Source organism: Thalia democratica, chromosome 1 (assembly GCF_965202585.1).
Source record: "Thalia democratica chromosome 1, ktThaDemo2.hap1.1, whole genome shotgun sequence".
Classification (NCBI taxonomy): Eukaryota; Metazoa; Chordata; class Thaliacea; order Salpida; family Salpidae; genus Thalia; species Thalia democratica.
This window is the reverse complement of record NC_139165.1, coordinates 75,363,793-75,435,881: the sequence shown is the minus strand read 5'-3', so window position 1 is coordinate 75,435,881 and position 72,089 is coordinate 75,363,793. Positions and strand designations below refer to the sequence as shown.

The 72,089-nt window shown below is 26.0% G+C and overlaps 3 protein-coding genes across 6 annotated transcripts; 2 read left to right on the top strand and 1 right to left on the bottom strand.

Moving 5' to 3' along the window:
* Positions 1-29,332: 29,332 nt before the first annotated feature.
* Positions 29,333-30,955, bottom strand: LOC145839317 (beta-1,3-N-acetylglucosaminyltransferase lunatic fringe-like). The gene is made up of 3 exons (XM_082946911.1): positions 30,689-30,955; positions 30,229-30,402; positions 29,333-29,811 (listed from the first exon to the last, which is right to left on the bottom strand). Exons 1-3 carry the CDS (start codon positions 30,953-30,955, stop codon positions 29,356-29,358), a joined length of 897 nt encoding a protein of 298 aa, XP_082803037.1. The 3' UTR covers positions 29,333-29,355.
* A 5,563-nt stretch (positions 30,956-36,518) lies between these two features.
* LOC145839306 (kelch-like protein 6) lies at positions 36,519-48,408 on the top strand. Its single transcript, XM_082946903.1, has 3 exons — positions 36,519-36,580; positions 46,424-47,555; positions 48,364-48,408. The coding sequence occupies exons 1-3, from the start codon at positions 36,519-36,521 to the stop codon at positions 48,406-48,408; spliced, it is 1,239 nt and encodes a 412-aa protein (XP_082803029.1).
* Positions 48,409-54,718: 6,310 nt separating this feature from the next.
* LOC145848033 (DENN domain-containing protein 1B-like) lies at positions 54,719-70,355 on the top strand. Of its 4 annotated transcripts, none has more exons than XM_082953835.1 (20): positions 54,719-54,854; positions 55,325-55,389; positions 55,625-55,677; positions 55,794-55,846; positions 56,351-56,612; positions 56,704-56,757; positions 57,062-57,172; positions 58,097-58,246; positions 58,438-58,542; positions 58,922-59,094; positions 59,958-60,132; positions 61,686-61,721; positions 62,231-62,332; positions 62,618-62,679; positions 63,072-63,152; positions 64,699-64,888; positions 65,755-65,833; positions 66,983-67,031; positions 68,052-68,247; positions 69,202-70,355. In XM_082953835.1, exons 1-20 carry the CDS (start codon positions 54,802-54,804, stop codon positions 69,667-69,669), a joined length of 2,517 nt encoding a protein of 838 aa, XP_082809961.1. In that variant the 5' UTR covers positions 54,719-54,801; the 3' UTR covers positions 69,670-70,355. The 4 variants fall into 4 exon arrangements, with proteins under 4 accessions (XP_082809961.1, XP_082809942.1, XP_082810004.1 ...); XM_082953816.1 differs by having other exon boundaries at positions 62,204-62,332; XM_082953878.1 differs by lacking the exon at positions 62,231-62,332.
* The last annotated feature ends 1,734 nt before the right edge of the window (positions 70,356-72,089 follow it).

Sequence of the window (72,089 nt, the reverse complement as noted above, 5' to 3'; positions counted from 1 at the left end):
CTATCAAAATCCACTTAAATATAGCGAGATTTATAAATAGGTTAAAACAAAATTCAGTTACTAAAACTGAACAACTTTTAGCAAAAGTAATATAAAATCTACAAGTTTAATCCTAGTTTTTTCTGGTAAAACATATAAAAAATTTGGTAAAATTAACAATAAAAAACACTTTTCATTAACTGATTAATATAGTTTTTATATTATATTTTTCCGAAATTGACTTTTTATTGTAATAACTTAGATTTTTTATAGATTTTTAGTTGCAACTACTTAAAATAAAAGTTTGATTCTATATTTTTAAATTTATTCACTCAAATTTAATATTTAGCTTAGGTGATCAAACACTTGTTAACTAGATAATATGCAATATTGAAAAAAAACGTGATTTTTTATACTTGACAAATTTTTTATTTTCTATTGAAGAAAATGATATAAATTATGTACACAACTAAATTAAGAAAAGTAAGTTGAATATTAGTGAAAATACGTTTAGGCAACATTTTTTTATCTAACAAATAAAACTAACTTTCTTCCACCAATCAAACAAGCAGGCTACACATACATGTCATACATTAATTTTCAAATACAAAACTTAGTTATGTTTAAATGTGCGTTAAAATTAGTGATCCACGAGACTGAGAAACTAGGATCTGGTCGGGTCCCTTATCCCTCTAGATCTCAAACTTAATTTTTTAAGTCAATTGATGCTAAGCTACACTCCTAATACATTTCAATTAATTGGCTATTAAAAAAATCTATTAATAAAGTTAGCTAAACAGTTTCAAATTTAATTTCTAAAAGTACTACTGTCCAATTTTCAAACCCCGTAAAATTTTGTTATTAATTGATTGTAATTAATATTAACATGAAGAAACACCGTTGATTTTTATTTAAATGAATTCATTTGTATTTATTAGTTTAAAGCTTATTTATTTTTTGTTTAATAGACTTTTTTATAAAATATCGAAAATAGTGCTCAAAGGTTGTCTACTTAAAATCAATAATAATATCAAGTTTTAGGAAAATAAGTACTGTTTTTTCATAAAAAGAAAATTAGAATGACTTTAAACTATTAAATATGCTTTGGTTCATCTTTACAACTAAAATAAATGCTGATAAAATACAAACCGTAAAATAACCATTAAATTTTTATAACTCATACAATGAAGAATTTGTTTTTTAATGTTTATAAACATTTTTAAGTCAGTTCTGGACAAGACGTTAAAAGGTATACGTAGTGTGCGACTCGATAACCGAAAGGTTTTTTGTGCTTTGATTTCAGATATAGCAAATTTGTTTATTGTTTTGACTATTGAGCGTAAAAAAATGTTTTTTTCAAAGTTTTGCCGGTTTTTTTATGTAGACGTTTAAGTATTTTAGGATTTTTTTTAATAACACAACTAGCTATTAACGTTTCAAAATAAGTAAGTTACTTAAACTATAAGTACTTATATTAGTACTGTTTATTTATAGTTATTATTTGTAATTTAATACTCTAATGATATCATAGATTAGTCCTAGACAAGAAGATAAAATGTATCAAAGTGGTGTACAACTCAATAACCGAATTTTTTTTTTATGCATCAGATCCTAAGACGAAATATTTTTAGCGCTTTTTTTGTCGTTTAACAAACTAGTAGAAGGTAACTTTTTTTTAGAATGTACTGATAATATTTTTGTCTAAACAAATGTTAAATATATTTTTATAGTAGAAAATTTTTTGTTTTATCTTTTCTTAAATTTTTGAATAGTCTATTTGTTATGTCGCTGTTAACCAGAGTGTATGTTAATAAGAAAAATCTGTACAATGATAAAATAAAAACTTTTTTGGAACACTATGTGTCTAAAGTTATTACAAAAACAATACTTAATGGCTTATAGACATAATTAAAAAAGGATTTTTTTAAGATATAAGTAGTTTGTGTGTCTTATCATTGTATAGAACGTATGGAGAATAAAGATTATCTAAGAAAAGTTAAGTATTAAAGATTTATTAGTGTTGTGCTTTTTGTTTATTTTACAATATAAATAATGAACTAAATTATTAAAATTAAATACAAAATAGTTATAACTGTTCAATTTGTTAGTTTTACTTAGACTTACGGAACTTTAGGTTTTCATCAGCAACATTTTTATAAATACCTATGACACTTTTTTACCTAGTGTAAGTTTATATCTGTCAATATTCTTTTGTAACAAAATTACAAAAAAAAAATTAAAACAAAGATTCAAAAGCTAGTATGGTTTAAATTAAGTTAAAAAAAACTTACAAGTTGTAAAAAAACAGCTTAATGTTACATTAGACGACTATATTTATGATACTACAAAAGTTTGATTCAAGTAGTAACTATGAGAAAAGAGTTAATCTAAAAGTATGCTTAATTTCATAAGCTGAAAACTTGATACCAGTTTTTGAAACTTAATAGCAATCGTAGAAATTACATTATAAGTTAACTTTTACTAGCCGTTTCAGACTTCAACAATCTTAATAATACAAGTAACATAAACAAAATAGACATGTACAAAATATTAACAGTAACATGAAAAATTTAAGCTTATTTTAGAGTTTAAAGGAAATTCTTGGCTAATTTGCATTAAACATATATATATATATATAGGTGTTTAAGTTTGAACATTAACCTTATTATATATATATATATATATATATATATATATATATATATAGGTTTATTTAAAGATGTAAAACTCAAAGGACTCAAAGGACTCGTGCCTATGCACTCATCAGCTTCAAAACAAGTTTAAAATAAAGCACAAAACAAAATCACGAATGAAGGTTAGAAACTTTTTGCATAACTAGATTATGACGTAATTTTAAAACTATCAAAAATCATGCAAAACGGCTTGTGCAAAAATTAATTTACCAATCGACAATAAACTTGCAAAAATTCATAAAACTTCAGTGAGTAACTATATATTAGGACAGATAATTGAAAGAGATAAAGATAAAATTAAGATACAAATTGAAATTTAGGTTATTTTAAGATGAAATTAAAACTTGTTAAACTTTAAAAGCGACTTTTTTATATGTCTACAAGACGATACAAACTCGCTTCTTTTATTTAGGCATCCCTTGTCTTTCAGTGCATATACAACGGCTGATGCTTTTTTGAGACACAGCCTACATATTGGGCTATTGCGTCTATGGCTGTGCTCTTTTTATAACTTCCCAGGATATTTCAAAGTCAATGCCGTTGCGCTTTAAGCCACAAACATACTTTGAAAGTTCAGTGTCATTTTCATATATGCCGCCTTTAAAAGATTTTTTATGATTGGCATACCTGAATCTAAACTGAGTCGAGCACAAGCCGAATATATATATATATATATATATATATAGTAATATAAGATGTAACGTTAAAAGGCGTTAAATCCTGGAGATCCTGATAAGCTAAGCTTATTGGAATAGATACCACAGATGTTCTTGTGCTAAAACTTTACTTCAATTAACGGCGTTTCACTGCTTTCAAATAAATTTAAGAACAGATCTACGGAGTCTATAAAATATTAACACACATTAGAAAAAAAGCAGAAAAAGCATAATTATACATAATTATATTTTAACTACTACTAATTAAGATAGGTTTAACTATAATTTACGTATTGTTTACTTTAAAATCACGGTCTATCAAAATTATTAAAACCAAAAATTAAAAAAAATGGAAGCAAGTTTAATAAATGGTTACATGACATTTTAAATTCGGACAATTCGAATTGATAATTCAAATTCTTAAAAAAAAAAATAAGGGTTTCTATCTTAAAAAGTAGTTTACATTTGAAAAAATAAAAATGCTCTTGTAGATCTAACTAATAAAGTTATAATAGTAAAAGAATAAAAAAATTGTTAATTTAAAGTTACTAAAAGTTACTATGTTTTAAATTTTATTCAGTAATATCTCAAATTAAACAAAAAACGCATGTAGATCTACTAAACAAGATTAAAATAGTAAAATATTTTTGTTGTTTAGCATTAATTAAAAAAGTATGAACAATAAAACAGAATTATTAAAACTTAAATTTTCTGAGTTTAAATAGTCGTGCACCCCTGAAATCAAGTAGGCAACATACAATTTGTTTAAAACGATTAGTTGTTTATTATTATCTAACTATTGAAGTTTTTATTTTTAATAAACTTGTATTTAGTAAAGTCGTGAAACATTTAAAGTAAAATATAACTCTTGAAACAACTTAAATCATAAAAATTCGTTAGCTTATTAAAACTAACAACACTGTTTATTTTATTAAACTGATTAATAATGTTTTATTTCAAAACAACAACTCTTACTGTACTGTTGTTTTATGTACAACAACGAATTGCAAGTACTTAGTAAAAGTTGTAATTAGTGTAATAAGTCTATTTTAATAAGTCGTATTTATCATGTTTTATTAATAATTTAAGCATAAAATCAGTATTTATGAACTAATTTTTTTCCAAACACTTTTTAGTTCAAGGAGCTTTTATTTAACTATAAAATAAAAATCTTCTGGTTTAAACTTATCCATTACTCATTTTAAATACTGTTTCTGAAATCCCTTAAACACAACTAAAGAAAGATTTTCATTTTATATCAAACTTATGAAAATGTAGTAGAAAGAGTTATATTTGGTTTTTAAAAAGGAGCTAAATAATATCTAACGAGAAACATTCAACGCCGATGTTTATTTTTTATTTAGTATGTAATTTTGTTTGAACTATGGACTTTTAGTAAGTTATATTTACAGTTATCCAAAAATAAATTGAGTGAGGTTTTAAGATACTGTTATATAACTGTTAATAAGTACATATGTATATGTTCTTAAATTACTTGTTAAGCGACAAAATTTAATTTGCTGTAAAAAAAATTGTTGTAAAATCACAAACACATAAATTTTTCATTTATATAGATACTTATACACTTTCAACATTTTACTTTTTGTTGATTTAAGTTTATCAAACCTAGTATTATTACAAATAAAGGTAAAATGCAATCACATGTGTAAACAAAAGCTTGGAAAAAGTTATTGAATTTAATAAAAGCGTCTTCGGCAGAAACTAAAAATTTAAAAACGAGCCTAATTTTATTTTACACAATCGTCTAACCACTAGGCCGCAGCAACCTTACTGCAAGTATTTTGTAGTTATAACTTATTTAATAGATATATATTAATATTAATTTACGAATAAACCTTTTCTAAACTGAAACTAAAGAAACTGTAAGTTATCTTAATATTTTGAATTTTTATTATTAACCCTAGAAGTATTAATTAGTTCTTTTACTAGCTTATTAGCCTATGAAAAAGTAATAACATTTATATAAGTATGAGAAAATAGACTTTAGATAACATACTATAGTTAGTATTTTTCGAAATACTGTTACCAAGTTTTATAGTTAAGAAAAACTTAATTAGCATTAAAATAGGGAAAAATGAAATATAAACTACAATAACTGATAAGTAACTGTTTTGAAATTTAGCCCAAATAATTAAAACTTTAAGATCAGAAAAACGTTATCCAAATAGTATATTTCTACATCTTAAAAAATATTTAACTTTATTAATTTAAAGCTGAAATTTAACTAAAAAAAAACGCACAAAAATATAATTTATTTAGACGGTAAAGCAATAACAAAAGTAGTTTTGTAAATCGGTATAAAAGTATTAAAAGTATGAAAATTTCAAAAAATGTCCTTATTTAGATGATCAACCAAGAAAATGAATCCCTTCGATATCACGTTTTCCAAGAACATCACTTTTTCCGAGAATATCACGTTTTCCAAGTTGACTTTCATCGATATCACGTTTTCCAAGAACATCACGTTTTCCTAGGACATCACGTTTGCCGAGAATATCACGTTTTCCAAGAACATCACGTTTTCCGAGAATATCACGTTTTCCAAGTTGACTTTCTTCGATATCGCGTTTCCCGAGAACGTCACGTTTTCCGAGAACATCACGTTTTCCAAGAACATCACGTTTTCCGAGAATATCACGTTTTCCAAGTTGACTTTCATCGATATCACGTTTTCCAAGAACATCACGTTTTCCTAGGACATCACGTTTGCCGAGAACATCGCGTTTTCCTAGAACATCACGTTTTCCAAGAACATCACGTTTTCCAACAACATCGCGTTTTCCTAGAACATCACGTTTTCCAAGAACATCACGTTTTCCAAGAACATCGCGTTTTCCAAGTTGACTTTCTTCGATATCACGTTTTCCGAGAACATCACGTTTTCCGAGAACATCACGTTTTCCGAGAACATCGCGTTTTACAAGTTGACTTTCATCGATATCACGTTTTCCGAGAACATCACGTTTTCCGACAATATCACGTTTTCCAAGAACATCACGTTTTCCGAGAATATCACGTTTTCCAAGAACATCACGTTTTCCTAGGACATCACGTTTGCCGAGATCATTGCGTTTTCCAAGTTGACTTTCTTCGATATCGCGTTTCCCGAGAACGTCACGTTTTCCGAGAACATCACGTTTTCCAAGAACATCACGTTTTCCGAGAACATCACGTTTTCCAAGTTGACTTTCATCGATATCACGTTTTCCAAGAACATCACGTTTTCCTAGGACATCACGTTTGCCGAGAACATCGCGTTTTCCTAGAACATCACGTTTTCCAAGAACATCACGTTTTCCAACAACATCAAGTTTTCCTAGAACATCACGTTTTCCAAGAACATCACGTTTTCCAAGAACATCGCGTTTTCCAAGTTGACTTTCTTCGATATCACGTTTTCCGAGAACATCACGTTTTCTAAGAACATCACGTTTTCCGAGAACATTGCGTTTTCCAAGTTGACTTTCTTCGATATCACGTTTTCCGAGAACATCACGTTTTCCGACAATATCACGTTTTCCAAGAACATCACGTTTTCCGAGAATATCACGTTTTCCAAGAACATCACGTTTTCCTAGGACATCACGTTTGCCGAGAACATTGCGTTTTCCAAGTTGACTTTCTTCGATATCACGTTTTCCGAGAACGTCGCGTTTTCCGAAAACATCACGTTTTCCAAGAACATCACGTTTTCCGAGAATATCACGTTTTCCAAGTTGACTTTCATCGATATCACGTTTTCCAAGAACATCACGTTTTCCTAGGACATCACGTTTGCCGAGAACATCGCGTTTTCCAAGTACATCACGTTTTCCGAGAACATCACGTTTTCCTAGAACATCACGTTTTCCAACAACATCGCGTTTTCCTAGAACATCACGTTTTCCAAGAACATCACGTTTTCCAAGAACATCGCGTTTTACAAGTTGACTTTCATCGATATCGCGTTTCCCGAGAACGTCACGTTTTCCGACAATATCACGTTTTCCAAGAACATCACGTTTTCCGAGAATATCACGTTTTCCAAGAACATCACGTTTTCCTAGGACATCACGTTTGCCGAGAACATTGCGTTTTCCAAGTTGACTTTCTTCGATATCACGTTTTCCGAGAACATCACGTTTTCCGACAATATCACGTTTTCCATTAACATCACGTTTTCCGAGAATATCACGTTTTCCAAGAACATCACGTTTTCCTAGGACATCACGTTTGCCGAGAACATTGCGTTTTCCAAGTTGACTTTCTTCGATATCACGTTTTCCGAGAACGTCGCGTTTTCCGAAAACATCACGTTTTCCAAGAACATCACGTTTTCCGAGAATATCACGTTTTCCAAGTTGACTTTCATCGATATCACGTTTTCCAAGAACATCACGTTTTCCTAGGACATCACGTTTGCCGAGAACATCGCGTTTTCCAAGTACATCACGTTTTCCGAGAACATCACGTTTTCCTAGAACATCACGTTTTCCAACAACATCGCGTTTTCCTAGAACATCACGTTTTCCAAGAACATCACGTTTTCCAAGAACATCGCGTTTTACAAGTTGACTTTCATCGATATCGCGTTTCCCGAGAACGTCACGTTTTCCGACAATATCACGTTTTCCAAGAACATCACGTTTTCCGAGAATATCACGTTTTCCAAGAACATCACGTTTTCCTAGGACATCACGTTTGCCGAGAACATTGCGTTTTCCAAGTTGACTTTCTTCGATATCACGTTTTCCGAGAACATCACGTTTTCCGACAATATCACGTTTTCCATTAACATCACGTTTTCCGAGAATATCACGTTTTCCAAGAACATCACGTTTTTCTAGGACATCACGTTTGCCGAGAACATTGCGTTTTCCAAGTTGACTTTCTTCGATATCACGTTTTCCGAGAACGTCGCGTTTTCCGAAAACATCACGTTTTCCAAGAACATCACGTTTTCCGAGAATATCACGTTTTCCAAGTTGACTTTCATCGATATCACGTTTTCCAAGAACATCACGTTTTCCTAGGACATCACGTTTGCCGAGAACATCGCGTTTTCCAAGTACATCACGTTTTCCGAGAACATCACGTTTTCCTAGAACATCACGTTTTCCAACAACATCGCGTTTTCCTAGAACATCACGTTTTCCAAGAACATCACGTTTTCCAAGAACATCGCGTTTTACAAGTTGACTTTCATCGATATCGCGTTTCCCGAGAACGTCACGTTTTCCGAGAACATCACGTTTTCCAAGAACATCACGTTTTCCTAGGACATCACGTTTGCCAAGAACATCGCGTTTTCCAAGTACATCACGTTTTCCTAGAACATCCCGTTTTCCAAGAATATCACGTTTTCCGAGAACATCGCGTTTTCCGAGAACGTCACGTTTTCCAAGAACGTCGCGTTTTCCAAGAACATCGCGTTTTCCAAGAACATCGTGTTTTCCAAGTTGACTTTCTTCGATATCACGTTTTCCAAGAACATCACGTTTTCCTAGGACATCACGTTTGCCGAGAACATCGCGTTTTCCAAGTATATCACGTTTTCCGAGAACATCACGTTTTCCTAGAACATCACGTTTGCCAAGAACATCGCGTTTTCCAAGTTGACTTTCTTCGATATCACGTTTTCCAAGAACATCACGTTTTCCGAGAACATCACGTTTGCCGAGAACATCGCGTTTTCCAAGTTGACTTTCTTCGATATCACGTTTTCCGAGAACATCACGTTTTCCGAGAACATCACGTTTTCCAAGAACATCACGTTTTCCGAGAACATCACGTTTTCCAAGTTGACTTATTTTTGCTGCATCGCTTATTGTCAAAATAAGCAGTAAAAATACGCCGGAGATCTAGATATTACAATGATAAGTTATATTTTTTACTTTGCAAAACTGATTTTTAGAGTATGTATGGTAAATAAAAACTATTTAGAACGTTATAATTGATTGTAGCTATAAGACTATAGTATTTTTAGTTTTTAATTTGTAATGCTAAGCAAGCCTTGTCTATGTTACTTTTTTAGAAAAAAATTTTTATTTGGGTCTGTAAAACATTTTACGTAGATATACAACAACTTTAAGTTAATTTATTTCAGAAATATGTTATTTATTTACAAAATATAGTTGTTTAGATCAATGTTCTTCAACTTTTTTAAAAGCTGTACATACCAAACTACTTAGAAAAATGTTTTATGCGCGCTAGACTATTATAAAAAATATGTAATTATAATAAATTAACACAATTTTTTATGTTTTAGGTGCCTTAGTGTATAAAGAACAGTTAAAAAATTATTATTTATGTTATCATAAGCTTTTTCCATAGAAATAGACATAACAAAAGTCATCAAAATAACATTTTTTCACCTTACTAAGTTTTTTGTGCATAGTAAAAAAGATTCGTTGCACACTTCGAAGACCACTGGTTTAGAGTTAAAACGTCTACAACTTAAGTTAAGACAATTCATACTCCGACATTTCGATTTCATTTAAAAATTTTTAAGGTGCCTTATCTTTATATTTTGAAAAAAAAAATTTAAAAGCTTGTTTAGGTCAAATTATTAAGAGTATGATGGTAAAACAATAATTCAAAAATATAAAACACTAGATATAATAACTAACACTTAAATATTCACAACTACAATAAAGTCAAAAAGGACACATTACAAAGTGCTGATTTCTAATAAGATTTAAAACCTTTTTTAGTCATATCAAAAGGACTTTAAATTAAAAAAAAAAACTCATTCAGGTTCAATTAGTAAGATTATGATAAAAAATATATTTTTTAAAAATATATATTATTAGAGAAATAAAACACGATTTCAATTAGTAAAGTTTGAGTTTTATGAACTCGAATTGTCAGTATTTGAACTGTAGTGTAATCAGTTTAAACTAGGGTTTTCCAATTTTTTTTGAAAATATTTCACTTTGAAGAAATTAAAAAAGCAATTGCCCCGTCTAATAACATTTCTTAAAAATCTACGGAGTGCAAGTTATATTCCCCAAATGTCTAGTATAAGTTTCAAAACTACCCTTAAGGACTTTATTTTCATCGTGAACTCCAGAATAGCTAGTAAAAGTTTCAAATTATGACCTTATGGTACCTATGCAACTTTGTATGCCCTATAACTTTCTGAATAGCCTTCAAAGGGGCCATATGACCTCCTTTAAGAAACCGTGGTTTAAACAGTTATTTGAAAACTATACATAAAAATAAAGCTTAAGCCTTATTATAAATTAAATTTTAAATTGGTAACTTTTAAAACAAAACTTTATAAGCTCAGTTTAAACTTGCTAATCGTTTAAATTAAGTATTAGGTATTTAATTTGTTGTCTAAAGAACAAAATTTGTTTTAAGTAGTTTATGTTAGAATTATTTTACTATTCTGATGTTAATTATAAACCAATCGTAAAACCCTATTCTGATTTTTAAATGTTTTTAGTACACTAAATTATTTTTACAGATAAGTATTATATATAAACAGTAACAATACAAAAAAAACATTTACATTGAAAAGCCTAATATAAGTTACTTACTAATGTAAAAAATATATCTTAATAAATTTGACTTCAATAGCTTAAAAAGTGTACATTAAACAATCGTAAAACAGTTCATACACTTCTTTATATTTTGAATCAAAAAATTTAAATGTGTTAAATGTAATACAATAACAAATATTCAGAAAAACTGCACTAACCAACAATGTTTTCATACTTTCAGTTAAAACTAATCCAAAGAAAAGTTCTATAAAATGTTATGAAAAATCGTTTTGATTCTAGTTTTTATATAAAAACATTATGTAACATTTGCGGAAGTGGCGCTTAATTATATTAACTAGAGTTCCTCATTAACTGTTAATTAAACAACTTAGTTTGTTAATTATATACTTTACGCTTGAAATTTTATTAGTTATAAAACACAACGTTTTTAGTCGTATCGTAGAAATATAACGGAAATATGTTACATAACTTAAGTTTATAATTCTTTTGACTGGCTTTGAATTTTCTTCAGTTTATTTTTTTTTGTTAAAATAACAAAATGTTGAACTATAGCATCAAGTGTTTTAACTATAATATAACATATAAACTCTATTGTTTTAAATATTAGCTATTTAAATCGTTTATAATTTTATAAAATTAGTTTTATTTTCTTATCAAAATACAATACAAAAAATTGCAAAATCAAAAAAAATCATTTAGAGTAAAATAAAATATTAAAAAAAAAAGTACAGTTTAAGACTAATAAAAACAGTTTTAAATTTTTTCAGCCTTTTTTTTAAACTATTAGTACATGTTAGTTTAAAAAAAAACAAATAAATTTTGAAATTGTCTTAATGCCCCGTATGGTGTGTAACTGCAGTTTGAATAATATTTTAAATAAAATATTCTTTGTTACAAAATATGTGCAAATATTAGCGTAAATACTTTTATACAATTTTAATATAATAGTTTTATGTCCTACAAGCTCAACCTGCCGTACAAATTAGAAGATTTTTGTGTTTACCGATTCGTGGTCTAGTACGTTTCAGTATTTTTTACAAGTAAGTGAGAATAACCTTTGAACTTATTTACATATAATACATATTATAGCTGCTGTATTCTATATTTTCTAATTTTAGATTAACATACGCCTAGTGTTGATTAATTGAGTAAAAAATAATAAGGGGTTTTGAGGTGTGTGCAATGGTCTAAGGAAGAGGTCGTCAAAGTGTACACTTTTTTCAAAGGGTACACGAAATTTTTAGGGTACACGAAACTCATTTAGGGGTGCACGAAATTTTGAGATTACAAAAAAAGTATATAGAGTTATATTAAGTATGTAGTTAATATTTAATAAACTATTTAAAGAATACTGAACTGGGTATTTTGTAGTAATTGCGGAGAAGTGTTCAATTTATAAGTATGTAAGACAAAACCTTATAACTAAAATATCATTGTGAAAATAAGGTAAAACAAATAAAAAGGTTAATTTAAAAGAGGATCAATCACATAGTTTCAGCTTCAGTTGTTAAATGGTTTCATGTAAATACAAACTGAGTTATGACTTTTAACAGAAGTGCACTAATAAAAGTGTCTACGTAGTCCCACCACTAGCGGCGCTTATTAAAATTAGATTTTGGGGTGCACCGATTTTATTTTTTGCAGCTTGGTGTACACAGAATTTGATTAGCTTAACGACCACTGGTCTAAGGTAGTGTTTCTCGAAGAATTTACAGTAATATTGATATCAAGTTTAAGTGTTTGTTGAAAAAATTGTCTTGCTTAATTAAAAAGGGCTGCTTTTGTTAGTTCTTAAACGTTCTAATATATATTTAGTTGTAAGAAACACAAAAAAAAACGTTTTAGAGCTTTAGTTTTTAGTATAAACAACTTCTTAATTAACTACCTATTGTACGTGAAATTTATTTTTTACTGAATTAAAGTACTACTTTAGTTTTAGTACTACTTTAATGTTGATGAGTTTATTACTACAGGTTGATATGGACCGGTTTCCGACCATATAAAGGGTCAACGACTCGTTGCTAGGGGACAAAAGGTTTAAAATGGCCAACCCCAACAACCAATCTGACTGCCCTGACAATAACTAAACAAGAAGAATGAAGACTATATAAGTTGTGATAGAATTTACAAGTAGAGTTCATCTTTTAAAGTATGTATGTATACTTTTTTCATTGATTTTATCAGTTCCGTGTCTTTGTATGATCTGTACATGCTCAAAATTTATTGTTACTTTGTATTTAAAGCGGCTATAAAGTTGCTGTTACTTAGCATAATTTATTTTAAGCTGTTATTATGTTAGAGACTTGTTTTTGATGTTACATTTTATGTTTTTAAAGTAAAAGTACAATTAAGTTTGAAATTTTGAACTAACTTTAACGGGTTAAAACTATCAATGGTTTTTAAAGCATCGATAATAAAAATAAAGTTTTTTTTTAGTCACAGTTCTAGTTTTCAGTTATTGAAAAAATTTTAGATATACTATACTTGAATTTTATAAGTAAGCTTATTGTGACTTTTATAGTAAGTTGTAAATTTTAAAACCTAGTATTATACTTTTTAATGATATGTAAGTTTAAGCCTAACATTTTAAACGTTTACTCTTGACATTAACAATGTTCTATAGCTAAATTTACCGGTAATGTACGTAATTGTTTATAAGCTATTTTAACTAAAAATATGTTGATCTATTTAATTAAGAAAACTTATAGAGTTTAAGTTATCCGTAAAATATACATATAAAAGTTAAAGTTAATATTTTATTTTAAACACTGTCATTATTAATTTTCTGTGATAAACTATGCGTTTAGTAGTAGTTTTCGTCACTATAAGCAATAACGCATTAAACAATACTTGACCTTGTGTAGTAAATTAAAAATACTTTTGTAAATGAAAAAAAAAGAAGTTATAGAGAAAAAATAACTTTTTGTACAGTTACAGTTAAAATTTAGACTACTACTACTAGCCAACGAAATATACTTTTATCTGAAAATACAAATAGTATTACTATATATAGTGTCAAAAAACGTGATCTATAAATTTTGTTCACGTAACATCAAAAAAGAAAAATATATTTTCAATTTCAAAAAGTTTGTTGCTATCAAACTTAGTTTAGTTTTAAAATTTCCAATGAAAAAATAAAATAAGCTTTTTTAGGCTTTTAATACATTTTGATGGTACTAAAAAATGAGTTTAAAACTTTTTGTTATATTTACTTTAGTAATATGTATAATGCTTAAAAGGTACTTATATAAATAATAATACAGAGTTAAAGTTCTCTTTTTAATTGAATTACAAATTTATACAGAATGTAACTAATTTCTGAATAAGTTTTAACTTTTTTGAGCTGTATACATTAGTCTGTTTAATGCATCTTTTATATTATTACCTAGTTGAATCTTATAAACTTAGCAAAGTGAAATTATTTGTTTACTAAAAACTACCTCATAAATTACAACATTTGGTTTACAATATAACGTTATTTAAAAGCCTTATTAGGTTTAGCATTAGTTACAGCTGTAAATGTAAATAACTGATGCTAATTAATAAAACCGTAAAAATTAATTTCTAAAGTATTGTTTGGTAAGGTTTAAACGTTGATAAAAATTCATTTAATTCAGTTTAACAAACTATCAAAAACTACTTTATTATAGCTAGATGTATAAATAAGTTTATAATTCAGATTTAACATTTCATAAGCTTAAGAAAAAGTGTAGATAATTTACAAGTTTAATCAAAGTTGTATCGGCAAAACATATAAAAAGATTTGATAAAACTAACTGTTAAAAATACGTTTAGATAGTTAACAACACTATTTTAAAAATATTTTTTTTATGTTTTTTGATTTTGAAACTTATTTTTTATTTAACTAAATAAGTTTTCTTATAAATATTTTGTATCAACTGCTTAAACAAAAATCGTGCATTTTGAAATTTAATCACAAAAACTTATTATTTAGCTCATGTGTTCAACTACTGATAAGTAAATATTATACTGTGTTGAAAAAAATGATATTTTTTTTATAAAGCAGGCTTTTTTTAATGTCGGCATATAAAAACATTTATATAAAAGAGGTTACAAAAATAAATCAAAAGTATATGGCAGTGGTCTTCACGGTGTGCACGGAAATTGTTTTACTGTGCACAGAAAATATAAAACGATTAAGAAAATATATTTTAAATGACAATTATTTTTTCTTTTCAGAAAAAGCTCACTATAACATAAATAAACAGCTTTTAGACCATTATTTACTTACTTAGCAATTAACAACGGCAGTATTTATTAATCATAATTTAAATTCTTACAGTCAAGGATGCGCATAATTTATTTTCCAGTAATTTAGTGTGCACAGCTTTTATAAAGATTGAAAACAAATTATCTAGAAATATATGCATTTAAGCCAATTCTTATGATTTCTAACGAACAAAATTAAATTTATTTTATTAATTTTGAGGCTATAAAAAATATTTTACTCAAGTTTTTAATACTGAACTTATTTATGTAACTATATGATATTGGAGTTATAAATCAAAATAAATGTGTCTTAAAATTTGTGATTTACGGGACTCAGAAATTAGGATCTGGTTGGGTCCCTTAACCTACTGTAAGTGGTAAATTAAGACTTAAATAATAAATTAATACTAGCTTTTATCCTAATATAGTTGAACTGTTTTTTCCTATCTATTATTTGGTCAGCCTAAGAATAAAACTATATAAATTGTTTGTATCACTAAAATTACTTTGTCCAATTTATATAATTTCCGTAGGACTGTGTTATTAATCTATGATGGATAAATTGTTAGTTTTTAATAAATTGAGTTCTACGTTTTTAACCTTTAGTTTATTACACTTTCAATATATTAGACATTTTTAAAGAAGATCGAACAAAGTATAGAAATACTGTAAGATGAAAAATAAAAATATTTCCTCTGAAAATTACTACATTTCAGTAACTAAAAGAAAGATAATATTATTGAGGTACATGACTGTTCAAATTAGATCAATTTAAGTTAATGATTAAATGTTTTAAGAGCCAAAACTAAAAAATTAATATAAGTAAAAAAAAACTATCGTATGTCTAACTAATAAGATTAATAAAACAAAATAAACTATTATAAGATAAAATTTTAGATAACAAAAAAATTTTATCTCAAAACTAGTTTTAGCCATCTCAAAAATTAATAAATAAGTGGTAATTATAAGCAAATAATTAAAAAGTATTCATAATTTTATAAGGTTAAAATCTAATACCAGTTTTTAAGAAACTAATTGTGTTACGCGATAAACTTATTGTAGGTTATGAATAACTTACAAACAAGTTTACAGAATAAAAAGTCAGAACATTTTTCACGCAAGAACATTGTATGGTTTAAAATTAATATTTGTTATTAAATTGTATACTCAGTTTGAATAAATTCTTAAATTAAAGTTTAAAGATGATTTTTTAATAATAAAAATTACAAAATAAATGCATAGATTGGACTAAACAATTTTTATTTTGAAGCAGTAAAAATATTACGGAAAAACCTACAGCAAGAATTTAAAAACAAAAAAGACGTTAAAATATATTCTAGATTTTGATTGAACTCTTGTCTTCTGTTTCTAATTTTTCTCTAAATTTAAATAATTTTAACTTCTATTAGTTCTGATGTTTCACCTATTATAATTTTAATCAATTTCAAAAGAAGTTCTAGAACATATTTATGAAAAAATAGTTATAGTACTAACTATGATAAGTAAAATTTTTATAATTAAAGCAAAAACGATTTGCCAAATAGTTTATAGTTAATACTTTTAGTATATAACAGATGTATTTTTTTGGAATTTTTAATATTTTAAAATGTTTTATAAACATAATGTCAACTATTTATTAATTAAGAACAACTCAACCATACCAACTTCTAATTGAGCTTTATTTAACTTATCAGTAAACCTCATTTAATTGGTAAAAGTATAATAATTAAAACAAGCTCACTTTGCTTAACTAGATTCTGACGAGGCAGGTCTTTTATGTTCTCCTCGTGTTCCTTTGAAAATACTAAGTTTGTATAAATTGTATTTGAGGTTTGGTTTAACATTTTTTCGTTAGATTTATTTAGCTATTTGCGTTCATAAAATAAATTCCTGCAAGCTATGATTACTACTAGAATTAACAAGTTAGATATACGGCTTTAGTTGTGAAGTAAACAACTTACCGCTTATTAATAATGTACAACTGCACACTTCCAAATAAACCTTTTAATTAGACTTAAAATAAGTACACCTATTTTTTTTTTTAAATTTCGTACTTATAATAAAAATGATAGTCAATGAACTAACACATTTTGTTAGATTTTGTCGTTCTTTGTAGAATGCAACGAATAATTGCATTATTCTTATATAGGTTACTATTCTGCATTAGAACTAGAGCCTGTTTAAACGTTGTTATTATAAAAACGTTCATTAAAAAAAAATTGATAAGTTATTTAGTTTTTTAAAAGATGTGATTATTTTGTAAAGTACTTAAATAAAATTTAAATATAGATGTATTTTTTGTAAAATAATTTTTAACTTTCTTGCAATTTTTACTAAACTGTAACTTGTAAAAACTACGAGCTTTTGTATCTAAAAAATAAAAGTTAAGTTAAAACTGTAATCCTATTGAAAAGTAAATCCAAACTTTTAATTGTTGAAATTTTAGTTTTAAGCTGAGTAATACATCAAACTAAGGTTCCCCTTCAAATATAAACCTTTAAAACGGTTGACTGATGATTAAGTTGTTTTGCGCAACTTTAAAATATTTTAATCGCTTAACTTATCAGCAGTACTACATTTGACCTACATCGCGGTTGACCAGAAACAAGAAATTTGTTTAAATTCGATATTTATAAACCTTTTCAGAAATGAAATGTTTATATTGCACACGATTATATCTATTATTTTTCAAACTACAAAAAAAGTCAAACTTAAAGTAGTATTTTTGTAAACTGTCATAAGCTTTTAGATACATAAAATAAAAAATAATTGTGTTTTGAATTTTTAAAACATATAAGTACAACCCTATTTGTTGTGTTTTAGTTTTTAGTTCCTTTTTTTTATTCGGAGATCTAATTTCATTAGAATTTTAGCTTTCTGAACACTATTTTTCAATATATTTTCTAAACTGTTTTTTTACCTTTTCAAGTTGTTGGTATATTCTGGACGCCCCATACATTTTCGTCTTTTAAGCAAAAAATTTTCAACTAACAAGATATGAAAACTAAGCATAAAAAGTTAAAGTAATGAAGTGAGCTTAGTAGGTTTATTAAGTGTAAACTTACAGTTAGTAGTACGGCAAGCTTTCCTACAAACTTTGACTTAATTTGAAGAATGATCAAAACATTAACAAGTTGAGACATGATAACGATAGTAAGAATTATAAATGCAATAACAAATGACTTATCCAACAAACCCATCTGTAGAAATATTTTGTTAAATTATGAAAAAAAATTGTAAGAGTATTGTTTATTTAACGGTAAAAAAGCGCTCAAAAAGTTTGGTCTAAGGACCTGGTGTACCAAAAAACCTTTCGGTTGTTGTAATATCGCTTTTACATGATTAGATGTAAGATAACATGATTTCAATATTTAACTGTATTTGTAAAAAACTAATGTTTAAGTTTTCAGTTGTTTTGTTTTTTAAGTATTTTTTTAAAGTATATAAAATTTTAATAAACAAGTAAACATTTTTATCATCAATTTTTTTTCAAGCTATTATCATGGCTAAACAAATAGCGTTTAGTTAATAACGCAAATGAAAACTTTCTTAAGTTAAGTATTACAAACAAAAAGTTAAACTTTTGTCAGTTGTTTGGTCATTTTATTTCCAAGAACTATTTGAATAATTCCAGCTAAAAGAGGCTGTTGGTATAAATATTTTAGTTATAGAATTTTGTGCATTTATTTAAGATATTTTACGATACGAAATGACTTAAAAATAAACTTAAAAGCAATAAACTTAAAATTCAAGTTTTGGCAGCTTAAATTTAATTTTATTAAAAGTATATCGCTTGTTTTAAATTAAAAAAATCGTAAACAGTAATTGAAAAAGTTTAAATAAAAACTAACTGAAACAGTTAGTCGAACCAGTTTTGCGTTGAATCTATTGAAAAAGTCTTCATAAATTTGCGACACAAACATCATCGTCAAAACCATTGTAAGAATCTACAATAAAGTTTATTTTGTAAAAAAAAAAAAAAATAATAATCAAATGTTTTTAGTTTTCACAATACATGCATTACTAATATAAAAACAATAATTTTTGCTCTAAACGTTTTGTTATACATTTTATTATACAAACGTATCGAGATTAGTAGAAAATTAGTCAAAGTTTAAACTCACTCCATGAGACTTGATAATTTTCGATGCATTCTCACAAAACTTTTGTGAAATCATATTTTTTTTTTCGAAGGTTTTGTTGATTGTAGTAAAAAATTTTATGGAAAAAATCTGTTGACTAGATTTTAAAAGCATAGAAATAAAATATTTATAAAATATAACAAAACACATTCCATTGAATTTATTTGAGTATGTTCTTTCGAAGTAAGTCTTGTAACAAATTGTATGGCATTAAATTAAACTAAATTGAAATTGAAATAAGACTATACTGTTGTTTAAAGTTTAAAAACATAAAACGACGTAATAATCAAGTATAAAAATTAACTAAATGCTAATATATACTAAAGAACTTTCCTGTACTAATAAAACTTGTAAGATTAAGATCAAACTAAAATAAACCAGCGATGAAAAATTAAAATAAAACTACACATTTTAAAAACTTGAGAAACCAATTTCTTTAACACTATTTAATATAAGGATTATAATATAATATTATTATTATTAAGTTAGTTTTAAGCTTGATCATTGCGTCATTTTACATTTCTAAACTTTGAAACAACAGTAAAGTTATATTTCGATTTCAATTAATTTTTATTAAGTAAGATACAACTTTTGATTAAACTTACTTCGAACGTACTCAAATAAATTTCAGAAAAAATGAAATGTGATTTGTTATATTTAAAATAAGTCATGCACCGGAAAAAATTACTCAGATCAAAAAAAATATGTTAAAATAAAATAAAAATTCAAAATATTACTTTAAGTGTCATAAAATTGATTATTCTATACAGACATATTTTTTATTAAATAAATGTTTTAAAGTTTTTTTGAGATAGTTTATACTTGACTACTATGTAAAAACTTACAAAATTACTAAAGTTATTTTAAGAGATTGTAATAACTTGATAACTAAAAGTTTTCAAATATTTCAAAACGTAATAAATTATATTTTAAACTTATTTTTAAATACAATAACTTGTTGTTTCATTAAGTGCAAAAATTTAATAATGCAGTTTTATCACAGTTATTACTAAGTTTTACAGAACTTAAGTTTACTTGAAGTCAAGTTTTAAAGATGAGCTGTTTCAATCAGCTCCTTTTTTAGAACCTAATTATTAATGTAAGTATAATATTTGCAATAGTTAATTTTATGTAGAGTTCTTTAAGTTTTGGTCTTCCGTACTTAATTAAAACTTTTGATGAGCATAGAGTTAATTTTGTGTAACTTATTTTTAAAAACGGCTGAATTGCTAAATCAATTTTGCAATTTAAATCAATGCAGTTTTATAAAAATCTAAAACTTATAAACTCTTAAACTAAACTAAGTCAACATAGATTTTTTATTAAAAATCTGTTTTACTAACAAAATTAAAAAAATACTCTAATGAATATACATGAAACAAAAACATTTAAAAAATTGTTGAAAAAATGACTTTTTTCTTCAATCGAAAGTCAAAAAATCAATCTATCGAAAATTTACAACGTGAACAAAACGTTTTAAAGCAACAAAACAAAATTATAGAAGTCATTGAACGTTAGTTTTTAAATCAAACTATAAAAATACTACTTCTGACTTCAAAAATATGTTTAGCTACCAAAAAAGATAAAAAAGTAGTTTAACGTTATTCGACCATCAGAGACTTCGGTAGACTGAATATCGAGTTTCGTTTATACTGAAACACGTCAGCCATACGGCATATTAGTTTCAATAAGAATGAAACTCGAGTCTCAGTCTACCGAAGGATTTGTGCTCTGGTAATCGAAAAGGTGTTAAATTGAGCTTGTCTCGCGGACTAAGAAAGTCCAGGTGTAGGCTCTATAGACTTTTGCTGATGTTTTCTTTGAAAAATATTTAAAGAATTTTTTTTATCTTACGCATTCACATAGACTTTGAGATAATTCTCTTTTGTTTATAATTGTCTTTAGATAATAATTTCAATTAAAGTTTAAAATCTATATTGTACATCAACGAAGCTCAAAAAGTCAGTGTAATTAAGAAACTAGCATACAGTTTATAAAAGTATTTATATACTTTTAAAAAATAAATAATAGAAATTCTAAAAATTAAAACACACTAAGTAAAAACAAATAAGTCTTAAACTTGTTTTAGTAAATAGACAAACTATTTAAAGCAGCATAGATTTTGAAGTAAAAAAAAAAATTTTAGTATTAATAAAAGTTGTGTTCTAAATTATGTTTATAGATATTACATTTCTATTTCAAAAAATCTTTATCAACTAAATAAAGAAACTAACTTAATTCTATTTAAATTACAAAAACCATTAGATTATAAACTATTAAAAAAAAGCTTAAGAACACTAAACTTTTTAAACTTTAGTTGCAATACTTATATACTTAAAGAGAGTAATTTATTTTTATCCTTTTAGGGAACCTTTATTTAGATCTAAAACTAAACTGTTTTAAATAATAGATGTTCCTTTTTTTACTTAAATAAACAGGTACCTACTATTTTCTCAAAAAAAGTTGAAACTTACATTTTTATATTTTACATGTATCTCAAAATAGTATACATCTATTTCAATTGTTACCATAAAAGCCTTCTTTGTAATGTCATAAAAAATAAAAGAACTATGAAACACAACTTGAAAGTTTAAACTTTTTTTTGTAAATTTAAAGTTGTTTTAAAAATAATAACTACAAATAAATATATTTAATCTAACTTATTTTGTAACTTATAGCTTGTTTGAGTATAATCTTACATTAGTTTACAAAAAAAAATTCTATCAAGCATTAGTCTAATTAAAACAGTTAGGTTGTTTAGTACCTATTTTTTAGATTCAAAGTGTTTAGTTTGTCATGAAGTAAAAAGAAAAAGCTTTCTTAACAAGAAGTTATTAGTTTTGAGTAAGTGACTTTTTTCATTCCTGTAAAAGTGTAAAGTGTATAACAATACAATTTGTTATCGAATTTTAACTCTCTACTTTACTAAACTACTCATGCGTTTGAAAAACTCGATTGTTTTTAATCTAAATTCTTTTGCTTATGTTAATCAAGTTTATCACCAAATGATTAACAAAAATTAGACTGTTGTTTAGATTGATGAATGTTTATAAGCCATAAAATACTAGTTAAAAAACTATTAACAAAAGTTTTTTACAAGAAGCTGTGATATACATAGCTTTTTTTCGTATTTAATGTTTAACACTTTAAAAAATATTTTTTTTTATCAAAAATATATTTACGTGTTTTAAACGTTTAAGTACAAAAATTTAGGGTAAGTTTTATAAAGTAAATATTTAATAAATACTCAACATATTATTATTTGATACTATTCCTAAACAACTTTTTATGCCTGGGTTTGGGATACCAGACTAAACAATAAGAATTTATTTTTAACTAATTAGACCGAATTGAAAAAAGTTAAAGTTCACAAAACTTTATTTTTTAATAAAAATGATACGTAATACACTAAAAATAACAAAAAGTGTTTGTTTTCCCCTTTTTGTGAGTTAAAATCTCATTTCTTTATGTTCAAAAGTTAAACTAACAAACTATAAATAATAAACGAAACTAAACTTGTTTTTTTTCTAATTTTCTAAAATTAGTTAAACCGTATTTTTTATGGGTTTTTCGAAAAATTAGAAACCAACTCTCTACTAAACTGTTTATGCGCAATTCAGTTTAAATAAATGTTTATAGAATGACGCTTTTATCAAAAAGTATTCTTTTTGTTATCAATTAAATTTGTTACTAGAAAACTGAATTTAAACTTCTATTATATCGTTAAATGTGTTAATTTTATGTATAAATTGGTAGTAGTGTAAAAAACTAGAAAAAATAATCAAAAAACATGTTAAAAAGGTTCGATATTTTGCTTAGAATAAACTTTGTAGTAGTTGTTTTCAGTTTTACTTAAAAAGTTTAAAACTTTGACATAAAGATAGGTACTTCTAAGTTTTTAATTTTACAGGTAACCACTTCATTTTCTTAATGTAAAAACTTAGTGTTTTTGGAACTGAAAATAACTACTTTAAAAAAAAAGTGTTGATCTACAAACAAGAAAAAAATAAACTTTATTAGTAAAAAGTGATTTTTACTTTTATAAAAAAAAATTATCAAAATGTATTGAACTTTTCTTTAAAAAAATTATTCTTATCAAAAAAAGACTTCATGCTTTCACAAACAAATAACTTAAATTTTATTTGTTACAATGTGTCTTAAATAAAACTTGATTTCTTAGACAAAGTTATAGATATTTTTCTAAAGTTTTTTTGAAGTAATAACATTTACAAGTTTAAATAACTTAATGTCTACATATATATCAATTTATTCAACATACGCTTCCGTTTTCTCAATGCGTAAACAACGACAGCAGATTCCTTTATATTCGAATTAAATGTTTCATTCAATACCAAAGTAATATTTTTAGTGTAGTAAAACAAATAAATATGGTTCCTTCAAAAATTTGTTCGTACCTCCGTTTTAACGTTGGAGCAGATTTTCACACGACAAAGCTGTTAAACATATAACTTTTTTTAAATATCAATTAAAAGTATTTTATAACCAGAAAAAAAACTCTTTTGTAATATGAATTTACAATTAGGCTCTTAGTTTAGCCATTAGTAACTGCTAGTGCAATATTTCATGTTTTTGGTTCGAAATAATAATACCCTATTAATAACTATTACAAATAATTGCACCCTGTAGAAGACTTTATTCTCTACAGTTCGGCCTTCGAGCGAGCTTTTCAAAACAATTTTACCCTTACTTATAAAAGAGTGCCGACCCCTAGTAAAAAAAAATCGGATTAGATAAGCATTTTATAAGTCACGGGTTAATACTTGTCGAAAAAACTGCTCTCAGGCTGTCTTTTTTGTAGTTTCGTAATGTTATATGTATTATTTCTAAAGATAAGTTGTGATAATATTATAAATAAATAGTACTGGTAAATAATATATAAAAAAGAAAGTTTTTTGCTAAAAATACATCGTGAGCAGAATTTTTTGCTTTGTAGGCCACATCTGACCCGCTGATTTTAGAAAACTAAAAAATGATTAAAATTAAATCACAACTAACTTATAAAAAACTCACTATAAATAGGAGAAATAAGGTTACATAGTTTTATCAGATGAGTTTAACAAAAACAAGCTAGATAATTAAAAAAGTCAATAGTTTCATGACGTCGTATTTAAAATTTTATTTCAAATAGTTGTACCAAGAAGAATTTAACTACATTACAACAGATTCAATACACGTCTCATTACTTGTTTTTGTAATAGAAATACTTAGATTTTTTTAAATCTTTTCAGATACAGTACTATAAAAGTATTAACACAAGAAAAATGAACAAAAGTAAATATGAATTAAAACATAATCTACATTATTATTTATACAGTAGAAGAATGCCTAAAAAGTTGAGCTTTCTTTTGTATTCTTACTTAAGAACTATTTATATTTTGTTTTTCGTCCACTTATAACATTTTAATATACTTAGCTTTTATCTAATATATATCTACAAATATAATTATGGTTACTTAAATTATAGTTTCTTATAACCTTTATTCAAATATAACTAGTAATGTGTGATAAGTAACGCTTAAAGATAAGTATGCACTTGAATTAAATTTTTAGGGCAGTTTAAATTACATGTTAACATTATAAACTCAGTTTATCATGATTGAAACATGGACCGTTGTCTAACGTGCATGAAAATATGATCAACACCTTCCACCTACGATGCCTTCGTCGCATCCTTGTAGTTGCATTAAAACAAAAAAAACCAACGAGGAAGTGTTGAGACTTATTATAATGAACTCACCCTCAGTCAGCGCAGACTTCGCTGGCTCGGTCATGTTCTGAGGGTAGGTGAGGAGAAAACCCCAAAGTAAGCTGAGGTTTCGCAAATGTTCAAAATAAGATATTTGCGTATTTTAAACATTTATTCGTAACAATCACGTTTTCGTCAAAGTTTTATTTAGATTATAATTAATATTAATTTTACACAAAAAAACACCAGAAAAATCCCTATGCTCTTTAGTTTTTTAAGTACTTTTTATTTATAGTATAAAACTTTTTTTTGTTAAACTTAAAGTTAAGCTAAATTTAATTTGTTTACAAAAACTAAGTTAGCTAAATTTTAAATTGAAATATAGATTTTAGAATAAATATACACTATGTAAACTACAGAGAATTAGCATTTGCCTGATAGATATATTGCAAGTAGATAATAATTGTAGTAGAAGAAGCGCACTGGAAACAAGCGTGTACTTTTACAAAGAACAAACAAGTAAAATTTAGTTAAACTTTAAAGTGCAAAAAAGTTTTCAAAAATTTTATAATATATATAAAATGCACAGAAAATAAGGATCGTCCTGATATGTTTTTTTTTGTAAATTGAATAATGATTGTGAGCTCAACTAAGTTTTTACAAAACGTGTTTGTAACGAATAAGTGTTCAAAATACGCACTAATATCTCGAATAAGTTAGTTTCAAACTGATAACTGTACTAAAGTATTCATTGTTTTTCTAAATGTTTCTTTTTTTGAAGAAGATTTTTTAGAACTTTTTCGAATCTATTTAGACATCAAATACTTAAACTCTACTATTATCAAGTAACAGTCTGTTTAAATTACTGAGTTGTTTTGTAAAAAATAAACATTGGTTATAACTAGTTACAGTAAGTCTTTTATAAACTTTAAAAACGTCAAAAATTTTTAAGAAAATGCGTTTTTAATTAAAAGATATTGATTTAGACTTTAGAATGATAATATTTTACTGGCATAAAGACGTAGCTTACTTTGATGTTACATAGAAAACACTTTAAAACAAAGTATAAGCTTCTTGATTATGTTTTAAACGTTTTAACTTTATAAAAAGAAATATTTTTTGTACCATTTTAAAGAAGCGTTTATGTTTGTGTAATTAGGCCTTTCAACGCTTATACTTTAGTTATTATAACTTAAAAAAAGGTTGATGAAGTTTTTTTTTTAAATAAAACAACAAAAACAGCAAATTTAGAGCGAAACATAACAAGCTGTTTAACAAAAAGCTGTTCAAAAAATCGAGGTATCAGAACATTTTAGTGTTGTTTGTAAAATTTAAACTTATATATTAAATAAAGCGTCACCTCTTTGAAAATAAAATTTTACTCTCTTTTTAATAGTTTTTGTTTAGATTTTTTTACAAATTGAGTTGTTATTAAAACCCACAAATTTAAACTAGGTTTTTGCTTTAAAACACTTTTTGCAAATTCTACCACTTCTTACTCACTAAAGTAACCAAAAGTTTATAGTTTTTTGTGCTTAAATAATAAATTATATTCTAAACCTTAAACTAACCATATTTTTTTTCTAAAAAAAATATCGACGAACAATTAAACTTTCTGTTTAATTAACTGCTTTAAACTTTTTATGAAATCTCTAATAAAAAATTCACATCGAAACTGTTCATGTACTTGAAAACGCTCAAATGTCTCTCTATTTATAACTCTTTCCATAAAAAAGTTATCTTTAGCCTAAGATATTAATTTATTGCAATAAATTTTGTTACTAAATAATTGATAGATTTGATTTTTATAAAACCTTAAAATGTGTTCATTCTAATATCCATGGTCGTCAAATTGCGGCCCGTAAAGAAAAAATCTTAAATCTGTACCTTGAAATAATTTCTTTTAGTAAACAAAAAACTTGTTTTAACATGTTTTTGATTTAAACTTTTTTTCTTATTGATAACTTTTATTACATAAAACTAATGCGGCCCGTGGTGAACTTTTTTCTAACTATTTTTTATCATAAGAAACTTCCTGTTGAAAAATCAGCCTGCTAATTATAAAAGGTTGCTGACACTAGTCCTAATATGTAAATTGATAAAGTTTTACAAGACTAGTAACGTTTATTAAAAGTTTTTAAACATAATATAAACAAGAAATTTGGTTAATTCCATAGGATAATGTCGCACCAGTATCAAATTGAAAAAATATATAATATTTGATGTCTTTTTTAATCATATTGTTCGTCTATAAACTTGTATTTTATAAGTATATAAATAAAATCAAACTTATTTATCATAAACTAATAAAACTTAAAAGTTTACTCGCTTTTATTTGACAATATAAAGCGGTAATATCACTACATTAATTTATATTGATTACGATATCGTGAAACAAAGTCAATTAAATGTTTGAGTTTATCATTATTAAATTCAATTGTTACTATGTTTTTATACAGCTTGTTTAAAACAAAGTATCTTTTTAGATTAAACATATAAGACTTAAAACATTGATTTTTATCACAAAATTAGAGTTAAAAAAGATATCAAATATAGTACTTTTTCAGTTGGATATTGGTGCGACATCATCCTAGGGAATTACCGAAGTTTGACGAAAAATATATTTTTTGTTTGCGAACTAGACTAAATATTTGAAACATTTTCAGTAACAGTATATTTAAAATTTCAGTTGTACACTTTCAAAAGTATTTAGCTAGACTAAAAAAACAGCGTTTTTGTATAAGTGCTTGTTAGTTCAAGTCCGTTGTTTTAATGTCGCTGATATATAAAACTTAACTTTAGAATATAACCAAAGCTAAACTATCTATTTTTTATAAATTTTTAACATGATTAATACTAACATTTTAAAATATATTAATAACAGTTTAATTTTCTTAGTGCAAGAGTCGACAAATTGCGGCCCGAGAGCTCCTTTTCAGACAAAAAAATATATTTGAAAAACATTAAAAATAATATTTTTGTAATAAAAGCAAACAGTTAGGCTCTTAATTCAATAAATACTCTTTATTAATGCTTTAGTATTGCTTAGCTTGTCATATTTTTGTTCCTAAAAGATATTTTTCTACTGATTACTAGAATTTTTTTTGATAAATGCGGCCCTCAAAGGTTTTTTTCTAAATAGTGCGGCCCGCGAGCAATTTTTCTTAGGAAAATTGGCCCGCGAGTTACATAAGGCTGCTGACCCCTGGCTTAGTGTAACAAACTCAGTACTTTTTTAAAATTTTAATAATAATAATAATGCTTGATAAATAGCCAAAATCTACTAGCTAAAAACTTACTCTGACTATATTATTGAAGAGTAATTTGTTAAGTTAAACCATCATTATCATATTAATGACAGCATAAGTGTGTTTTAGCGTAATAAAATCTTTTAAATTCTTGGTGACCATAAAATAACCGCTCTAAGAGTACTAAAGTTTATAACTATTTAATAATTTGTACTTTTAAAGCCATAGCTAAATTTCTTTAAATTTATGAAGTACTCTAAACATAGATAAAAAAGTTAAATCAAAAAACCCTGAACAACTACATACATATATTCTTATTAATTTTTATTTCAAGGTATTTTTATTTAAATATAAGCTTGTTATTTAACCTAGATTGCTTAAGGCAACCAACTATTGTCCCTAAAAAACGTTTAAAACGAACAAATAACTCTACATTAATTCTATGTATTTATTTATGATCTAACATATTAATTAGTACTTATTTGAAAGTAGTTTTGATCAACATTAAGTAGAGGTATTTTAAACACTTAAATATATTTATAGTGTTGTAATCGCAAATATAACATAATTGTCCACAGCAGTCTTTTTAAAGTTGTGAACGTTAATGTTTACAAACTATATACTTATCACTTATCAAAACAATTTTAAATAAAAAAGTATTGAAGCTCCAGTTGTACTTGCTTAAAACTTATAAAAAATAAAACTATTATGCTCTTATAGTAGTTACTATGTTATTAAAAATAAACTAAATCTTAAAACACAAGTATTTCACATTAAAGTGTTATATAATTTGACATTTTTAATACTTTTTTTTCGACAATCTACCGCAGTATCAGTTAAAAAGCAAAACTATATTTGTATTTATTATATTTGTATATATTACTATAAAGTTTTTTTTTATTAATTAAGTTATACCTAAATATGTTTTAAATTTTTCAATATCTGATCATACATATTAAAATAAAGAATTCTGTTAAAAACAGAAATTTAGTACGATATACCAAAAACAAAAGTTTTATTTGTGTTGTTTTAAGATAAAATTTAAAGACAACAAAATCAGTTTGAAAAAATTACTTCTAATTATATATCGTAAACAATTAGATAAGAACTAAAAGACAAAGTAGCTTTTTGGAATTTTACGATTTTTTGCAATATAGTTTGTGGTAAACTTTACTTAAATCACTTTGTGAAGTTAATTTAAATTATTTTCTATTCCGCCGCAACACTCCAAACCAGGGTTCAGCAAGCAGTGGAGGGAGAAAAACCTCGAAGGGTCTTCAGCTTCTGATGACGTCATCACCGGAAGCTTTAATGTGACGTCATCCGCGTAACTCACGCTGACCTGCTCCGCAAGTTCTTCTGGCGACAATGACGTCATGACGGGAGCGTGAAGCCTGTGATGGGAATGCATGAGCCGGGTGGTTGTTGGGGAAACTCCGAGCTTGTTTGTGACGTAACCCATCATGACGTCATCGTTGTACCTCCACCCCATTTCGGCGCTCAGCTTGACAAGGTTGCCGTTTCCAACGAACTCGCGCATCTTGGTTGCCAGGGAACGACTGACGCAGAATCCGCAGCCACCGTGCAAAAAGTTTGCTTTTGTGACGTCATTGCCCCTGACAAAACGAGTTGGTTTCTCCTTGCTAAACTGAAATTAGACTATTTATTAACATATTTGTATTGAATGTACATATTCTAAACTATTGTTATAATATTGTTAAAAGCATTTTCTATCGTTTTTTATAGTTTTTAAAACAGCTACCACCTTTTAAAGTATAAAATTAAAGCTTACACATTTTAAAATACATATTCAGAAATTTAATTTTAAACCAGACTATATAATTAAGTAAAAATATAATAAAGCTGTGTTTATAAGCTTGGCAAAGTAATCTTCGTGCTTGGCACAAAGATTGACATAACAATGCGTTTTTGTACGCATTCAAAATAAAGCATTGTTACAAAATTTATGTTTTAAGATGCTGCATTAAGTTTTTATAACTTTTATCATGTGTAGAAAAAAATATTTTTAAAGTTGAGCAAGTTTCTTTTATAAACTAAAACGCACTTTTCCAATGTACCAGTCTTCATTGGAGTCGTGCTGACGTAACAAGTCGAGCAAGTTTTCTATTATGACGTAGTTATCGTCGTCCCAGTGACACCACCATTTCGCCAACAGTTCGGTCAAGTAAGCTGTGAATTCAGCATCCAGCTTGCAATTGAGCCCTCGAGGGTTGTGGCCCTTAAAATGTTTAAACTTGATGTTAAATAAATGGACCAATAGATTTTAAAACAAACTATAACAAACTAAAACTATTATTACTTTTTGTTAGTTACAAAGAGAATTTTGTGGTTACTTTAAGAAATCTTTTTTTAATATTATATTTAACTAAATTATTACGCGGTTTATTTTTTGAAAATAAAAGCTATTTTACTTACTTATAAGCAAATTATTTTGTAAGAAAAACTAATTGAATTTTTGTTCAATGATTAAAACATTTATACATTAAAATTACATCATACAATACCTTAAGACAATTTGTCATTACAAGATGCCCGTCTTTTATCTTCTTTCCAATTTCAACTCTCATCGGGTGGTCAGTGATGACGTAGGTGTTGTTTATAACGTCATTATACCACGTGTTCAGTATCCTTGGCAACCTTGTGTCTTGGGTGTGCTTTCCAGTTTTAATAGTGTGTACGATGTCATAATTATTCAGGTTATACTCGGTATTTTGTGTTGATTTTGAATATGCTTCTAAGAAGTATATGAAAACCAGCACAATAATTTTCATTTTTTCGTTTTCAACTAAAACAAACTTACTTAAAAACACCTTAACAAAAAACATCTAGTCATTAGCAAACTTGTAAGCTTATACTGATGTTATTAAATTAGTAACATAAATAAACAAATTTATTTTAAACTAAAATTGTGTTTTAACTCTTTTAATTTCAGAACTTTTACTAATTTTTAATCCAAACTACGTTTAATCAGCTCTTTTATCAGGTTATTTTTGTAAATAGTAGTTTTAAATTCTTATTCAAATTACTTTTTTTTAGTAAATTAAGTTTCAATTAAGTCAACGTAAAGTATTATAAGATAGAACTTACTTTGTAAACATACAAAAAAAAATAATCGAAGACAAAACGTATAAAGTGATATTTTAAATATTTTTTCTTAAAATTTAAAGATAATCAGCTTACATTTTTTCTTCTCTTAAGTTTTTTAAGTTTTTTTTTAGAGAATACTTTACACTAGTTTAACTTAAGTATAAAAGTTTTTTCTTTTGGAGACATTTAAAGTTAATTCATAAAACTTAAATAAATTAAATTTTTAATTTCATAATCGATAAAGTTTTTAATTAGATTTTAATAGCTTTATCATTATAATTTTACAAATAATAAACATGCTTAATCTGTAAACTACAACCAACTTCCAAAATACTAAAAGTACTACGCCAAACAAGTGGTTTTTAAGGTGAATATACAAATTAAATTAAAGCTTTAAACTATTTTAATGACAGTAAAAGTGTGTTCGGCGAAACGAAAAGCTTTTAAATATATTTTCTGACCACACATAAGCCGCTCTGAAGGGTATTAAGTGTTTTTAATGTTCAACTTATGTGCTTTTCAAAGTAAAACTAAACTTTGCTTTATACAAAAGGCGTTTTAAATATTCATAGTGTTACGCAGCTCTTAAAAATTCCAATTAAAAAAAAATTATTAGTAGTTTTTTGATTCAAGCAGATTGTTAATTTTATTAAATATTTAAACAAAGAGAGAAACATGTAAACGCTCACAAATATGCTTATTGAATCGGTGTTGAGAAAAAACTTTCAATAATCAGTTGCTACAAGAAACGTGTAAAAAATAAATTAGCTCTAAATCATAGTTTCCAAAAGTGTTTGATTTCTCTTTTTAGGTGATTTTATCTATCAATGGGTAATAGTTAGTAAAAGAGTAAATGGCTAACTGGCAAGTAAAAGGGCGATACTAAGTTGGAGCGATTTTTTATTTATTTTTATACCAAGTTGACGATTATTAAAAGGTTGTGTAACCCTGCTTTACACTTTTTAATTTATGCTGTAAAAAAGTATTTAAGGAAGTTTTAATTTCAGCCGATGTAAAAAGTTTTAAATAGTTCATAAAAAGTTTAATAGCTTAGTTTAATAAACCAAGTTTTTGCGGAAGAATATTACACGAATAACCAAACTCCAATATACTTAAAAATACTATGGCTTTCTTAGTGGTTTTCAACCAAATTTTATTCAAAAAATTAAAGCTTAGAAACTAAATAATGACAGCAAACGTGTGTTTTGGCGTTTAGAAATTTTTTTAATAAATTTGGTAACCATATTAAAACCGCTCTAAAAGTATTAAAAGTTTAAGTATTTAATTTATTAAGCCTTTCAAAGTAATAATATTTGTCTAAAAAAAATAATTTAAACATTCTTACAAACAAACTACTCATAAAATATTTAATCAACTAAACTTATTAACAGTAAATTTTGTTTCAAAAATATTTTATTGAGTAAAACTGTTTGATTCATGCATATTGCAAAAGACAACCAACTACTGTCACAAAAATAGTTTAAAACTAGCAAACAACTCTAAACTGTTTAACTTCTTTAATAAAAAAGTATCCAATAAAAGTTTTAGTTAACTTATATTTATAATTCTATTAACTGTTATAATTACAAAACTTATCATTTATTTCTACATAAACTTTTGCGAGTATAAACTTTTATAAAAATATTTGTTGCTTTATTCACAAAAGTTTTTTTTTAACTGAGGGTTTGTTTTAGTTGTCTACAGACAACTATGGTACCAATAAATAGTTTCTAAAACTAGAATAAATTCTCTTTATTACTAAAAATAACTTTTTGTAAGACTAAACTAAATTATAAAACAGTTATTTTATTTGACTAAAAATGTTATATAACATTTGACAAAATATTAACACAAATTTAGTTGACAATAACTGATTATATTCAAGCAGTAGTTTACATAACTTAGGTTCCAACAGTTCTTATGAAGAAGTTAACCAGTGTATAAAAGCTTTTTTCCTGAAAATAGTGCCGTAGGCTTACGTAGTAAATCTTCGGTTAATAGAAACTCACCAAATGTTTACTTGTTTACAATACGGTATTGTATTTCCAAACTATAACATACTGTTTTAGATAAACTTGAAGTTATATACTGTTGTTCTTATTACTTTATTTAAATGTTTTTACTTAAACTTCAGATAAAGTGCTTTGCATTGTAAACTTTTTTTTGTTGTTTTAAGTATTCTGGATAAACACAAACATGTATAGTTTTGATAATCAGAATACTTGACAAAAAAACAAACAAAAGTATTTCACTGAAAAATTAAATTTTTTAACACCAAATAAATTTGTACTGTTATGAAATTTTTAAATTACTATAACTAAAACAAATTGTTATCATTATGAAAAGAAACAATTATTTACACGACACGTAATGTTAACTATTCCCATTATCAAACAACACCTTTTTGACTGTTAAGCTCAATTATGTCTGTTTTTTTTTTGTTTTGATTTGAAGTATTTGAAGTCTTAAAAAAAAACTTTAAAATGAAGTTTCTATTAAAATTAAAAGTATTATATTAACTCTAAAAATCTTATAGTTAAATTATTTTTTAACTTAAACAAAAGATTATCAGCTATATGAATAAAAAATAAACTAATTCTAGCTAACTAACAAAACTTGATATAAGTAATATTTTCAAAAGCTTTAAAGTTTAGAAGTTCATTTTTTTAACTAAAGCTGTGAAGCATACAATTTTCTAATAGCTTCTATTTGATACTTTTTTAATTCTCAGAATATTTAACAGCAAAATACGTTTTCGAAACTTTAAAAACAAAGTATTTTGTGACTAACTTCAAATTGTCTTTAAATATTTCTAGAAGTTGTTAAACTTAATGACAGAAACGAAATGGGCATTTAACTGATAAGTATCAACATTCTATCTGTTTCAATTTAGTCCTTTGTACAACATTGTTCTTAGAGCATCTAAACTTTCACAATATTTTCTACACTAAAAACTTAAAAGTAAATAACTAACTAAATAACGTAATTTCGACTACCGTTATAAAAAACACTTTCTGTTTTTATTCATGGTACTAAAAAAGAAGTAAAAACAAAACAGTAAAAGTTTACAAATTTCTATGTAAATAAAAATTGTATATGTTTATGTTTTTTGTAAGAACTTTGTTACAGCAAATTAATTGTTGTTGCTTTACAAGTAATTTAAGATAGACAACTTCAAAATATGTATTTTTATTTGATAACGGTTATACAACAGCATTTTAAAATCTAACTCAAATATAACTTTGTAATTTACTTTAACTGCATAATTTAAACTAAATTACATATTATAAAAAAAATTCTGAATTATTTATCTGCGTTGAGTTTCGCTCGTTCGATATTATTTAGCTTCTTTTCAAAAACCAAGTATAATAGTCTTATTAAAAGCTATATAGTACGTTTTAACTTTTTTTTTTAAATTTGATATAAAAACAAAATTTTTCTTTCAATTTCGTTTAAGATATTTCAGAAACAGTATTTAAAATGAGTAATAGATAAGTCTAAACCAGAAAATTTTCCTCTTACTAGTTGAATTAAATTTTTTTAACTAAAATGTGTTTGAAAATAAATTTTATTTATAAATATTGATTTTACGCTAAAATTATTAATAAAACATAATAAATAAACAAACTAATTACAACTTAAAGTAAGTAATTGCAATTCACTGATGTACGTTGGAAATAAAACATTGTTAATCAGTATAATAAAATAAACATCTTATTAGTTTTAAAAAGCTTATTAACTTTTTACGATTTAAGTTGTTTCAAGAATTAAGTTTTACATTTATTTTATCACGGCTTTACTAAACTATAAAGTTTATTTAAAATAAAAACTTCAATAGTTAGATAATAATAAACAACATAATGTTTTAAACAAATTGTGTGTTGCCTAACTGATTTTAGGGGTTCACGATTATTTAAACTCCGACAATTTAAGTTTTAATAACTCTGTTTTATTGTTCATACTTTCTTAATAAAGGCTTAACAAAAAATATTTCACCATCATAGTCTTGTTAATTAGATCTACATGCGTATTTCTTATTTTAAAAAGATTTTAGCTATTTTGTGAGATATAGCTGAATAAAATTTTTAATAAAGTAAAGTTGAATTGAAATTTTAATAATTTAATATTTTTTTTACTATCATAAATTTATTAGTTAAACCTACAAGAGTATTTTTATTTTTTCAAATATAAACTACTTTTTGATATGGGAACCATTATTTTTTTTTTCAAATAGTTTGAGTTGTCAAATTCAAATTGTTCGAATTTTAGATGTCATGTAGCCATTTAATAGATTTGCTTACATTTATTTAAAACTTTTGATTTTATTAATCTTGATAGACTGTGATTTTAAAGTAAACAATAAACAAAATATTGTTAAACCTATTTTAATTAGTAAAAGTTAAAATATTTTTCAATCAATAAAGTAGTACATTTATCAATATATTACATTTAACCAATAAAGTGCTATTATACAACTAACTTATTTACACAAGATGAAAACAAAAGATATTTTTTTCTAATAAATTTCTGTTTTATTCAGCATGACTGTATGTAACGTAAAAAAACTTAAGTTTATTTTAGAGTAAAATTATTTTATTAATTAATTAGATATGACTCCTAAAAAGTATTTGATAGATTAATCTTACATTTTTTCATTGAGTTCTGTAAAACATTATTAAGTGATAATTTTTTTGCTTATTTAAAAGTATCAAAATATACCTATGACTAAAATTGCACATCATTGATAACCACTTTGATTTAACATAGTTAATGTAAATCATACTCAAAAAATAATATGTTCATGACATATATATAAATGTATATATATATATATATATATATATATATATATATATATGTTTAGTACAAATTAGTTAAAAATTTCCTTTAAACTCTAAAATAAGCTTAAGTTTTTCATGTTACTGTTAATATTTTCTACAAATCTTTTTTGTGTGTGTCATTTGTATTATCAAGACAGTTGAAGTCTAAAACGGTAAGTAAAAATTAACTTATATCGTATTTTCTACGATTTCTATAAAGTTTCAAAAAAACAAACTGTTAAATATTTTACTCAGTGTTTATACTAATAACTGATAAAACTTCATTGTCTTAAATAACATATTTAAAAGAATTTTGTGAAAAAGTAAAGATGAAAGCAATTTTAGCCTCATTTCCAAATACAATACAAAAACAATAGCGAGCGCCTTCGAGGAATTAGGCTAAAATTCCGATTATCCAGATCAGTACATGAATCAGCATGACAATTGGATGAAATTTATCTACGATTGGAAGTGCGACTTCAAGCGGATGTTTGTAAATTACGATTCCGTCACCGACTATCCGGCTTGCTTTTTTTGGAAGCAAATCAGCGAAGCTTTTTCTGATGCTAAAGTATAATTTATTATATTTCTTGTAATTAATATTTTTTTCTATCAAAAATAGTCATGAAAATTTAAAATGCTAATAGATTATCATGAAAATAAAATTTGTTTTAAAAAAGAAGTCGGTGTACTTTTTTTTTTGTTAAAGTATAATATAACTTAGACTAGTTGAGTTTACCATCAGATAGTTTTGACAAGAAGATCGTTAGGCAGAGTGTGGTTTGAAAATAATTTTAAACAGATCAGAAGGACTGTTATAGAGCACATGTACAACACAATCAGAATTTTATCTCCTTCCAAATGGAAGTATTTTTTCTAATCACCAACTTAGCAGAAATTTAAAAATATATTCGCAACCCTTTATTAGATATTGCTATTTTATTACGAGATTAACAATTGGCTTTTTCACCTCTTACTAGTTATTTCCCTATAAAAAATATAACATACACCTATTAAGCATTGGAGGAAAAACAGTTCATTAAAAAAAACCCTGTTCTACAGCAACCAGAGCAAAAGAGCTTTGTTCCTAAAAATAGTACCACAATGTTGCTCAGTAAATCTTCTGATAATAAAAATTAACCAAATACTTACTTATTAACAACAGGTTCTGTATTTCCTTAATTTTTTGAAAGTATTATGTAGTTTTAAACAAAAAAAAATTATTGTTTTTTATATAATTTTAAGTCAAATTTACACTATATAAAGGTAAGTTTTTATGAGATTAAAAAAATTGTTGTCATTAATAATGTTATTTTAATATTAAGTAAAACATTTTTCTTTAATAAATAGCTATTTTATTTTATTTCTTTATTATAAATAAAATCTCTGTAATTTACTGATTTTAAAATAATATGCTATTAGCTAAAAGGTAAATCACGGGCCGCAGAATTTTACTTTACGGGCAGCATTCGGCCGTAGGCTTCAGTTTGCTGACCCCCGGTTTATTATAATGTAAATAGTTGTTAAATAGTATAATAATTTAAATAAAGGTAAATATTCGTTGAACTAACATTAATTAGTAAAAATGCTCTATTATCTATGTAAAAATTCTAGATTTTGTTTTGTAAAATCTTATTTTTTTGACTTTAAAATTTAAGATAATTATTTTGATTAAGATAGAAAATTGCAAGTTTTCCGAATGTGACTGACTGATAAGTCCTATAAGGACAAAACCGGTCTCAGTCTACCGAAAGCTTGTGGAATGATGATCGAATTGGTATGATCAAACCTTGTAAACTTGAGCTTGTCTGACGGGCCGTCAGTGACGGCATAGGAAAGTCCAGGCTTCGGTTCTGTAGACTTTCGCCAATGTTTTTGTTGCTTAAAACCATATTTTATAAACATTGTTTTGCTAAATGAGCTCATTAGTATAAAAAGTCCAAAAAAAAAAACATTAAAACCATGTAGTAGAAGATAATGTTACCAGTCATTGTCTATTAAATAAAATCTAAAATTAAAACAGAAAAAAAAAATTTGGACCAAAACTAAAGTAAAGATGCGTATTAAAGTATCTTTAAAAAGTCGATGAAAATAAAAGACTTGTAATGTAATACCAGTTACACTGCTGTTCCATTTAGTTGAACGCTGAATTATGTAGAACAAAATTACAGTTAGAAGAAAATGAGTTTGATAAAACATTTCCTAGGCTATTTTACCTTTTTAAAAAAGTATATATAAATATAAATATATATATACTTATATACTGAGTTTAGACAGTCATACTGAGTTTAGGCATCTATTCTAGCTACGGTTTGCTGCATCAAAAATATACCTCAAGAATAGACATTTGTAATGTTTGACTACTTTGTTTAAATTTTTTTTTTTGAGAATGTTTCTTTTTTTCTCATATAAATTTTTATAATTTTAAGTTTTAAGCAGTTAATTGTCATTCTAACTTGAACATTCTCAAAGTATTCTTCTAGATTTAAAATGTTGTTAAAAATTTTTATATCATTAAAAATATTTTTCAAAGCATTACAATTTTTTTATGTTCTACATGACATGGTTCTTTTGTTACTGTTTGATATGTCCTTTATTAAGACATTTTTTTTTAATTCAATGTAGTGCCTAGTCTTTATAAGTAGCATTTAAGTAGCATACAAGTAGCATTCAGTATTATTAGTGGTAAGTTAAGTCTAAAACTAAATATGCATTTTTTTGTAGGTTTAAGGACACTATAACCATATCTACAATAATATGTTTGTATAAACTTTTAGTTTGATGTCAAATAAAAATAAAAAAACAAATTTACTTTTTCATAATGAAGATATCATTGTCTAAGACTTGCAGTAATTTGCTTAACTATAACCCGTTTTTCAACATCTGTATTTTAGAAATATAAAATTTTGATTTACATACCTAGTTTGTATAAGTTAATTACTGTAAAATACATAAATAATAAGCATTACATGTATTTGAAGTAAAATTGTAGTTTTTAGTTCGAAAACAATTCATGATCTAAGTTCATTAACTTTAACTAGCATTTGCGATTTAAAACTTAATTTAACTAGTAAATGGTTTATTTTATAAGTAAGCTTTATTATTTTTAAATTAATTTTTACACTGTCTTTAAAATCAATACCATGTGCTCTCACAAATAAACGATGGTACTCAACATTTATAATGTTTACATCTTACAAATTCAGTATCCGATATTTAGTAAATTTTCATAAAAGCACGAGCTAATATACTAAAATATGCCAAGATTTTGATTAAACAATATTTTTAATGAATAATTTCACCAGTTTATTTTTATACAGGGGGAGCCAAGGCTACAAATAACCAGTCTTTAGCTTATCATGTGTTCAACTTATACTTTGATTTAAAAATACCAATATAAAGAAATAATGAGCAAAACTTTTTTTTTAATCATACCAGGTTTTTTCAAATCATAAACATTATGGTCTAAAACCTTTTATGGTCGTTTTTTAACAGGTCCTAATGTTGTCATGGCAGCTCATTTTTATGGTGATCAAGTTAGATAAAGGACAATATATGAGAAAATTTAAAAACAATTTATAAAAGATAATTAAAAACAATTAAAAAGATAGTGGTATTTAGCCAGCAAAAAAATAGTAAAAGGTTTTTTTTTTAATTATTGACTTTAAGCATATGTTATTACAGGGTGGTAAAACCATTGTTTTTAAAACTTAAGGCAAGAAATTTTTTAAATCTGATTTTTGTTAAAAAGTCATTGTAAGTTTTAAGGTATTTAACTTTTTCTTTGACATTTAAGAACACTATTTAGTGTTTTATTCAAGATTGAAAACTATTAATGAATATTTCTTCAAAAATTAATTATTTTCTAATATTAGATTTTTTTCTTAACTTGATTTTTACTGTCATATAAATTCAGATTAATTTTAAACATATTTTATAAATTTATCAAGTTCTTTAAAAGTTTTTTTTTTATAAGCATCTATTTATAACATACCTTTTACAAAACAAATATATTTTTAAACTAACTTGGTGTAACCAACCCAAGAAACTTAGTTTAGTATAATATTTTAGTAAAGTTTAGTCTACTTTTTATGACTTTTGTTTTAATTTTCTCGTAATTAAAGCAAATATTTAAATAAGAGATTTTCTTGAACTTTCAGTTATTTTTTTTATTTTCAAGAAGTTAAAAACATGGTTTCCTTGCCACATATTCAGAATAACTCAGAAAAGATAAAAAAACTCAAGATGACCCATGATAATTCAAGACAAATCAAACTTAAGGGAATCAGACTGACTATAGTAGTTTTTGGTTTTTACTTTAAAAATGACAGCCTTATTTGAAAATAAAGAATTAGTGTTTTACTCTTATGGCCAAATGAAAATTATTTTTCTATTTTTTTACTGCTATGTAAGTTACATATTTATAAATCACCTTTAAGTTTATTGAAAAGCTCAACAGCTAAACTAAGCAAATTTAAGTTCCTGAGAAAATGACTGTTGTAAAACTAAGAAATACAAATTAAATACAAAAAAGAGTCCTTAAAAATATTATTGAAAAAAGCACGTAATTTCTAAAAAATATGGAATTTACAAAATGCAAAATACTGATGTGAGGGTCAAGGGGGTGAATAAAACACTTTTTTACGTGATGTTCTTATTTCTAACAAAGCTAATGGTTACTTTTTTTTCAACCTTAAAACTACAAATTAACTTTTTAGATACAACCAGTAAAAGACAGAGAGTACAATAGGTTTATTATATAAGGAGCAAACTAAAACAGCAAAAACTACTACTTTAATAAAAACCTTTATACTCATTAATTTTAAAAGTAATTGTTTACAAAGTTTTTCGGCCTTATTTTTATAAATTTTTTTATTTTTGTTGGAGGAAGTTTCAGACCTTAGTTGATGTATACATTTCTATTTTTAATAAAAACTTTTTTTAATTACTATTGTCAATTTTTTTTTATGCTTTTGTCTTTTTTTTAGTGGGTTAAAAATGTTTTTAGCAAAAAAAATTTTTTAAAGATTTTTGGTGCCTAACTTACAATAAAAAATTATACAATTTTAGTGATTTTTTTTTTCAGTTTTACCTTTCAATAATACCTTCTTTTGTACTCTCAGACTATGAATTACCATATCTTAAATGCTAATATGAACTTTTTGTTAAGGTGCAACAAAACTTGTAGCTAAATTAAAACTGAAAAGTTCAGGGAAATTATTCTAAAGTAAATGTTAAAGTTAAAGTTATTCTTCAGGTATAGCAAAAAACAATTGTTTCTAAACTTGATAGTAAAAACATTTTCTTTACAAAAACACCAATACCCTAAACGTTGTTGATAAAAATGAATTATTTGTTTTTTAAATTATTTTAAACTATTTGATATTATCTTAAAAACACAGGGTGACTCAGGCTAGTTTTAATCTTTTATAAAAATCTAAAGGTAATTTTAAGATTTTTCAAAAATCACAGGACAGTTTTTTATCAGATTTTAAATGAGATTTAATTGATTTAGTTTCTATATTTTGTTATTTTGTAAACAATTTTGTTAAAGAAGTTAGTTATTATTGATTTTGGAGAGTTTTAAACTCTTTTAAGGTTCATTAAAACCTCAGGACCAGGGTGACTTAGGGCAGTTTGTGGTCACTCAGGTCGGATTTTTAACCCAAAGAGTGGCAACTATAAATATTATCAAATGTGTCAGTTTTATTATAATTTTTATAATATTAAAATTTATTATTTTTTTACCCTGTATAAAGAATTGCAACTTTACCTAAAAACCTGGAAAAACCTTGAGAAACCTGGAATCTGACATTTTAGGCAAAATAACCTGGAATTTGAGAAATTTTGAAAAAAACCTGGAAAAATCTGGAATTTTGAACAAAAATCACTAAAAGTTTCGATTTGATTTTAAAAATTCATCATTAAATAAAAAAGTTTTGTCATCTTAAATTTTTTTTTGATAAAAAACATATTTAAAATATCTTTACAGTATCTTTTTAATGTTTTATACTATTAAACACAGTTTCTTACCTTAAACTTGACTTTAAACTAAAAATATACCCAAAAATGTGTACTTTTAAAAACCTGGAAGAAATTAGGAAAACCTGGAAAAAGTTTTGAAAAACTAGTGGCAAACCTGTATATTATCAAATGTGTTACTTTTATTTTAATTTTTATAGTATTAAAAGTTATTACTTGTTTACCCCGTATAGTTAAAAGATTTTTTTGTTTAACTAGGTAGTTGCTACTTTAAAAAAATTATTTTTAGTTTTGTTAAAAATTGTGTAAAAAAACATTTTTAGTTTATTGATCGATAAAAAAAGCGATCAAAAAGTTTGGTCTAAAGACCTGGTGTACAAAGGATCATTATTTATTGAGTCGTACACCGAATTCTTATAAAGTTTTCTAAGAGCTACTACATATAGTTTTTTTATCATCTAAATATGTAAATCTTTAGTAATAAAACGATCAATCAATTGAAATGAAAGAAAAGTAAACTAGTCAAAAATTCACTGAACTTTGTGTTTAAAAATGAACTTAATAACTTGTCTATTAACATAAGAACTAAATAATAATATCTATAACTTTAAGTTAACTTATAAAAGGAGGTAATCAATGCTTATAGAAAATATGTGAATACTTTAATGATTGGTTACAATACAACTTCTTTAAATTAGTTAAAATGTAGTACGCTGAAATATTTCTGCGAAAAATTTTATCAGTATTTTGTGCTAAAAAGATTTTTTTTCTTATTTTTCAATAATTTTATTTGAAAAATAAAAGCAAAATTACATTTGAAAAGATTAATAAACTATTTTATAATTTTATAACAGTTTGAATAAGCAAACACTACCATAACTGAACTTAACTTTTATAAATGAAAATATAAAGACAATTACTGTAACATTTATGCAGATTGGTGTTTAATCCATTATTTTCAAGTTATGTTGAAACTAAAAGAGTTATTGTTATAGTAGCTGTATTTTTTATATTATAACTTATATTTTTTTAAATTGTAAACTATTTTTAGTTTTAAACTCAGAGATTTCGTAAAATTTAATATTTATTAGTTAGCTTAATTTATTTTGCGTTTTTTACTTAGTCAAACCTTATTTTTCAAAAATCTTAAATTTACAATATTTAGTATAATATTAGTTATGATTATTGTTTTACTTGCCAAGTCTCATTAGCATTCCTTTTTTGTTTAGTTAAATATCAATAAAGAATTAATTTTTAGTTTGGTGTTTAATTAGCTGTATTTTTTATCATAACATATATATATATTTTTTAAACTGTAAGCTACTTTTAGTTTTTACTTTCATAGAAACAACAATTCAAAAGTAAGCTAACATTTTTCAAATTACTCAAAAAATAATTACATTTTTTAAACTCCTATAATTACTTTAATTTTTAGCTTTTACTCATTCTTAAAGAAAGCATTTTCCATAATTTTTTTTTTTTTTTTTTTATTAAACAAGACTTCCTAAATTACATTAGCAACTTAATGTACTTGTATTAGAAAAAGTCTTAATCTAACAAAAAAGAAGTTTTTAGAACTTTTTTGTTTTCTTCTCCATTTAAGTGAAATACCACTCAACACCACTGCTCTAGATACATTCTAATTATTTTATAAAATTTTAGTAATGTGTTAATAGGTGAGACTTGTAGATTAAAATGGTTGTCTAAGAAATCTTTTTTATAATAGTTTGTAACACCATATAAGTACTACTAGTTCTCTTAAAATACTAACTAATAAAAGTTCAACGGAGCTTTAAAAGTTAGTACCAAAAAGTAGTTTTTATTGGGCACACAAAAATGTTTTAATTAAGCCAATATCCAAGCTAACAACTCATTAAACATCTATGAACAGATAGCTAAAATTAGTTGGTATTAGAATAAATTTTTTAAGCTTAAAATAAACAGTTAAATTTTAGTTCTTTATATAATTTTGTTAAATATACAAAAAAAAAAGTTTTTAATTAGTCACATTTATAATATTTAATAAAAGTTTAACACTATTTTTGAAACTGGCAACCTAATTTTTAAAATTTTTGTTGCAAACTTCTCTTAACTTTAAACTATATAGTATATATAGTTAAAAATGCGAAAAAAAATTCGTAATTTCTTTCTCTTTATTTTACTTTCGGTTAAAAATAAAAACGTTAAATGAATTTTTATTGACAAACTTACTTATTAAGCGGTTGTCTTCAACCTAAAAACTTGAAAATGTTGTTGTTTTTACCCTATTTAAAACATATAATAGTTTTTCAAATGTTGCAAACACTAGTTATTTGTACAGTAAAGCTACTTTTTAGTAGTATTTAAAAAATCATAACGGATTTTTTTAGTTACTAAACGAACTTTTAAGTTTAATTATGGACATTTTATTGCGTTGAACTTTTAGTCTTAGTTAATTACTTTGAATATTAGTATTTCCTATCTACTGTTTATTCATAGCTTAAAAAAGAAATTCTATTTATTTTATAAAAAAACTATATAATTTTAATATTGTACAAGAAAAACTAAATGTATTATTACAAAAAGCAATTAAAATTAAAAGTAAACAAATTTAAGCATTGTTTGTTGAAATAATTAAACGAACAGTTAAATACAACTTAATAGTTATAACTGATCTAATATTTTGTTTTATTTAAAATAAAATATATATAACTGTAAAACTATTTTAGTTGAACTGTTATTGTTTATACTTCGTTCTAAGTAAACCTAAGTTTAAACTCAAATTTTTATATTCAACACTTAGAATTTGTTTTTCATACATTTTATACCGAACGTACTATTTATATAAGTAAATTCAAACATACGTTCGTTGATTTAATATTCAAAATTTTCCAGCTTAATTTAACTACTATAATGGACTTAATTTCCGACAACCATCATCAAGCGGTTTCGCCAGAAACCCAACAATACAAAACAGGTGAAATTTATCGGAGTTCGGCTAGTGTAGTGGACACAACATCAAAGGCATTAGAATGTTTTAATCGTTGCAAAGAAAATGCGCTAAAAACGTTTGGAGACACGACGTTTGATATGTTGAATGAATTTATATGTTCAGGTTAATATTATTTATAACATACCAAAAGTGAAAGCTTTTTATAGAGGAAAACAAAGCTTTTTGATCCTTTTATGTGCAAAGTATTTCAGGTACAAATAAATGCAGTATTTATTTATACCAGGAGATCTGCCCAGCAGTGAAACTTAGTTGTACCAAATAACCGTAACTTATTACCAATGTCATTCTTATTACCGTGACTGTAGGTGTTTAAGCATTTTAAATATTTGTTCAGTTAGAGACTCAGTTTTATTAACACTAAGTTATTTAGTTTCTCAAACCAACTATAGAAAAATCCCTCTTTTTTACTAATAAATTCAAAAATTGTTTAAAATTATATTTATGAGTATTGTAAAAAAATAAAATTAAATTTAGTATAATTGTCTCCTTATTTTTAAAGACATAAAAACATATATTTTTTTTTAACATTTAGAAAATATAACACTTTGTTTTATCAAAGCCTAAATTTTAAGTTAACTTTCAACATTCTCACATTATACCTTTTTTGTATTATTTCAATACATTTATGACTAGTCGTTTTTTTTCAATATATTTTATTACTTTCATCTTTTGAGTCTTGATTTTTACTTTAAGATAATTTGCTTAAATATTCTTAATTTTTACTTTTTAATATTTGAAAAAAGTACTAAAAAAAATCATAAACCATTAAATTATTGTTTTGTTGTCATAGTATTTAAGATATTGGAACATATGTGACCAGTAAATATAATAAGTTACACAAGACACACAATTTCAAAAACACTAAATATATTTCGAGCAATTCTCTTCAGTAAAGTACAGTGCTAATAAATAACAAGTTTTACACACTTATATAGTAACCAAGTAATCAAGTGATCAAAAAGTAATCAAGAGTTTAATAATAATTAGTTTAATATAATAATTATAAATAATTAATTTAATATAGTATTTAAACTATAAAAATACTTGTTTAATTAATTCCAATAAAGTTTGCATGATATAGCTATTTTTGCTAGCATGTTTTAGAGTTAAGGATACATTTTATTTCAAATAGAAGATTATACTCTAAAAACAAAAAGAAATTTAATCGCTTATTGAATATAAAACTTATTGACAGGTAAGTTGCCGAAAACTGAAAACGTTGTTCTGTTTTTGAAAAAAGTAAAGCTCATGCAACCCAAAGAAACTTTATACGTAGATTTTTTGAAACCACTCATTACAAAAAAGAGTATTTTTGTTTTTCTCGACCTAACAAAGATTTTCACACTAAAACTGTTCAGGAAGCATTTGAAAGATCTGATAAAGCGCACTTTTGTCAGCTTGTCAAAATCGAACTTGTTCAACGCCACCGACTACGACGTTTTCAGGCGCATCGTTTCCAGCGCAGACCTCAACGTCGACTCTGAAATCGAGGTGTTCGAAGCGGTGGTGGCGTGGGTAGAACACGACGAAAGCAACCGAGGGAGGCTGATGTGCGACCTTCTGAAGGAGGTGCGGCTGACGCTGCTGTCTAGCGAAATCGTCGACCACGTCATCGGAAAGCACCGGTTGTGCTCCCGCTGCGAAAACTGCCGCGAGCACGTCGACTTTGCGGTCGCTCAAATAAAAGAACGAACCGAAACGAAACAATCATCAGGAAAACATGTCCGACCGTTGTTGGAAGAAAGCCGTTGTTTCATGCATGACCGCGTCGCTTTCATGGCTTACGGGGGGAGCAAAAGAAAAAAGAAAGTTTATGAAAGAACAAATGACGGATTTCGTATCGTGAAATCAGATTCATCATTTAACAATCGAATTCACACTTCTTTTTACTATTTAGAAAAAGATACGCACGCTCATGTGAAAAATCCTCAATGGTTTTCTAGAAGCTCCAGAAAATGGAAAAAAGCAATACCAGGTTATTATGAGCTTGAAAGTTACGCTTCATGCTTGTTCATGGGAAAGCTGTACGTTTTCGGGGGCTATCTAACAAATGAAAAGTACAACTTTCCGACCGACGTCTGCTACGTCTACGATCCGAAAGAAGAAAAATTTGACGAAATTTCCAACATGCTGTGGTACAGGCACGGCCACTCTTGCGCGGTTTACAGGGGAGGCGTCGTCGTCACCGGAGGAGTCGACGGCACGTTTCACACGGTGGAGCGGTACGACCACCATTTGAACCTCTGGTCGTACATGCCCAACTTGTGCGAGGAAAAAAGGTACCACGGGTCGGTTGCAATGGGCGACAAGCTGTACGTGATTGGCTGGCAAAGCTGCGAAGTGTTCGGCGTCGTTTCGGGAAAGTTCACCCGCATAAAGCGGCTTCCACTGCCACTTCGCCTTGACGCGTTTCACAATGCTGAAATATTTCGCGTGAAAAATGAAATAGTCGTGAAACTCGGCGCAACAGGCGCAATTATCAGGAAAAAAGTGAATAAAAAGAAACAGAATAAATTTAAAAATGAAGTTAGAAAAGAAAATAATGTCTACATTTACAACACAGTTTCAAAGAAGTGGTCTTCTGAATGTATTAATATTTTCAACGGTTCTAAGAAAACTTCAATTATGTATATGTATTAGTATGCATTTTTAAAATAATTATTGTTTAGTCTCTATAAGTCTATAGTTTTGTGATTCTTATATTGAAAGTACCCCAAAGCTTTAATGTTAAACAAAGTAATTATTATTTAGTTAAGTTTCTACAATTAATTGATTAGAAATTATCTAAAAAAAAATTATAATAATTCTTAATAAATTTATTTGCAGTTAAAAATTAATTTCTTAAGTTATTTTTAGTTTACTAATTTTAGTATCTTAAGTTAAATTCACTAATGCTTAGTTGAATTTGTAAGCCTTATTGTTCTTTTGTTCTATTAAATTGATAAATTATCTTGTTACAATTTTGAAAAGATAGATCTGTTCTGGACAAAATGTTAAAATGTATCCGTGGTGTGCGACTCGATAACCGAAAGATTTTTCGTGCACCAGATCCTAGGAACAAATATTTTGAACGCTTTGTTTTATCGTTCATTAAACTCTACTGTTATTTATCTATAAGTTTTGTATTTTATGTCTGAATTTCGATTTCTAACACCTTAACTTGCAATAAAATATTGATAAAGTATGCCATATTGTTGTTAAGCTTCAATCTTATAGGTTAATTGAATAATTATTACTATTCACCTTTCACAAAAATAATGAAGATTGCATTTTAACAGACAATATTTTATATTAACAGAATATTGCTATTGTGCAGAATGAATGTTATATAGATACCAACTAAATAGTAGTGCAACAAAGACATGTTTTGGTACTCAAAAAATATAATTAAGACTAACAAGTTGCAACCAAATATTTTTTTGTATTTTTAAATTAAAATCAAAATGAATTTTACATAACTTTTAGTCATGCCGAGTATGGTTGAATTGTTTCATTCCTACAACTGGACAAAAATTAAATTTAACTTTGTTGAGTTAGATATAATTAGTTTTACTTTAGCTTTTGGATATTGTAAATTCAATAAAGAATATTAAGTGTTGGTTATATTTCTTTAATAAACTTTTATTTTTTATATGTAAGTTAACCAAATTAAATTGAACGTTTTTGTTTTAAGTATTTTTACCTGAAAAAAAAAATATATACGATATGACGTATATGCGGACATTACTGAGTCAGTTGTCATCGATATGCCTAGATTATGGCCTTACATTAAGTCTCAAAAAAAATTGCTAAGTCAAGGAACATATATTATATCATCATTTAAGATTAATGGCAAGGTATTAAAAAAAAAAAAAGTGTATACCTTGGCTGAAATATTGTGTAAAACGCATCATTGGACACAGAAATCAATAACTGTACTGGAAAGGCCTCAAAAATTTTTCCTCCTTTGATTAAGGATAACCAAAAGTTAAGTATTCGAACTAAGGCTAACGTTTGATCAGTTCCACCCCGGACCTATTCCCATTTGATTCGATTTCCTTCTGAATCAAATTCAACCCGATCAACTTCCACCCGATCGATTCCCACTCGATCAGTACCCACCCAATCAATTTTGTACGTCACTTTTATCGTTTTGCAAGAACGGTCATTTTTGCATTGTTTCAGTTTTGTATAAGTGTCACTTTTCAATGAATTATCAACTCTTTTTTGACTGCACTTTTGCACAAAGCGTTCTGTTTGCATGATATCAAAAGCAGACATGTTAAAAAGCTCTGCTTTGTTTACTCGAGCGTGAAATTACTAACTTAAAACAAACCAAAGTTTATACGCTTCATTGCTGAATTACCATAGTAATTGTTAGCATTTTAACAAGTCTGATCAAAAGGTACCATATTTTGCGCCACTGTTCTTTTTTGCACGGCTAACTTTTTTCAAATATTGGACAAAACTGAATAAAAGAAATTATCCAAATACATTAATTTAAAGCAATTCAAATTAAACTAAAATTGTATTAGAAATAAGTTTTACCTGTTAAAAAATCTATCATGTATTAATGCAGGAATCGGCAAACTGCGGCCCTCGAAGACAAAATATGTTGCCCACGAGGTAAATTTTAGTTAAAAACATACTTTTTAAAACCAATAGATAAAAAGTTTTGGAGGTAAAACTTGCAACAAGAGTTTAGTTTAAGTAGCTACGCATTATTAGTTCTCATTTATTGCTTGTTTTGTCACATTTTTTTGGTTGAAAATAGTATTTTTTTCTAAATATTATAATATTTTTTGAAACTGTTGCCCGCGAAGACTTTTTTCTATATAGAGCGGCCTGTGAGCAACCTTTTTTGAAATAAATTGGCTCGCTACTTATTTAAGACTGCCGACCGGCGACCCCTGTACTAATGTAAAACTAAACTTGAATATAAATTAAAATAAGTTTAACATAGAGTTTAAATAAAACTAAATATAGCTAAAAGATAATAGAAAACTACCTTAATTAGAGTAAAAAAGTTCATAACAAATTTTATTATTGAAAAAATACGAACGATTCAAAAAACAACTAATTTATTTTAACTATTGGTTGTAAATTACAAAAAAAACTGAAAAAAAATTGTGCAGCCCGAAGAAAAAAAAATCAAGACACGTTCTTGTTTTCTTATTGCGTGATAATTTTTAATACTAAACTGCTTGTAATAGAAAATTACACAAACTCATAAAAAACTAAAATTACTTATGCTTTAAACGAAAGCAAAAAAAAACATTTTTTTAAAAGTACAATTAAGAAAAAGCACATTTTATTAACTCAATATCTTCTACTATCTCAAATGTATCTTCTCTGCATTTTTTTCCATTTTATTCTGGCAAACTGATCCAATGGGTGCAGACTGCAGTAGTATGGATGGATTTTGAAATTTTCATCCATGCTATAAAGCAAATAATATAAAAACACAGCAGTACATTGTTAACATTTTAACCCCTATCCATAACCATTTGTGTTAAAAATTTTCAACCTATACCCTTATCCCTAGGCCTTAACCTATTTTACTCAAGCATATAATAAATCCGGCACATATAATAGTTCTGGACAATTAAACTGTATCGGGGTGTATGACTCGATAATCGGAAGTTTTTTTTTCACACCAGATCCTTGGAACAAAATTTTCGATTACCTATTTTTCGTCTTCTAATTAACTTATAATAAAAGAAAAAAAAAGAAAAAAAGTTTTGGTTATACAACCTTAAACCAATACTTAGCTGATCAAAAGCGCCTAGAACTTGCAGCTGACAGAGGTCCAAGACAAAGTTGTTAAGTTATTGGAATACTAACCATTGTAATTTTTTTTCTAAAGTTCGTATAGTAAGAAAACTTGTAGTAGTTATGAATTATCTTGAAACTATCAAAGTTAGTATGAATTTTTATCTTATTAAAAGCGATCGGTATATATATATATATATATATATATATATATATAGTTATTAAAGGTTTTATACAAAGTTCTGATCGATAGTGCTCGACAAATCAAATTGGAGCTTAATATTTATTTAATTATAGAAAAACTAAAATTCAGCTAATCGTACAATAAACTGTACCATTACTACGTCACAATTATTATGAAAATTCTAAAATCGAAATTTCTGTTCACTATTATAATAAACTGTAACTTACTGACGATCACATGAAATTTTACATTTCAATGTGTGAAACAGCTGTTTAAATTATAGTTTTTATATAATTAAATAAATATATATATAGTTATATGTATTGTTTATTGAACGATAAATAAAAGCGCTCAAAATGTTTAGTTACTTGGTGCACGAAAAAATATTTTGGATGTCGAGTCGCACACCACTTGGATACCGTTTAACGTTTTATCCAGGACAGTTACAAGCTTAAATAAAACATAAATTAATTTTTATTAATTAAATTTTGAATGCACATTTGTTGCTGAACTGTTTTCATTAATTTTATTATGCGTTCACTGCAAATAAATATTATCTATAAAAGCCATTTAATCAATAAAATTCACCTTACTATGTAAGATTCCAAAATTGAAAACAAACAAACAATTTTGATGAAAGAGTTCTAATTAAAAAACGTTGTTTTTATCAATGGTTTGTTATAGGTAACTAATGAATTGATAGTTTAGAAAACAAAAAAAAAATTATATGCTTATTTTAATGTGCATACTGTTTTTATGCTAAATATCTATGTTAAATGTTGTGAATTGAAATAGGACGTTTATTGCTGCAAGGGATATATTTTGAGACTGATGTTATTTACCATAAGAAAAAAGAACTGTTTAACATGTTATATAATTTGAATTAATTATGCTCTTAATAATTTTTATGTTTTTGCTTTGTTAAAACTGTTAACTAACTCTGGCCAAATAAACTAACTAGTTTGATTTTAAAAAATAACTCAGATCAATTTAATGTAATCTGAATATTTATACATAAACCTGTTTTATACAAAGCTCATCTAAAGTTCAATAACATTTTAGCTTAAATATATATATGCATATATATATATGTATTTCAAAAGAACCAAAACCACTAAATAATAACAAAAAAAAAACAACAAAATAAATCTAAAAACAAGAACAAACAAAGCAAAGATAAGTTAACTTGTACATAAGTTGTATTTTAAAATAGGCTAACTAAAATTATTCAATTTTAGTTAAAACGTCACAATGTGTTTTTTTGTTTTATTCTTTAAAAATCTTACTTTGTTCTTTATTATTGTTCTGAGGAGATGCATAAAGCATCAAAACTAAGTAAACGTTTTGAAAACTAGTTGTTTTTTTATATTATAAATATGCATATATATATACATATCTTTTTTATCAGTTATGATTTTCTTTATTCTGTAGTACTAAACCTTAATTTTTATTTTGTTACTAAAAATTAAAATTTAGCACTAAATTTTTATTTTGTTAAATCTAGGCTAGTTTCCAGTATTAACAATTTTATATTTTGCATCAAGTATTAGTAACTGAGCTTTTTTTTGAAAACAAAAGTATTTGTATTTGATATAATTTTATATAAAACAAAATGTTAAACTTGTATTTATTATTATTTTAGAAGGTCTATTAGATTTATAAATTGTTGTTTTATGTGTTTTACAAAAAATTTAACTTAATTTGTTAAGGTTTGTTAAGTTTTAATAAAAAAATCAGAATGAAAATGATAACATTAAAAAAATATCAAGTCATTTGTCATAGGATTTTCTAAGCATAATGTATGCATTTATATGTACATAAGAAAACCAACAGACACAATTGAAACACTTTCAGGTTTTTTTGAAACATTTTAAGTGTTACTGAAAAAGTCAGACTAGGTTTTTTCAAGCTATTTTTAAGATTTTTTGTAAAATATATGTTAGTTTTAAGGAATTTTTAGTTGATACAACTCTAAATGTTCTGATATTTTATAGTTAACTTATGTCTAATACTACATCTTTTTTTTTACTAATTTAATATAAATTTAAAGATAAAATTAAAGATTTGTTGCATTTTACAAATATAAAAAGTTTTTTTTTTCATATTCTTTTGTAAACACATATAATTATTTTACTGTTCTGCTCCTTGTGAGTTAAAAACAAACTGGGTTTCCAAAAAACCTGGAGTCCTTCAGAAATCTGTATTTGATAATCTAGGCAAAAAACCTAGAATTTGAGAAGTTTTGCAAAAACAAAGCTACAATTTAGAAGAAAAATCAATAAAATACTAAGAAATTTAAACTGTTTTCACATTTAAAGTAACCAAGTTTTGATTAAATGCAAAAAGTTATCAAAAAGATAAGTTTTTTCTGTGTCATTTGAAAATTTTTCACAATTAAAAAAAACATGTTTGAATTAACTTTACAGTATCATTTCAATGTTACTATTTAAAACAAGTTTTTTCCTTGAATTAAATTTTATACTTAAAATGTCCAGAAAACTTGATTTTAAAAACCTGGAAGAAATTTACAAAAAATATTTGGCAACCCGAAGAAAGTAGAAGTAATATAAAAGTACAAAGCATTGGTCCTCAGAACTTTAAGATACTTTGCCTAGAACAGTGAATTATTGAAAAATCTGTGTACATTATATCAATGATAAAAATTTGTGCACTATAAATATTTTCTTTTCAGATGTTTATTTTTTAAAGTTTTTAATGTTTTTGATAGTATAACATAACTTTATTCATATTCTTTATCTTATGCTTACTATAAAATATTTTATGTACACAACTGTGCAAAATGAACATTAGCTTTAAGATATTTGCAACAAAAGTACAATTTTTTTTAGGTTGTTTTATAAAGTCAGGCTAGTTTTTAGTCACTCAGGCTAGTTTTTTTATCAAAAAAGTGGCAACCCTGAACAGTTTATGCTTAACTTCCAAGTATAATGAATACAATAGTTTTAATTAAATAATACCTTACCAATTTATTTATAACTCCAACTGATAATTGGTGCTGTCAAATTATACTTTATAATTTTTAAATTAAACTATTAACTGCAAAATGTGTATTTCATTTAAATTTGAGTTGGATAATATGAAATTCTAATTTTAATAAGAAATTAGTCTTTGCTATAGATTAAAAAATCAAACTTTGAAATTGAGAACATAAACGTTTTAGTATTTATATGGCACTTATAGCATGTCATAAGTTTTTTATATTTACCAAAAGTGTCAGGTAAAAAAATTGTCAATGATATTGAAAATTAATATTATTTAAAAAAATGTATATAAGTTTTATTGTTATTAATTCAATTTCAGTTGACTGTTGATAAAGTTAATGCTTTATTACTGTTATATAAAACTAGTGATTTTAATTTCGAAAAATGTATAAATTTAAGTAGTTTACATAATAATAAGTGGTTTTTACAATTACTTTTATACATGTATTAAATATACTGGTAAATATAGTTTTAAAAGTTATTTTAGAGATAGTAACCAATTTCTTGATGATTTTAAAATAGTACAGGCAACTTAATTATATACTAAAAAGCTAATAGTTTTTAGATATGAAAAATTTAAAACAACTCATTTAAAAAAAATCTGTTTGTCATTGTATAACATATACTTTATTTTACTTTTTCTGTAAGTTGTTATTTATAAGTAAAAATGTTACTTGAATTGTACAAAAAAAAATCCTTTTATATGTTGCAGATATTTTATTTTAATTTATTGTACTTTTAACTATTTTGAAAAATGCTATTGAGATAATTATATGTTGTCAAACAATCATACCTTGCCATGACTTTTCATGCTAAAACAGAGTATCTAGATTGCCATGGTTCAAGATTAAGGTAAAGCTTGTTAATTTTTACAAAATGTACTCTTTTGTGTTAACTTAAAAACGTTTTACTATCTACAGGTGTTAAGAACTTTTTTTTTTTAATTTAAATTGAAATTATTTTTATTTGAAAATTAAACACTTAGTCTAGTTTAAGTGTACTTTAATATTTTTGGTAGATAAGCTAATATCTTATAAAGTATAAAAAATGTAGACTTCAAAGAAACTAGCTTCAAATTAACTTTGAAACAACTATAACTAAGTGTGTTTTTTGTTTGAAAATTATAAAAACACATTTCTTGATGCTATTTTGAATAAAGGTGTTTTAGTTTTGTAAGTTAAGGTATCTACTTTTTACAAAAGGTGTCCTAGATTTAAATTGCATGATTGTACTTTTGTTATAAACAAAATTGTTTTTAGTTTTTTAAGTTCTAAAAAACTTTAAAAACATAATAAACCATTGAGTATTAATGTATTAAACAGAAAAGATGTAAAAAAGATTTTTCAATACTTTCTTGTTCTTGAGCACAATACATCAACTAAATGTGGTTAGTCTTTTATAGTTATGTATGAAATAGTACTTATTTTTTTAAGAAACTTTTGTTAATAGTATTTAATGGTTTTACTTATCAATTATAATTACATGGAAAGTAATTATGCTTGAACTTTTTAAATAGTAGATTATATATCTTATCTCAACTTAGTATCCAATTTTATTATTAAAATGAAAATCATACAGGTGTTTCTGAAAAAAAGTTCAATAAATTTATTAAAACTTTTTAGGATGTGAAATAAAGTTTAGATATCCTCCTGAGAATTCCCAGTCTGTTGAAGATGTAAGTAAAATTATTTTATCACATGGCTATATCAAGTATTAAAAGAAGCATACTTTTGTTGCATTTTTTTTAAAGAGACCATTTTACAAACAGTAATGATTATTATAATTTTGCAGGAAATGGTTCAAAAATCATTACCTTTTTGCTTCCCATTTAATGTGACTTCGAGGTTTGGTTTTCACTTTTTATTAAGCATTATAAATGTAGATATTATTTTATACATTTTTAATTATTCTTAAAGAATTATAGTATATTTTTATTCTCTTTTGGTGCTGATTTTATATATAAAAAATATGTTAGTAATAGAGTTTAGTTGAATTTTTATGTTATTATAAGTATATTTTTCAAAAGAACCCAAATTTGTTCTGTTTTTTAAACACATGTTTCACATATGTAGTGTTTAAAACTATTCAGCTTTTGATTTTACAAATATTTCGTTATTGTTAGCTACAAAAGCTATTTTATTTTGTATAAGTTTTAAGCTTTTAATAACTGGGTTTTTTAAGGAATTACTAAGAATTAAGATAGCTAAGTTTTTAACTTAACAATAAGTAATTCATTTTTTAACCGTGTTATAAAGTGTTAACCTTTGACCAGAAAAAAAAAGTTTTGTTTTCTTAAAGACCTTAAATAGTTCTTAGTGTGAAAATAAGTTTATTTATTTTGACTACAGCACACTTCGAGGCGGCCACTTCACATTTACCTTCACCGATTTGGACGGAAACTTCCAGTTTGGCTTCTGTAAATACATTCCCTCCACCAACACTTGCTACTGCCTCGGAAGCCTGCTGCCATGGTTTGAAATATTCTACAAAATACTCAACTACAGCCACGAGCTGTTGATGAGCAGCGGTGAAGACGGTTTGAAGTCTTTTCTTGACACTTTGATCAAGTTGGATAAACCTGCAGTGAATGAAAAAGTTTTCATAAACCAGGTGATCTTATCAATGTGTTTTAAAACTAATTAAGTTTATTTATAAGATTGTTTTTACTCAACATAGTTTAAGCTTGTATAATTTTTTACAGACTATTACATTCGATGCACCTTGTCCTATATCAATGCCATCTATACCTGAAAATGTAAGTTGATTTTGTATTCATAAATTTGAAGCTGCACAACTAAAATTTTTAATATTTCATTAAAATTTATAGTAAACTAAGTTTATCAGTAAAATACTTTCTGCAAAACAAATTGAATTTACTTTTCCCAACCAGACATTTTCTTGTAAATCTATTCCACTAAACAGAAAATTTTCCATCCCTAGTTTACATAAATGGTCACACGCAAGTTGTTTATGTCATTTTTGTTTTCCTTGGTCTTCTTAATATAACTTGAAACCGTTTATGAGTTTAAAAACGTATAACTGCATTTTTTTGATGACAGAGGAACATATCTGAGTACACGCTCGCCGTGGACCGGGGGCTGATGCTGCAGGTGTTTGCCAGCATGATGAACGAACGGAGGATTGTGTTCACCTCGAACCACCTCAGCACTGTTGGTTTTCATAAAATTTATTGTTTGTTTAACGTCTGAAATATCTAAAAAAAACTTTGTTTAGCAATTTTGTTGTTTTTTGACATTACTAAGAGATTTAAAGGTGGCTTTACTAAAAAGTTTCTAACTTTTTATTTTTTATTTATTTTAAATGTATATAAGAAATAGTTTTTTATTAATGTAATAACTAGGAAAATCAATTAAATAAAAATCTTAAGGAAAGACTATACGAAAACAATTTTTTCTAAAGTTATTATAAACTTTGGTTTTTTAACTTGAAAATAAACTCAAATATTGAAACTTTTAAAATTCTTATAAATTATTAAGATTTGAACAACTCTTTGAGTAATACTTAATAAATCCTTCTATTGATAAATTGCTTTGAAGAAAATAAGGCTATTAATTTTTAGATTATTTTTATATGTTTTTCTGTAAAATTTACTTAAACATTGCTATTTAATTGTAGTTTGTTTAATGGTGTCAAAAGTACAAAAATTTTTTGAAACTATTTGTTTCATTTAAGTCTTATAAAGTTTATAAACCACGAAATAAAACTATAATCAGTTTATATTAAATAATTAGAATTTTTTTTTCCTATTTTTTGTAATGTTAGAAAATATTTACAGCTTTATTTTGTCTAAAAAAATAAAAAAACTTGTTAGTTTTATATTCTTCATTGTTTTCAAGTTATACCTAAAACAGCTCTAACCTACTAACAGCAGCAAAACAAGGGTTTATTGAAATTTTTATCAAAGCTTGTCATATTGAAATTAGTCAAAATAAAAACACAAAAACCCCAACCTATTGAAAAAAATTCTTTACAGTCAATAGAAACTGGTAACAAATTACAATAAAAAGAAACAAGTGTTTTACACTGTACGACTGATTGAATTTGATAATAAACTATTTTAATAACAAACACAGTTGACAGCGTGCGTGTACAGTGCCGAGTCCCTGCTCCGTCCCATGCACTGGCAACACATCTTCATTCCGGTGCTTCCCCCTCAAATGATCGATCACGTGTACGCTCCCATGCCCTTCATCATCGGCGTGCACTCCTCCGTCATGCCGCAGGTTTGTTTGAAAGAAAGTGGTTATTGTTTTTTAATTGGAAATATTTCGAGGCTCCTTTTATTGTGTAAATGCTGATGTTTTTAATGAAAGTCAACAATTTTGATATTTTTAGATTTTTTTTATGATCAAAAATAGACCATAAAATTCGAAATCTGTTTTCAAATTGATTTACAAAACTAAGTTACGCTTAGGTGGAAAAGATGATATCACAAGGTGAAGAGATAGCAGTGTTGTACATCGATGAAGAAAAATTTCAGACTTTTTATGATGATCTGGGAGACCTTCCCAGTGATTCTGTTAGTTACTTTCGTTATGTATTTAAATTTGTTTAGCGAATTTTATTAAATTTAAAATTTTAAAGTTTGTATAAAAGTTCCTGTTTGTTATGTAATTAACCTAAGAAAAAACGAAGCTAATTTTAATTAGATTTTTCTAATTCTATATAAAACCGTCACTAAATCTTCAATGAATTATTTTAATTTTAGCTATTATTTCAAATATATCTAAGTAAATCAAGTATCATACAACTTTATAATTATAACTTTTTTCTTTCAATTTAGTTGCTGAACTGTCAACAACATCTGTTAATAGTTGCTGAACTGTTAACAGCAGTCAGTAAAATTAAAGTCCTACCTTTAGTATCTTAAGCACTTTACTTACTTCAATGCTTTGCAGGCTTTGTACTTGAACTCCCTGCTGAAGAAGCCTGATATAAGGCAAGGCACCAACCTGTCGCTCGCCTACCTCAAGATGCAGGCCAGGCTGCTCGGACCCTACAGAAACGGTATCAGGCTGCATGAGAACAAAAACCTCGTCTTCGATCAAGATTGCTTCTTGGAATCCTTCAAGTGAGTTTGTTGTAACAAGTTGTAGATGATTGTAGTTTTTGTGTAATTACAGTAAGTTTGAAATAAAATCTAAGACTTTGGTGAATTAAAATCTTATGTTTTAATTTAATACTATTTAAAACTATAGATATCTCATTGTTGATGGTTTAGTGATAAGAACAAATTTTAAAACTTTTTTTGTAGTAAAGATGAATGTTATAAAATGTTTTTATCATAAATTTACCGTGAGAAAATTTAAACAACTAGTTTTAATATTGTGAAAGTCATTTTTTACAGTTTTAATATTGATTTTAACAATTGTTTTATGTACACATAGTCCCTAATTTCATACTAAATAATTTTTTGTATTTTAAAAAGTTTCCTTAAAACTTAAATTATTGAATTTTTGTTTAATAATTAAAATAGTATAATTTTGAAAAATAGAAGCGAAGTTTGTCTTTTAACTTTAAAAAATCCAGTTATTTATATCTTAGCTCAAATTCTTGATATTCATGCATTTAAGTATTTGTAAATAAAAACATTGTATTAAAATATTTTATTCTTACCTTTTGGTGTTGCCAATGAGGTAGAGTATGTATATAAATATAATTGGTAAATCATATGAGCTAATATTTATAGAACAGTATTTTGAAAATAAAATTGTGATGTCTTTTTTATTTAAAAAAAGTACATATAGACATTCTTTACAAAATAGTTAATTTAAAGTAATTTACGGTCACAAAAGCTTTACTTTTGATTCTAAAGTTTTACGAGATAAAAAATATTTTTATCAACAAAAAAAAGTATTTAAAAAAAGCTCGGACTATTTCTTAAAGACTTTTTAAAAATTCACATTCATTATTGATTTAAATTTTTTTGCACAGATCCACATCTCAGAAGGAGTTCTATAGGAACCTGTCTCAATTGCAGTGTTTCAAGGAGTTCGTGGAAGGGCGGATAATCATGCTGAACACGGGTGTGGGTTTCAGCGGCAGCTTCGAACAAGAGATCAACAGCTTGGACGACCTCAAGAAAAACGACTGGATGGACTTTGCCAAGGTTTGTTTGTATACGTGAAATACTATGTTTGTTTTTTAATTGTTCAAAATATAAATTTAAGTGTTTGTTAACAAAAGATTCCAGTGAAACAAGTTCACTGGAATGCATAATAAAAACAAATTATACAGTATCCTTAGTTTATTGTACCGACATATGTTTCTGTGTGTTAATGGATTAATACACTTCAACTGGCTTCTGTAAAATATAAATATTGTAAAGAAAAATTTGAGAAGTTAAGGTAGAAATCTGTAGAAATTGTATTTTTTTTAATTTTTCTTATTTCTTTCTTTCTTTATAGGGTTTTATCCTAACCCTTACCCTCGGTTAGTAACTTTTTTTTTTTGTTTATTTTATATTTCTAGCTTTTCATTTTTATTTTTTATTCTTGTTATATATATCTACTTTACTTCGTAAAAAAATAAACCTTCGCGCAAAAGTGACCCTCCGTGCAAAAGTGACCTTGATGCTAATATTTAAAGTGAAACTAAAGTTTGTTATAAACACCACTTTGCTTATTTTCTCTAGACTTCGAATTTTATGAATATTTAATTAAACAGTTTAATTTTCTTATTTTTTCAAACAGAAATAGTAAATTAATTACTTAATAACAAGTAAGTAGATAAAATTTGTATTTATGTTTTATCCATAAGATTAATATATAAAAACAAATTATACAGTAATCTTCCTTTATTGTACCAACATATATTTCTGTGTGTTAACGAATCAACACACTTCAACTGGGTTCTGTAAAAAATTAAATACTGTATTGAAACAATAGATGCTAAAGTAGGTGTATACATGTGTTCGTTAAAATTAAAATAAAATAATTTCTACATATTTTAAGAGGTTAAGAGTTGATAATAGGTAAAATACTTAATATTAAATCCGACTGTTAAAAAACTATATAAAATTTGTAGTTGTTAAGTCTAAATTAAGTATAAAAGTATACTAAAATATACAACAAAATAACAAATCATAATATAAACAAACCGCTTACTTTAATTGAAAGAATAACTAAATTCAAATTTATTTTACCGTTGCCAATGATTGAACATAACTTAAGTAAAAAATTAGGTATTTTACCTATTATTAACTATTAACCTCTAAAAGTATGTAAAAATTATTTAATTTTAATTTTAATGAACACATGCTTATACCTACTTTAGCTTCTATTCTTTTTTTACAGTGTTTATTTTTTTTACAGAACCCTGTTGAAGTGTGTTAATCCGTTAACACAAAGAAACAATTGTCGGTACAATAAAAGAAGGATACTGTATAATTTGTTTTTATCATATTTGTTTTTTATTTATAAGTAGAAATGCTTGTTTAAACAACCAAACGTATAATAATAAATTTATCAGAAAAATGTTAGAAAAGTAATTTTAAGTTACTTTTTGTAAATTACTTTAAAAGTACAGTTTTTTTGAATAAAACTTATCTTTGGTATTTTTTGGAACATAATTAGTTTTTGCATATTAATCTAATTAAAAAGTAACATAGCTGTAATAACTTTCATTCGTATTATTTTTTTCAATGAACTTTAATTTTTTTAGAAAGGAGGAAACGTTTTAATGTCTCAAGTCAAAAAGGTTAGGTCTTGTAATTTTTTTCCGAAAAAAAAATTGTGTGTTGCACATTTAATTAAAATTTTACTGCTTTACAGATTTTTAAGATCGCAGAAAATGTGGTAAACTTTCTTTTGTTAAAAACTTTATGTTATTTTAAATAATTTTTTACTTAAAAGTTTACGCTTTTAATTAATAAGCTATAAAGTAAAACTTTATAGCAGTTTTTTTTTCATGTCGATTTTTTTTTATTTACATTCCAAATATTTTAATAAAATATTTGAGCTCAGTAAGTTATAACAAAAAAAAACTTAATTTGCAATTAAATCTAAATGAATTTGTTAAGGCAGCTCGTTTCATATTTTTTTGCTTTACTTAATTTAAACTCTTAATTTATAAGTTAAAAGAATACTTAACAAAATCAAAATACATTAATATAAAAACCATATGTTTGTGAGTGTTTTCAAATCAAAGCTAATTTCTACTGCTTGTATTTTTGTATATAGTGTGCAAAGCTCGCACGTTTCGTACAGGCCCGCCACAACATGAAGAACCTGTCCAACCAGCTCAAAAACCCCCAAAGCGAGAAACCTGCGTTCGTCAGGTCCAAAACATTGGCTGAGGAACCACAAAGAGTTAGTTTTTGCTATTTCACAGGTTTTTGACGCGCTTGTTTGGTTTTGCAGTGTTTTCGTTTTGAACTTAGTTGACTGTGTATATGTCTTTATTTTATTTAGTGTAAATTATATATTTCATATAATAAAGTATTTACTTTTTTAATTGGTAAAGTTCCTCTTTTGTCCAATATAAACTTTTTTATGTACAAACAACAATGCTTTAGAAATAAGTAACAATCACTTGAATGTGACAAAGCAGCCATGAGAAACTGCATATAAACTATTTACAACAAACTGTTGCAGCTACGACCGACGAGACCCCCGTCAATACAGCCTCGTCTACAAGCCAATTCAGTTGATGACAGGTTCGTTTTCTCATTGTCGTTCGGTTGTTTTTATTGCTAACTTTCCAATTTAGTTAATAGCTGTTTAGAATTTTGTCGAAGCAACAGTTGTTTTTAATTCATGAAATTTTGAAGCAATCTCAACGAAACAGTTTTGTTTTAATTGGTAAAATTGGCTGTCAAGTTTTTGGTTTTCTTAATTTAGCAAACTTAATTTCTCTTTATTTTTCTTTGGTGCGTTTTTACTGTTTTTGAGAAATTATAAGCAGTTATATATTTTTTCAAATCCATCAATACAAGTTTGATTGTTTTTCGAGCAAAACTTTAAGGCGCTACTCAAAGCCAAAACAAAATATATTAGAAGTATTAATAATCGAAACTAAGGTACATTTTTTTCAAAACTGTTTCAATAGAAGGAAAGTACCGAAAAGGAACCCGCCGCCTCGACCCCCGCCCCCCAAATTTACAAAAAGACAATCAAGAAAAATTTCCCGGTATTTTGTGTTTAAAAACAAAACCTTGAAAATAATGCACAAGTGTTAATGTAAAAGCATGTTAAATTAAAAATACCTTTTTTTGTTTAAATGTTGCACCATGCTTGTTTGGTATGAAAGTTATGCGTTATTGCTTATAAGATCTGTAGTTTTTTTTTTTTGGTCATCATTTTGTTTTGTTAACAATCAGTTATTGACTACATTCCAACTAAAAGTTATTGAATTAACTACTCATAAAACTTCTTAAAGTTTGTTTAAGTACTTGTATATGTTTTTATTATTAGTTTATTACTTAATTTTTATATGAAAAAATATTTAAAATAATATTAAAATTAGTTTTATTTTTATTTCGCTTGCTTTTGATTTGACAAAATTATTACATTTTTTCTTTAATAAATGTTGAAAGCATGTAACTACTAACAGTTACCTGGAGTTTAAAATTTTTCTTTATAAAGATAGTTTTTTAAAACTGTCATATATTTTTGCTAAATTTAAAATGGATTTATTTTTTATTATTACTGTTGTTTTTATGTTTGAAGTAAAGAGTGTAGTATACAATTATTACTTTTTACTGCAACGCTGTTAACCGTTTTTTAAATTAATTATTTTATTAAAACAAACTCAAGTTAGTTAAATTATACTAAAATATTTCAAACTATTTTTAATATATTTTTTTGTTTAGCATGTTTTTACCTTGATATTCTCTAATTATGACTTTTCTTTGAAAAATTTTTGTCCGTAAGTATCAATAATGATCTGTGAAATACTTAAAAGTAGTAAATGAAAGTGTCCTGTTTATGGAGTGCAACTAAAATTGTTTTTTAACTCATATTTTTCATTTGTAGAATATTTTTGGTTAGCATGTTTTTTAGCTTGACTTTGATTGAGAAGCTTTCATGAAAAAGTATTAAGTATATCAACAGTTTTTTGTAAGATAGTTATCTCGTTTTGCATGCTTAATTGTAAATATTAAATTTATTTTACTTTTTTATAGAATTTAACTAGGGCTGCTTGATTTAATCATAATTTTTTCACAATTAAAGTTATAAAATAGTACTAAAATAAATATGTTTAAACTTGATTTATATTTAGTACAGTAAAATTTCCTGTAAAATTCTTTAAAAAAACAAAAGCATTCACTTTTAATTAAAAACTTATCAGATAACATTAATTTAGAATGGTTTTTAGATTGATATTTAAATCATGATTTTTTTTTGATAAATTTTTATGTAAACTTATAAATATAACAATAGTTTACTGAAAAATAATTACCTTGATTCGGATGCTAAATTTTAAAATTTGATTTATTTATCCTGTTTATTCAATATATCTGGGGCTGTGTGATTAACTCATACTTTTCTCATAGTTATCGCATAAAATAGTGTTACACTATTTATGTTTATTCAACTTGCACTTTTATTTTATACAGTAAAGTTTCCTGTAAAGTTCTTAAAAAAACATTAGAATTTATTTTTAACTCAAAAGCGATCAACACACATTAATCACAACAAAAATTAAATTTGTAAACAAGTTCAATTGTAATCAGCACTCGCGTCTACACCCCGATGGACTTCAAATCGTCATCCAGCGATCAGGACGCCACCACGCCATCCAGCGAGCGAGCTGACACGCCACCTTGCGGTAAGTTTTCCAGGACGCTGTCGGACGCGTTCCACTTTCCCGACACGAGCATCGTGGACGACATGAACGAGCAGTTTGATGAAATTCAAAAAAACGTTTGTTTTTACATTAATACGGTATAAAAATTTTACATTTATTTAAGCACTGACGAGGTCTTTGACCGAAACTTAGTTTGTAAAATAAGTTCTTGAAAGAAAAAATCCATTATTTCTCCTCCAGTAGTTGAGATCTCTCTATTTGTTTTCTTAAAACCAAAACATATAAAATTAATACGGTATATTTCAAAAAAGAAAATATTTACAAATTTTTTTTTTGTTGCTAGTTGGGGAGAAACTTTATGATGCCGCGCTTTGAGTTATTGTTAAGGATAAACTCAATTTTTTTTACCGAAACTGGTTCTAACTTATTTCAGTTATGTGTTTTACCTACTTGTTAGGTCTTTGAATGTTTAGTCACCACATCAGGGTTTCCCAAAGCGACCGATATTGCCCTGTTTTGGTTATCAGACGGCGTTAGTTAGTAAGGCGATAAAACAGTAAATGGGTTGATAGCTAGTAAAAGGGTGTTACCCAATGATGGGTGTTTATTTTTCAAATCTTTGCCAAAGGGGCGCCTATGAAAATGAGTTTGGGAAACCTTGCACTAGATGATTTTAACTATTATTTTCTTTTAATTATTTATTTCACTTTTGTTTGAAGAAGTTAAAATTATTATTTTTTTGTTTATTCAGTTTTTATTTGTCTATTCTATTTTTTCCTTAAATAACTTATTCTACTGTTTAACTATATAGTTTGTTTATTAATCAATAAAAAGCCAAACAAATTTTAGCTAACTTAAATAAATATTTTAGTTAAAGTATGAAATACCAATAATTATAAATGTTTTTTTTGATTTGATATATTTTGTTACGCGTATAACTACGCATTTCCAATGGGTATCGAATTTTGTTTAATTTCTACAGATGGGCAGTTTGACTAGCAGTGAAAATAACTCACCAGACAAAAAACAATCAACACAGCTACTAATTGACTTTTCAGAAGGTTTGTTGACTTATGATAAACTTACTTGAGCTTCAAAATATTGTCAAAAGTATATATCCGAAATTAAATGTAATTGCAATTTTCAAATTTAAGTAAAAAAATGTTTTTTGTTTTGCTTTTTTTGTTTATAAATATACATATATAAAGCTTGTTCCGTTAGCTTCAATAATTTTGTACTAAGCCTATGATTTGTAGAAAATAATGATAGTTTAGGTTTTTACTAAATGCTTTTTTAATAAATCCATGAATTGTAAATCTTTAAGTATAAACTGTTTAATGTTAATGCTGTTATTTTATTTAATACTGGTTTTCAGTAGACAAGGGTTTATATTTTTAGTAGTTTTCAGTGGTAACTTAATTTAAACGTTTTAAAATATCTTTATGTGTAGTAAAATTATAACATGCGAAACAGTGTGTAATATTTTAAAGTTGTATAACTTTATTTATAGTTGTACTATATCAATGATGTTTAGCTCTGTAGGTAGTATAAACTTTATATTAGTATAAAATTTACTTCTCTACTAAAATTAACTCATATTTTATATACAAAATATTTTATTTGTGTATTTTAATGGTACCACCACCTTATAAAAATAATGTACGAATAATATAGTTATAAAAATAATAGTTTAATTTTTTCTATAAGTACAATCCATAAAATTGTTTTTTTTTGATAAAAAAATTTAAGCTAAGTTTTAGTTTAGTAGTGTTTTCTAATTTTAAATAATAAAAGTAAAACATAAGTTTTATTGATAATCACTTTTTCAGAACTTTTAATTAGATAGAGCTTGTTAATACTACAACTTAACATAAAAGCTTTTTGATAGGTAGTCTATCTTTAATCACGACCTAAACTTATTACTTAAAAAAAAACTAAATAGTTGTACATAAGCGATTGCCAAAAAAAATTACGTAAACTACAACTATTTTAGAGCTACATAGTAAAAAGCAACTTTAGTGAGCTAATGAGCACATAAAAGTTACTATTTGTTATTACACAAGCTATTAGCATTAACAACGAGTTTTTCATGTTCGTTTTTCTCAACTGTAAACAAACGCTACTTGCTCTATTTAAAAATGTTATGACTCATAAAAACAAGTAACTAGCCATTACTTTTCCAAGGTAAAATAAGTTAATAAAATTTGCAGGTACTACTGGAATTTCTGAAAGTGTTAATGAAACTTGTCAAACAAACAAGTAAGTTATATGTGGAAGTTTCAAAATCAAACGTGATAGTCGTTCTTTTAATTTTATACTTTGTAAAAGTAGTTTTCTTTCATTTTTTCTTTGATATTTTTTGAAATATATTTGCATTACAACATTGTTTTTCACTACATTAACTTTTTATATTTTATTTGTTGAACATTTTATAATTGATTTTTAATTTTTCTAGGATTATTTGTTAAATATTACTTTAGTTGCGAAACTAAAATAAAGTTACAAATATTAATATATTAAAGAAAACAACTTATCACACTGTAAAACTATTTTTATTTTATTCTTATTCTAAATTTTTAAAAGCTTTAAAAAAGTTTAATTTAGACTTTAACAGCTAAGTTGTTAACGTTTTTTATGCCAAAAAGACTTTTTAAATTGTCAGTTGTTTATAAAAGACAAATTTATCTTTCCTTTTTAATCAATAAGATTCACAAATAAACTGTCATGAAAATTTAAAAGCTTCTTGAATTTCAAGTTGACTTCATTCTAAGTTTAAAAATGTTAAATTTCATACTTTTTACTTTATACTTTTGTAACTTTTCATTCTAAATTTTTCTTTTAAATTTTAGTTCAAACAATTATTTTTGTTTTAAAGCAGAGTATTTTTTATTGAAGAACTTATTACAATAACTTTTTTATACAAGTCTAAATGTTTTTTAAGTTCTTAAGTGCTACTAATTTAGTTGAATGTAATATTTTTTTAGATAGTTTATATATATAAATATTCTTTAATTATAATCAAACACACTTAGACTACACTATATTCAATATAGAAAGTATTTTAATCGAAATATTTCGAATGGTGTTTAATAACAATTGTTTTTTAGAATATTTTCTTCGGAATATACAAGATTATTTGTGTCATTATATTTTTATATTGAATTATATACTACAAGATATAATTACAATAAAGTTTATGTTTTGTCGAAACAGCTTGCACTAATTTCTATTAACAACGTTAATATTTATGTATGAATGTTTCATCAAACTTATTTTCAGGCAAGGCAGCGAACTAGATGATATTTTTACATCTTCTCTCACCTCAATGCATGATGACATTTCTTTAGAGCCTCCGCTGGCCATGCTCCAGCCCTTTCCATATGACAATACTCCTTCCATACCTTTAATAGATGACAGTTCTCCTGTCAAACCGTTGACAAGTGACAATTCTTCAAAACAAAAACCCGCACCTCAAGTTTGTCCTCTTCAATTATTCTCGTTGCAAACTGGCTATAAATGTGTCAATGTTATATTTTTAGTTCTATATTGAACAATGGTAGTTCTAATTTTATATAAAGTAGACATATTTTCGAGATTTTATTTTATTAGATTCAAATTGAAAAAAAAAAGTTTCATCCTGTAGGTCCTGTAGGTTGTAAATTAAATCTGTAAATAGTTATTTATCTTTAACTTATTTTTTTAAATAATTTTTTCATATGTTAATTATAACTGGTATTTATTACGGCCATCATCAACAAAGTTGAGATGCTTCGCGCCATCAATAATAAATTATGAACTGCACGATCAACAACAACAACAGCAACAGAGACAACCTACGACCGGTTTCGTCTTTATAAGGACTCATCCGTCAGGCACATACTATAATCTCACAATAAGCTGACACTGTCTGAGACGTTGAGCTGTGAATTGTTTGGCTGTGTCAATTTTTTTCACTTTACCTACAAACGGTCGCTTCAGTACTTTGTACTTGATCCCGCTTGGTTAGATCTCAACAGTTTTTTTGCGACTATGCATACCTGACGTGTCCTAATAAGGACGAAATCAGTCGTAGGTTGTCTCGGATGTTGTTGTTGATCGTGCTGTAAAGTTAATAATTTATTAATTATTACTGAAAAACCCTACAAGGACAAGCATTGTTTTGTTATTAGAATATAGTTCGATAATATCTAGAAAATGTTTATGTTTTAAGGCGATTTAGACGAGTCGGCTGCAGTTGTAAGGTTTGAAAACTTTTTCATTCATAACATTATGCAAATGAGGTTAAGTAATAAAACAGCAGTATAATACGAACATATATACCTTTATCCCTAACCCACCTTACCCAGCTGTATAAAAACTAACCTATTAGGTGCCTTATATTTGCAGCCGACGCAATTTAGACAATGCTTACAAATAACTATTTTTACAGGAAAACAATTTTTTCGGAAACAACTTCGCTGCGACGAAAAAGCATGAAACAAGTCCGTTGGACACAGTTTTCTCATCAGCCGCCGAAACAAAGAAAGACGAAAGCTCACTGATCGATGGCTTCAACAACTTCGACCCTTACTCGCCCCTCTCGACCCAAAACCGCCAAAAAGTTCCCCCGAAAAAAGAAGAGGACCCTTTCAACAATCTCTTCGCTTCCTACGCGCCAACCCCCGCTCCGAGAAACCCCAAGTCGATGACGCTGCCGGCAAAAAACAACTTTTCAAAGACCAACCCGTTCAGCGTGGACGCTTCCACCAAGGCTGGTCCGAGCGGCCACTGGGACCCGGTGCGGCGAAACGACCAGAAAGTCGCTCGGAGCGGCTCGGAGTCCAACGCGGCCAGGGGTCAAGCGCAAGACGTGTTCTCGGACTTGCTGAGCATGTGGAAGGTGAAAGAGGGAATGTAGCAATGTCATTAGTAAGAGATTGCAGTGTTATATAAGTGGGTGGAAAATTATGAACAATCAGAAATTATGAATTTCAGAAAGGTTCCGTTCGTTGTTGTAGGCGGCGAAGTTTTGAATTTCCAACCGGTTTTAAGTTCATAATATTTTTAAGAAGATGGTTTAAGTCGGCTTTTTAAACAAATGACGAACCAATTGTTGATCGGTTTCGATTTTTGTAATTATGATTTACTTACTAAGCTTAGTTTATGTTTACGAAAATTAGGTTCTATATAATTGCTTTGAGTTCTGTTTTACTTTTATTTAAGTTTTATTCAAATTAAAGCATTTCTTTATAATGATTTAAATATTTTAGTTAAATTTTTCTTTTATAATACTAAAAATATTTATTTTTTTAAACATTAACATTCCTAAACCCTTTTTATACTGGAAATTTTTATCATTACATTTCATTGTGTAACTTTTCTTATTATAACAACATTGTTAGAGTTACTTCTTCTACTTATTCCATATGATTATACCTAATTTATTTATATTTTTGAAAAATAATTACTCTGTCTTTTCTATTGCATTGTTTTTTTTTTCATGCATAGCCATATATTTAATAAATTGTTGAAACACATCACTTTTAAGAATTAAGTTGAGTTTTTGAAACCAATTTATTTCTGCATTATTGTAAACTGGCATAAAGTTTTACAATATACACCTAACAAACTAAATAAATAAAAAGTATTTTGAAATTTTTTCAATAAAATTGTTTATGCTTGGTGCTCTTGTATAACTAATTTTTTTAAATATGTTTTTTTACTTATTTTACAACAGTTCAAAATGTACTTTATTTAATACAGTTTTTTATTTAATATTAGTTAACAAGCCTAATATTCTGTAATAATAAATACATGTTCATATTATTTTTTACATTGTTGAAAAACACTCCGCACACTTTTAATAATTTATTTCTTTAAAAATAGTGTAAGATTGTACGCTTTTTTTTATACACTAATGTAAAGTTTTGATTTATTTTGCATAAAATTTATAATCTATTATAGATAAAAAACAGTTTGAATTAGTCATTTTGACCAAGTTTTAAATGTTCAAATTAAGTAAGTCTGTACAATTTTCCATCTAGTTAGTATAAATATATATTTATGTTGCTAAGCATTTTTAATTTATTACTTAGTGTAAAAGACTTGATATTTTTCTTAACTTAAAACTATACTTTTAATGTTTAATGAAAAACTTATATGGAAAATATGTTACATTTAATTACCTCAATTTAAGTTCTAGTTAAAATCATTACATGCAGGGCTTCCACAAAACCTGGAATGCTGAAAAAACCTGGAACTTGAAAAACTATAAAAATAAGTAATTTTGGACAAAAATCACTGAAAAACCCGGAAAAACCTAGAATTTTAAACAATTTTTACATGTAAAGTAATCAAATTTCGATTTGAATCAAAAAATATAGATTTTTTTTTAATTAAAACACATCAAAATAGTTTTAAAACATTATTTCAATGTTGTTGTAGTAATTAAGACATTATCTTTTACCTTTAATTTAACTTTATACTAAAAATACACCCAAAAATTTTTAATATTATAATAATAATTAATATTATAATAGCTTATTATAATATTTTAGTTTATAGGTATTTGAAACAGTTTTAAGTCCGTACCTAGCGTACTCATATTATAAACTATAAAGAAAAATGACATGCGAAGATTTTTCTAATGATATTAGATATCATGTTTAAAAAAAGTATTATTTTTAGCTTATTTTAACACTTGAAGATAAACTTTATAAGCAAGAGCTGCCAAATAAATTTTGTAAAGTATTCTAAATACTAAAGAAAACTTAATTTGGTTTCACTAAAGTAATTTTTAAGTTTGATTTGTCTATATTAGTCGATAACACTTTTTTTAGAACATTTTGCCAAAAAATAGTTTTCTATAATTTTTAACTTTTTTTTTTGCAAACTTTTGCCAAATAATTTTTTATATTTTGCTTTTTTAAACCAAGTTTAAATTATAATCAAAGCTAGCTCCATGGCTTTTGCAAAAGTTGCTAGCTGTACAGAGTATTAAAGAAATGTTTTGTTATTTAGCAGTAAGTTTTTTTAGTGGAATTTATGTAATGTATATTTTTTAACTAGACTGGCAAAAGTTATTTTATAAAAGCTGTTATAAGATTGATTAGAAATAAACTTAGTTTTGTTTATTAATAGGATTTGTAGTTGTATATTAGTTGGATGAAGTCGGCTGTATAAACTTTTTTTTTTAAAGTTAACAAAAAAGATACTGTTTATCGTAGCAGTGTTATTACAAATATGCAAAGTAAGCTTAAATAACTTGCTGAGTCTTACATTTGTTGACTGTTTTTTAGTATTATCCTTGATTTTGTATATTTCGTTTTTTTTTCGACT

Bases quoted from the DNA above. Each gene is read 5' to 3' on its own strand.
- LOC145848033 (XM_082953816.1), top strand. From the start codon at position 54,802: ATGACTTTTCATGCTAAAACAGAGTATCTAGATTGCCATGGTTCAAGA. The intron at 62,680-63,071 runs GTTCGTTTTCTC...CTGTTTCAATAG, and splicing joins GCCAATTCAGTTGATGACAG to AAGGAAAGTACCGAAAAGGA. The intron at 68,248-69,201 runs GTTTGTCCTCTT...CTATTTTTACAG, and splicing joins AACAAAAACCCGCACCTCAA to GAAAACAATTTTTTCGGAAA.
- LOC145839317 (XM_082946911.1), bottom strand. From the start codon at position 30,955: ATGAAAATTATTGTGCTGGTTTTCATATACTTCTTAGAAGCATATTCA. The intron at 30,403-30,688 runs GTATTGTATGAT...AAACATTTTAAG, and splicing joins TAATGACAAATTGTCTTAAG to GGCCACAACCCTCGAGGGCT. The intron at 29,812-30,228 runs GTGCGTTTTAGT...GTCTAATTTCAG, and splicing joins AAGACTGGTACATTGGAAAA to TTTAGCAAGGAGAAACCAAC.
- LOC145839306 (XM_082946903.1), top strand. From the start codon at position 36,519: ATGAATCAGCATGACAATTGGATGAAATTTATCTACGATTGGAAGTGC. The intron at 36,581-46,423 runs GTTTGTAAATTA...AAAACTGTTCAG, and splicing joins AAGTGCGACTTCAAGCGGAT to GAAGCATTTGAAAGATCTGA. The intron at 47,556-48,363 runs GTGAATAAAAAG...TTATATTAACAG, and splicing joins GCGCAATTATCAGGAAAAAA to AATATTGCTATTGTGCAGAA.